This window comes from Neovison vison, chromosome 6, assembly GCF_020171115.1.
Source record: "Neovison vison isolate M4711 chromosome 6, ASM_NN_V1, whole genome shotgun sequence".
Taxonomy (NCBI): Eukaryota; Metazoa; Chordata; class Mammalia; order Carnivora; family Mustelidae; genus Neogale; species Neogale vison.
The window spans coordinates 106,062,498-106,128,281 of NC_058096.1; the positions used below are offsets into that span (position 1 = coordinate 106,062,498).

General features: G+C 39.0%; 1 protein-coding gene across 3 annotated transcripts; it reads right to left on the reverse strand.

Annotated features, from left to right (window-relative positions):
• Positions 1-3,245: 3,245 nt before the first annotated feature.
• MCCC1 (methylcrotonyl-CoA carboxylase subunit 1) lies at positions 3,246-60,083 on the reverse strand. 3 transcript variants are annotated; one of them, XM_044251859.1, is made up of 19 exons: positions 59,769-60,083; positions 56,165-56,211; positions 54,764-54,900; positions 51,648-51,743; positions 44,354-44,475; positions 43,790-43,937; positions 43,582-43,703; positions 38,001-38,112; positions 36,125-36,206; positions 28,547-28,674; positions 25,154-25,337; positions 22,344-22,453; positions 18,896-19,112; positions 17,091-17,177; positions 10,701-10,750; positions 7,660-7,797; positions 6,197-6,304; positions 4,535-4,606; positions 3,246-3,599 (listed from the first exon to the last, which is right to left on the reverse strand). In XM_044251859.1, exons 1-19 carry the CDS (start codon positions 59,855-59,857, stop codon positions 3,471-3,473), a joined length of 2,178 nt encoding a protein of 725 aa, XP_044107794.1. In that variant the 5' UTR covers positions 59,858-60,083; the 3' UTR covers positions 3,246-3,470. The 3 variants fall into 3 exon arrangements, with proteins under 3 accessions (XP_044107794.1, XP_044107795.1, XP_044107796.1); XM_044251860.1 differs by lacking the exon at positions 59,769-60,083 and adding an exon at positions 59,063-59,161; XM_044251861.1 differs by lacking the exons at positions 56,165-56,211; positions 59,769-60,083 and adding an exon at positions 45,399-45,450 and having other exon boundaries at positions 54,764-54,855.
• Positions 60,084-65,784: the final 5,701 nt, after the last annotated feature.

Here is a 65,784-nt window from a genome sequence, read left to right on the forward strand (position 1 = left end):
TTGCTGGCAAGTGTAAGCAGCTGAGCTGAATTTAGAGTGGTTCCTTAATTGCTCTAACTGCAGTTAAAAATTAATAACTATCAGTTGTGAATAAATGATGTTCCAGGCACAGTGCTAAAAGCAACCTACACATTTTCTCATTTAATCTCCCAAACAACCCTGTGATGTAGTGTTGACACCCCCCATTTACAGATGACCCTCACAGTGTAAGTGACTTTACCCAGGACACTCCAGTGAGTGGCAAGGCGAGGGTCTAAATGCTGGAATTTTAGCTCCTAAGGCTGTTTTCACTACAATGTTTTGTGGCCTCGCCAGTTAAAAAGCAACCATCAGTTAAAAAGCAACAGAAGAAAACTTTTGTTTTCTTCATTATTCTAGATATGAACACAATGCATCCAGGATGCTATTGTCAGAGCTAAGGGAGCAAACTGCTTTCTTCTAATCATCGAGCTCAGGTTTTGACCCATGCTTGCAAATGGAGGTTACCCAAAAGAAAAGCTACTTAATGTCATGGACAGGTGTACCGAGCTCTGTCTTCTCCGCCTGAGCCATCCAACTCAGGCCTCCATATTTGGTGCCTCTTTTGGACTTAGACTCACTGTCTCTGGTCTCACTCCACTTTCCAGTCTGTACTCCAGACTGTGGACAGAAACAACTTTGAAAAATGTTGTTTGAAAAACTCCAGGGCTCCCAACTGCCTCCAGAATCAAGTGCTTTCCCTGCTGGGCAGCCACTTCCCCAAGCCCCTCTCTGCTGCACCCGTGACCCAGCCCAAGCTGGATGGCTCTGTGCCCTGAACGTCGTGTGCACTTTCACGCCTTACTGTTATTATTAGCCCTTGCCAGTCCCTCTCCCTGCGGCGGCCTTATCTTACCTTCTTTCTCTGCTGGCAAATGGCTGTACTCCAAAGCCCAGGTCGGATGTCACCGCCTCTCCCGCAGCCTCCCAGCCCCTTTAAAGTAGAAGTGATTACGCCACTCACCTGGCCCCCGCCATAGCACCCACTGCACAGGTATATCATACTATCAGTTAGAGGACATTCTTCTACATAGCTGGATCCTGTTTTCCATTAATTAGGGCTGGAGCAAAAACCATTTCTTGCCATTTTGGTTTCCAGAGGTCCTGGTCTATGGCAAATGCTGTCTTTAGAAGGAACAGATGCAGTCACATGGAATCAGGAACCCTGTTCTCACAGCACCACAGTTGGCAATGCTCTCAAAGGATTCCACCAATATGTGGGTAATTGGGCTGGCGGGCTTGAAATTCCTCCTGTGCACGCTATTACCTATGACCAAGAGAGTCAAGTAACAAGGAAATTGAGAGCTCAATCTTGTTCCATGACAGAGATGAAAGGGAGAAAATAGCAACCCCAAATTTCTACCAGGACACCTTTGCTTTTCCCTCTGTAGACAGTTTTGCTTGGATCCAGGCAAAGCCTCTGTTGCTAAAAATAGATTTAAAAAGCTGCGTTTGAGATGGCCTTGCCCTTTATGACCCCATGCCTAAATATCTGTAAGAACTTCCTAACTGGTTTTCTAGGCTCTAGTCTTTTCCTCCTCTGTCCACATGCATATAGCTGCCCGATAAAATTTTTAAAAATATTATTTGAATTATGAAAAGTTTCTATGTAATATGTTATGAAACATAATTGCATGATGAATATAACCAACCAACCGTTCCGCCCCGGAACATTACCAGTACCTTGCATCTATCTCTATAGGCCTCACCTGTCTCAATCACTGGCCTGATAAATGCCCGAAGCTTATCCCGGTCTTTAAATTTATGATTCCAAAACCCATGCCTTGATGTTCTCAGCCTGTTTATCTTGTTGTTAGATAGCATTTCACTGTGTGCCATACCAGAGTTATTTATCCCTTCTCCTGCCAACCAACCGGGATTGTTTCCAGTGTTATGGGTAATGTGGCTATGAACATTCTTGGTGCACAAGTACGTTTGTGCATTTCTAGAAGTTAGGTCATAGAGTATGCAAATGTTTAACCTTGTGAAATAATGTCAAAGTTTCTTAAAGAGGCTCTACTAGCCAAATTTTCTACGAAATCACTGTTTTCCCGGCTTAGAAACAATTAAATGTAACTGCTACTTGCAAGTTACAAGTTAACTTGCTACTTGCAAGTTAAAAATCCAAAAGGGCTCTTCTTTGCCAGTTAGTTTGGCACCAAACTAAATTCCACACATCTTCTCTTCTAGGCCCCAAGTACCCTCTATTTCAGTTGGGCACATCTGTTTTTGGATGTGAACCCACCTTACTCATTTTTTTTTTTTTTTTTTTTTTTTAATTTACAACAGAGAGAGAGCACAGAAAAGCATGGGAAGTGGCATAGGCAGAAGGAGAAGCAGGCTCCCCGCTGAGGGAGATTAATATAGAGCTCGATTCCAGGACCCTGAGCTCGTAATCTGAGCCAAAGGCAGCCACTGAACCAGCTGAGCCACCAGGCACCCCATTCATTTTCTCTTTTTTTCTTCTTTAGAGCAGGAGAGAGGGGGCAGAGGTAAAAGGAGAGGGAGAGTAAACTTTTTAATTTTTAATTTTTTAAAGATTTTATTTAGCTGACACACATACACACAGAGGAGGAACAACAAAGGGAGAATGAGAAGCAGGGTCCCCATCAAGCAGGGAGCCAGACGTAGAGCTCAATCCCAGGATCCTGGGATCATGAACTGAACTGAAGGTGGACGTTTAACTGACTGAGCCACCCAGGTGCCCTGAGAATTTTTTTTTTTTTTTTAAGATCTTACATGCATGAGTTGGGGGAGGGGCAGAGGAGGCGGGAAGAACAGACTGAGCTGATTGCGAGCCAGATGCAGAGCCTGATCTCATGACGCTGAGATCATGACTTGAGCTGAAATCAAGTCAGACACCAAACCAACTGAGCCACCCAGGCACCCAGGAGAATGTTAAGCGGGCTCCACACCCAGCATGGAGCCAGATGTGAGGCTTGGACTCACAATCCTGAGATAATAACTTCAGCAGAAATCAAGAGTCCAACACATATCTGACTGAGCCACCCAGGTGCCCCAGGAAAATTATGTTCAACTCAATCATGTTTTCAGATTTGCTTCTGTCTCTGAACTATGCCTATTTTCATCATGATTTTAAATGGGAAATAATTTAAACCACCTTTCTTCCTCCAGTCCTTCTCTTTTGATCAAAGTGCTACTTGCCTTCCTAAAGGACATTACAGTGTATCATATTTGAGGCAGAAACAAACTATATTAGCTTCCAATAAAGTACAATTCGGTTTATTTGTATGAAATATTTTGAGATAATTTATTGTAGTGGTGACCCAAGTACATGATTCTCAAAGATAAAAATGTGTTTTAGCTTAATAATAATCATTTAGTAAAACTGCTGCTTATTAGACTCCGAGAAAAGCAGGAAGGCACTTTCTCTTTTTGGCGTAGATACTATACTGAAGATACTGCTTAACGGGGCATTTCTTTGACGGAGTTTATTTTGCTTTTCTTTGGTCAGATGCCTCTTCCTCAAACTCGATTAAAAGAGCGTGTCTGTTGGCCTGAGAACCTTCTTTGTAGAACACGGTCTTGATTGTGCCATCCTTTGGAGCCTTTATGGTGTGCTGCAGGGACACAAGATAGGACATTGACTGCAATACCAACGAAGACTGAGCATGCAGCAAGGCAAGAGAGATGAAAAGTTAAAAAGCCGGTTGTTTTGAAGTTTTTCCAGCTTTTAGATACCACAGCACCAGAGAAAGTAACATTTTAAAAAAATTTTTTTAATAAACATATAATGTATTATTAGCCCCAGGGGTATAGGTCTGTGAATCACCAGGTTTACACACTTCACAGCACTCACCATTACACATACCCTCCCCAATATCCATAACCCCAGAGAAAGTAACATTTTTATGGTGTGCTTTGGGGTTGTGAGGAGTCACTATTCTGACGCACCTGTATCACACTCAAGGTCACTGACCGGGATACTCTGGCCTATCTAGTATTTTGCCACAAGCTTCACCGCAGAGTCTCACTTGAGAAGCTGTTAAATAAAATTATCAATCCCTGGGCCCCAGTGCAGGAGATCCCAATTCAGCCATTCTGGGGAAGTAGTTTGGAAAAGCTCTCCCCATCAGGGGACTGTAATAAATGGCCAGGCTGAGCACTACTGGCCTACAATTTCCAACCATCTACAAACCTCAAAGCTCATCTAGTTTGACTGAGGTTTTCACCCTGATACGTGATGTTTGGCATCCCAAGTTTGGCCTTAGAAAATACCAACAGCCTAACAATCAGCTGGGGGTACTGCCTGAATTTAAGCTACTGATAATTTCTTTAATTTCAGTATCAGAACTGACAAATGCCATTTCACAAAATTACAATGAAAACCTATTTAAAAGAAGAGTGTTTTGGTTTTATGTCCTGCAGTTAATGGTTCATCAACCCATGGCTCTTACTATTTAAAATGGTATTAACTTATAAAATAAGGCAAAAAGCCAATTAGGTCTGAAAGTTCCCGAAGTTTAATTGGCAAGTGAACTTGTGATTTCATTACCTCCATTTTCATGGCAATCATAACCATTAGAGAATCTCCAGCTTTTACTTTCTCTCCAACTTTCACAAATATCTAGAAATTAAGAGTGACACGTTAATACTGAAAAAGACAGAGGTCCCTCATGGTCTACAGAGTTGGCGTAAGGATGCATACAGTGGAAGTACGGATCTATGTGGTTCTCTCATCTGCCAAAGACAGGGGTGCTGGGGCCAATCAAAGACCTACTCGTCAATCTGGCATTGCTGGCCCTCATGTCTTTGGGGAGCACTGTTTAGCTCCTCTTCCATCCTCAAACCCTCTAGTTTTCCTGGAATTGAATGAATATGCTTTATATATCTTGAGATCCTTTTCTGTTTTCACATATGTACAGACAAGCCATATCACCAAGGAAGAACCAATATACTTCAATATTATAGGCATTGGAGGGTCATGCCTGTTTTTCTAGATTTTATAGGTGGTCTAGGATAGTGCTCTAAGCTTTGAGGCCCCTGTGTAGTAAATGCATAGACTATCTTCATGTCAAAGAATTAAACTTATTGGCAACCATGGAAAAAAATTTCTATTTTTCTTTTCACATGTATAAATGAACTCATATATCCCATGTCTCACTGTCTTCTTGGTTAACATGGTGATGAAGCAGTTTCTGGAAACATCACACAGTGGAGTTAGGTTCTAGAGTCAATGTACAGAGCCCAAAGTGTGAAAAATGAGAAACACCTCTGAAAGCCCTCAAATCACCCAATGCTGGATGATGCCCTAATAGTGCTTGGTGGAATCCATGGTCTAGGGGGCAGCTATGGGGAAAATCTTTTCCCCACAGGTGTGCAAAGATGCCACATTATGGAATGTCCATGGGAATGGAGACTGAGTGATCCAAGTCTCTGAGCTTATACTCCCTCTGGGGCAATCATCTGTTGAGGGGAATGGTGGGTGCAATCATTTTCACTACTTAAATGGTTATTTTCTTTTTCTTCTTTTTGGGTACCAAGAATGTAGAGTCGAGTTTTTATGACTTAGATGCATTTACAGGGACTCTACTATATTCAAGTGTGTAACAAAAGGACTACTGATCCACCACTATTTGAAGTTATTTCAGTATGGATCTTAACTCTGAATACATATAGCATACAACACCAAAGCTCCTTGTTCTTCACCAGTACCAGGCTTTCAAATTTTATTTTAACATACATGCAGTTAGGTACATTAGAAAAAATGTTATTTCGTGATAAACTGTTTGCTGTTAACATTAAAAAACAGCCCTTTGGATAATGCTTGATGAATGATCCATTTTAATCATAAAAAGATAAATTTAGATTATTTGTACTTTGATGGAAATTGCCACTTTCAAAGATAACAGTATCATAAACTAGGTAAATGGGTATTTTCACTGAAGACTGAACAGAGAACTTGAATCTCTCATAGTCTCTTGTTTTCTCTTTTTTAAAGATTTTATTTTTAAGTCATCTCTACACAAAACACCATGCTTGAATTTACAACTCCAAGACATATTTTCATCCACTGAGGGAGCCAGGTGCCCCCATCTCTTGTTTTCCAGAGTAGGATGTTTTCCAATCGGAAAGATTTGGAGAGGGAAAAATGATGTATATGCCATTTACTGGGCCTTACTGAACATCTGTCTACCACATATGTTCATGTGATTACCTTTTCAATGGTACCCGTCATAGGAGCTATGGCTCCTTCCTGAGTTCCATCTGAGCTCACTGAAGACAAGTATTTGGGGACTGGAATGCCAATCTGTGTACTTCCTTCCTATAAATAGAAAACAAACTAGAAATGAAATCAAGATCAAACCACTGCAGTTTTATTAATATACCTAAAATAATGACTATTTTCAAGCTATTTGTTAACTATTAGTCATCTTTAATACGAGGGTTTTAATCTAGCTTGGTGACCTTAAGCAAATTATTAACCCCCTCTAAGTCTTAGTTTCCCATCATATAAAGGAGTAATGGCATCATGCCTCACAGGGAATTAAAGGATTTAATGTATTTAACTGCTGACAAAAAGATAGCCGCTGTCCGAAAGACATTTTGGGCAGCATCCCCACTTTAAGTGCTTGGTCAAAGCCAGGAACTGTTCTTAAATGCCATATATATATATATTTTCATTGATCATCACAGGAAGCTTATGAGGTAGGTAGGTACTGTTATTTTTCCTGTTTAGAGATGGGGGAACTGAAGCCAGAGAGTTTAACTAGCCCTAGCTCACACACCTGTTCCAAGGTAAAGCCAGGATTTGAACCAAAGCAGCTTCACGTTCCAGAACTCCTACTCGTCACCACTCCACTATACTGCCTCCACCAACATATTGTTATAGCAGAGTAACTATGGAAAGGAATGCCTGATCATGTGAGATCATCCTTGACTCTGTATAATAATGAAGTTAGTATTAGTAGTTACTCTGTAACTACTGAATACTAAAGGCATCTGATCACAAAGGAGTATGATCTATAAGCGGGTTCTCAAATGTGAGAAGACTCTGAAGAGGCCACAGTGTATTTGATAATACATTTTCTTTTCTGCCCATGTAGAAACTATGGGCTCATCAGGCAGCAGGCTCCTAAATGGGACCAATAAGACAGGAGGCATACTCTGATCCAAACCTATGCCACGTCTGCCTCAGTCACCAACCATCCTTTGATTGCCAAGACATCACCATTAACCCCCACTACTTCCCTAATGCCCACCTTCCCCACAAGGAATATTAGGTCCACAGACTCTTTCCTCAATGGTCACCTCCTCCCAAATGCCCAGAATTCCAAGTGCCAGGAGGATGGTGGTTGCCAAAGTATTCAGGCACCAAATGCCTGACAAAATACTGTGCACTGGGCAGTGAGACACTCTGACAAGTAGGGTGTCAGGACTTGTTTTAGAATTAAAGGAAGAGAATGGATATGTGTCTATCAGTGAGGAGCTGTGTGAATAAAGAACCAGGGAGAGCAGGAATGTGGCAAAGAAACAGGGCGGAGAGGAGGACACAGAGGGAAGGTCATAGCAGTGATGGAAGGAAGCAAGGTTCTTCCTGATGTTTCAGTGGGGTGCCTCTCTGGTCAAGCAATGTTCTCCCAGACCTCAACAGTGTTATTATAAAAAAAGAGACGTTACCATGGAAAATAGGTAAATAGTATTATCCAGGATAATTAGCTTAGTTTTACTAGCAACTCCATTAACAGAACATTTCAGGTAAGTGCAGTCTCCCTCAGTACAAAGATCACCAAGGACTTGGAAAGTTTCATCTTCAATCTGGAAAAAAAAATAAATAAATAAAGAGAAAAATAAGATCCTTAAAATAAATAAACCACCCTATAGAATTAATAAAATCAGTCAATTCTTTACTATTAATAGTTTCAAAAGGTAACAGGTGAAATATATATATTTTTAAAAGCCATGTAGGAAATTAAGACTCATAAACAAAGTACTATGAATAGAAACAACATATGATAATTAAAAGAAAAAAACAGATAACTTATCTATAGCACTATTAATGCTACAGATAAATGTTAAGAATAACAATAAAAACATGAAATAGAAATACAAATCAAATTAAGCAAGATTATTAAAATTCAGTTGACTATATTACACATTAGAATTCATATCTGAATACCTGAAGTCAAATTTGGCTTTACTATGCCAATGTTAGTAAAGAAAAAAGCCAGAACCACCTAATTAGATGGCATGTCTTTTCTCTCTCCAATATGTAGCTAAAATTTATGGGTTTCAGTTTTGAGTTTAAGAAGATAAATTAGCTGGAGACTGGCCACACTTTTCTCACTGTAAGAGAAAATGCCAAAGAACAGATTTCACACTTGATCTTTCAGGGAAGCTGACAAAGGGACAGGAAACCTTTCTGTTTCAAAAATGTTTTCTCACATACACACCCAAGAAAAAAAAATTCCTTTACACACAGGAAATCCATTTAAATCTTCTCTATGTTTCATTTCAATTCCCATGGGGTTACTGTCAAAGTCCCATGGCTATTCTTTTCTAATATATTATAGAGGCTGAGGTGAACCAGGTTACACTGTAGTATTTATACGCCGGTTCTCATCTATCCTAAGTTAAATATGACATTTACTGGGCTTTGTAACCTACTAAAACAGCCATTTGAATGTTTGTGAAATTCTCAGGACATAAAGGTTAGATCGGGAACAGTTTTGGTTAAAGGTTTACACAAGCTCATTCTAAATTTATGAATATAGTTCAAAGAGCGGATTAGAACAAATCTGTAGCTGACTTTACCAAGGGAATAAGAAGGGGCCCCCCAAACCAGAGGGACCAATATGAATTACAACCCTCATAGACTTCCCAGTTTTTCTGAATCTCAGTGAAACAAAAATGGTATCTCATGGCACTGGGCAGATCTGCAGCATATCCTTAATCAATCCTTTTTGTAGGACTTAAAGTCTCTTGGCTCAGATTAAAAGTGATTTATTCTGCTCTATGAATTTGTACCTTACTATATAGAAATTTGGTTGAGTTCACACATTATTGTTGTTATTTTTTTAAATCCCTTGCAGCATTTTATTTTGTCAGTGTAAGGACTTCTTTTAATTGAGGACTACCATGAACACTTTCATAGGGATTCTCAAAGTATGACCTGCAGATCTCCTAGGGTCCCCACACCACTTCATAATAATATTAACGTTACTTGCCTTTTTAAACCCTCATTCTCTCATGAATATACACTGGGATTTTTTAGAGACTGCAGAGCGTGTGATAATGTTACCCTGACAGCTAATGGAACATGTGCTTGTGTAATCTTAGGTTTTAAATTTTCTCAATTTATCCTACAACTCAACAACAACAACAAAAAAACCCAACCTGAGTTAAAAAAGAGGCAAAGGACTTGAATAGACATTTCTCCAAAGAAGATACACAAATGGCCAATTAGCATATGAAAAGATGCTCAACATCATTATTCATTATGGAAATGCAAATCAAAACCACAGTGAGATAACACTTCATACCCATTAGGATGGCTATTATGAAGAAGAAAAAAAGAAACAGAAAATCAATGTTGGCGAGGATGCAGAGAAAAGGGAACCCTTGTGCACTGTTGGTAAGAACATGAAATGGTGCAGTCACTGAGGAAAACAGTTCTTCAAAAAATTAAAAATAGAACATGACCATATGATCTAGCAATTCTATTTATGAGTATATGCCCAAAAGGATTGAGAACAGGGTCTCAAAGAGGTATTTGTCCCCCACGTACGTAGCAACATTATCCACAACAGGCAAAAGGTGGAAGCAACCCAAGTCTCCATCAAGAGATGAATGAATAAACAAAAGTGTGGTATAGAGAGGCAATGCAATATCACTCCACAGATGGAACACTGAACATATGCTACAACACAGAAGAACCTTGAAGACATGCTAAGTGAAACAGCCAGTTGCAGAAGGACAAATATTGAATGATTTCATTTATATGAGGTATTTAAAGTAGTCAAATTCATAGACCCAGAAAAGTAGGATGGTGGTTGACAGGGGCTGGAAGGAGAGGGAGGTAGAAAAGGGCAAGTGGAGTGCTACTGTTTAATGGGTACAAAGTGTCAATTTTGCAAGAGAAAAGAGGAGATGGGTGGTAGTGATGCTTGTAAACCAATGTCTTTTCACTCCATAATGTTTAATATGATAAATTTAACATATAATTTTAAAAATATACATTAAAAAGAATAGTAAGAAATAAAAGTATGCTTGGTTTAACTTTCTGAATGGTAAATATTAATACATGTAATGAACACAAAAGCTCATTGGGGAGTCTTAATAAGTTTGAAGGGCGTACACGGATTTTGAGACCAAAAAGTTTGAGAATGGCTGCTTTAGATGTAAATACATGCACATACTTTAGAGACTTGTCAGGAGTCTGATTCAAAGCTATTATTACTATTTTTTTTTTTAACAAGTTTTCATTCTTAAGGGAACCACAGCCAAATTGAGGAGACAATCAGAACTGGAGAGGGGGTAATTTCACCAAATTGGTTTGAAATAAAAGCACATGGCATTCTCCAACTATAGTCATACTGGTCACTGGCTTAGGAGAAACCAGAGTGTAAAAAAAAAAAATAAAAACAAAAAACAAAACCCTTCTCTGTATGAGAAAGATCAGATTTAGTTCTAAACTGTAGAACAAAACCAGTAAGACTTACCCGCATGCTATAGGACCCATCATGGTTATATGTTACAGCTATGGCTACATCTTTATGGAAAAGGGGGGGAAATTGAAGAAAAATTAGAAGACAATCATTTATTCAGTAACTGACACTCTACATATCTCTTTCAGCCTTAAAGATAAACCACCTGTTAGGGATGTTAACACCTTTTAACTCTCGGACAATAAAGATTAAAGAAAAAAGTCTATAGGCAGGTTCCAATAAAGGTGAATTTCAAAGGTTTCTTTAAAAAAAAAACAAACAAACAACAAAACATGGAGTTTTAGCGGTCTCTTAACTATAGAAAATAAATTGGTGGTTACCAGAGGGGAGGTGGGTGGTGCAGGGGTGGGGCGTGGGGGGGGGGAACAGCTGCAACAGGTGATTGGAATTAAGAGTGCACTTTTCATGATGAGCACTGAGTAATGTACAGAATTGCTGAATCACTTAGTGTATACCTGAAACTAATACAACACTGTATGTTAACTATACTGGAATTCAAATTTTTTAAAAAGTGGAGTTTTAGCTCATCTAATGTTGTAGGATATTTTAGATGATTTTCCTTCAACAAAAAAAGTTGCAGTGTTAAAGTAGGAAATGCAATGGATTGGAAGAGAGTAATTCTGGTTTAAGACCCAAATCTGCCATCTGTGGCATGATCACCTCTGTGATCTTGACTAAATCATTTCAAATCTCAGAGTCCTGATATCCTGGTCCATTATGACCCATTAAATGGTTATGAGAATGTAACAATGATTTACTAAATGTGAAAGTGCTTTGCAAACTGTAACAGAGAATACAAATACAATATATATTTCATAGTATTATGTGAACACGGAATTGGTTAAGGACTTTCCTAGGAGATGGGGGTGGAGAAGACCTTCCTAGGAGATGGAAATCAAAGTTTTGCGGCCGAGAAAATGCAGACCAAAGTCATTTCATCGACTCCTGATACTTTAACCACCATTTTGATGCTGCCAGCTCAAATCTATTTCCAGCCCTGACCTTCCTTCTCCAGAACTCTGATTAGTCATTCCCAGCTGGATGCTCTATTGCACCTTAAAGTAAATATGGAGGGCCCAATAAATCATCTCCCCGTTCTTCCCACATTCCCTCCCACCCTGTGAGCTCCATGACTGACGCTACTACTTTCCTTGTCATCCAGGTTGAAAACCTGTCATTCTTACTTTCTCCTTTGCTTTTCACATTTGATAGTCACTACAAACCTGCCAAATTCTTTCCTATCTGTCCTACTCATGTCTTCCTCTCATTCCCCACTCAAACCAGATTCAGGGGGAAGGCAGGTCTTGGTAACACTGAGGTCTTCTTGGGACTTCCTGCTTCCTGTCTCAGCCCTCCCAGCTGATGCTTCCTAATGTGTCTCCACTATATTCAGAATACTTGGGCTGGTATTGAAGGCCCTGAACTCTCAGTCTTACTTCCCACTCTTCTTCTATAGGGTCCTATATTACAACCAAATGGGAAAATGGGCCAATTAATGTTCTCCATTATGTGCCTCCAGTCTTCCCCCTGCTGTGCCTCTTTGCTAATGCTTCCCTTCAACATACTGTCAGTCCCCAGCCATACCAAACTGAAACCTCACCCCGCGGTCATGTCATGCTCAGTCATGGTCCCTGGGAAAAGTCTGTCTAGTTGGAATGAATTTACTCTCCTCCGAACACTTCAATAAATATTTGCATATAAAACACCATTATGATTCTTTCCTCATCCAGTTTTATGACAGAATGATTTTTCTCTTTATCAGCTGTTTTTTAAAAAAGTACAAAAATAAAACTTCACAAAAGTCAAATACTGAAGTATATAAAGTAAAAAGGGAAAGTCCTCTCTATTGCCTACTGTAACTACTGTTAAACTCTCTAATGTGAGTCCTTTCAGAATGCACAAACATATTTTTCTTTTATAAAAATAGTATATTCTTAAACATATTGTTCTGAAACCAACTTAAAACTTTTAATTTATTTTTCCAACTTTTTTTAATTAACATGTGACATATATATCTACTTTGTCTTTCAATAGTAGCAAGGGGGTAGTTTCGTCATGATGATGAGGAGGAGGATGACAGTTAATGTCTACTGACTGCTTCCTATATGCTGCACGACAAGCTTTCTACTGTCTCATTTAATATCCACAACAACCCAAGGAAGTAATTATTACTTTCATTCCTATTTATGGTTGAGGACCTTGACCTTGACGCTTAGAGAGAGTGTGTGTCTCTCCAAGGGTCACAGACAACAGAGGAATCAGGATCACACTCGTAACAGCCTAACTCCAATGTCTGCATTATGTTTATTTTATTTTATTTTTTTTAAAGATTTACTTATTTATTTTAGAGACAGAGAGAAAGCACAGTGAAACAGAGGGAGAGGGAGTCCTAAGCAGACTCTGTGCTGACTGTGAAGTCCAATGTGGGGCTCGATCCCATGACCCTTAGGGGCCTCAGAGCCTCAGGCCAAACCAAGAGTCGGATGCCTAACCAACACACCCCCTAGGCTTCCCCAGGGTCTGCATTATTAACCACCACACCACCTATCTTCCCAACATACCCATTTCTCCTTTCTTTGCTAGGTGGCAAATTCCTAAAGAGAGAAAAGTAGGGACAAAGACATGTTTTTTCCTCTTCTTCGTATTACTCAAAACATCTGTTTTTTTGAAAACAGATGTAATGAACATATGAGAACATATGTTTGTAATGAACACATGAGTAAATGAAACTTCTCCAACCTGTTGATACCTTGCCAGTATCTTTCAACCCTTCTTAAGAGAAAATGCACCAATTAAACATTAGGGGTTTTTTCAATTTATGAAATATGAAATGTATTCAGATGACAGGAATGCCAACAGAATCACAGTAAACACACTGCCAGGAAAACTAAATTCTTTTAAAAATTTTCTTAAAAATTTGAATTATAGTTGGTATACAATATTAAATTAGTTTCTGGTATACAACATAGTGAATTCAGCAATTATATACATTATGAAATGCTTACCCTGATGTGTATTATATTACTGACTATATTCCCTATGCTGCACTTTTCATTCCTATGACTTACTTGTTGTATAACTAGAAGTTTGTACCTCTTAATCCCCTTCACCATTTCATCTACTGCCTCCCCCTCCTTCTGCAAACACTAGTTTGTTTTGTGTTTGTTTCTTCATTGTTTGTTTGTTCACTTGTTTTGTTTTTTAGAATCCACATATAAGTGAAATTGTATGATATTTGTCTTTCTCTGGCTTATTTCACTCATTTCACTGTCTAAGTCCATCTATGTTGTCACAAATGGCAAGATTTCGTTCTTTCTTAAGGCTGAGTGGTATTCCATTGTGTATATATGCCACATCTTCTTTATCCATTTATCTATTGCTAACCCACAGCTAACAACATACTCAATGATAAAAAGCTGAAAGTTTTCCCACTAAGGTCAGGAAGAAGACAAGGATGTCCACTCTCACCACTTTTATTCAACATAGTACTGGAAGTCCTAGTCAGAGCAATCAGACAAGAAAATAAATAAATAAAAGGCATTCAATTGATAAAGAAGAAGTAATTATCTATTTCCAGATAATATGATACTATATAAAGAAAATCCTAAAGACTCTACCAAAAAAACTATTAGATCTAATAAATGAATTCAATAAAGTTGCAGGATATGTAAACCAACATACAAAAATCTGTTGCATTTCTATTCACTAATAATGAAATAGCAGAAAGGGAAAGAAAGAAAACAATCCCATTTACATTTGCACTGAAGAGAATAAATTCTTTCATGTGTTATGGGTAACTGAATTTGTTCTTCCCTCCCCTAGTTATCTAGAAATCTCCACAAGAGAATGTTAAATATCCTCTTCTCTATTTTTTAAATTAATTTTCTATAATTACTCTATAATCTATATATATCTATAGAGAATATAGATAAAATCTATATAATCTATAAATAATCATATTCTTTGCCCAATGTGGGGCTTGAACTCATGACCCCGGAATCAAGTTGCCTGCTCAACCGACTGAACCAGCCAGGCATCCCATCCTCATACACATTTAATAAGGTATGGAAGTGTAGCATGGTGCAGTGTTAGGTTAGCACATATACCCAGGAGTGTGGGTTTGAATTCTGACTCCACCAATTACTTCTGGAATGACTTTAAGAAAATTATTAATCTCTCTAAGTTGGTTCCCCATTTATAAAGTTGACACTAATAATAACACCAATTTCATTGGCCTGTTCTGAAAATGGTCATTATTCATGGAAAGCACTTAATATCTGGCATATACAAAACACTCAATAAATCTTAGCTATTATTCTTATTATTGAGGGTAGGGCAGGGTTTTGTGAAGCATGGTCACTAGCAACAAAGTAGGGATATTCTTCAAGCCTTAAGTATTTCAAATACTTGATCATTTGCGCTGAGATAATTAAGAGTTGGTTCTACTTTAGATTCATAATTGCTTCTTGGCCCTTATCACTTCCTGTCTGGTATATGCACTCATTCAATCATGGCTACTGTTACTTAGCATTTATCAGACACCCATCAAAACATTTCTGAATGCTGTTACATTCAGGCCTGGGTCATTGCTGAAAAAGACCACCAAAAGACGTAGTGAACAGCAACCATGCTGGTTTTCAATCATGTATTCATTCTCTAATTAAAAATTTTAAAAATTTCCAAGAAATGCACCATAGTTCAAAACACTGCTAAGTGCCTTGGTGAAGATCCATACCAAATAACACAGCTGGCTCATTTGAATTTTAATCACATATGCTATTTTTCTGTTTAATTTAGGTTGAAGAGGCCACTGAAACTTTACTGCTACTGCTACTTATATTCGGTATATAGGAGTCTAGAGTAAGATCATCCCTGGTTTTGGAGGTGTTGTTTTTTAGAATGAATTGAATAAACATACCAGCATAAAATGGATAGGTTAACGATTTATAGACCGCTACTCTATCAGGGATGTTTGCAAACATTTTTTTTTCCATGTATGCAACACACTGAAGGTAATGACCATCTAGGTTCAGGATGAAAAAAGATCTTAAGAGCTGTAACCCAATCAACTTCAGTGAAAAAGGAGTTTGCTAAAAACTAAACAGATGTCTACAGAGAGTTGCGATAAAGAAGATCTTACTCTGTCTGGGGAGGAGGGTACTGCCATGAACGAGCAGCAGGATTCTGTTCCACCTGGGAGGCACGGTTTTTGTAATGGTGCCGTCACAGTTCAATGAAACCTCACATTCAAGGTTATGCAGCCCTCCCAGCTCTGACTCCACACCAATGTCACTTTCCATGCAAACCGTCCTGCTGCAGAAGGGATACTGCTATCAAGGGACTCTGATCCCTCTGATACACTGTTCCAGCCACAAATATATAAAAAATTTTAAATTTTTGATGTCAGACTCTCCTGGCTTCAATTATAATAAATCAGTCCCACCTTCAGCCTACTCAAATTAGCTTGCAGTCAAAAATCAACGGGAAAAGTAAAAACAGCATAGGAGTCAAGATCAGAAAGGCTGGGTGTCAATGTCACAAACCTTCAGTAAGTCACTTCACCTTCTCTACCTCAGTTTCATCAGTTGTACATGGGAATGTCAGGGATTCCCCCTCATTCAATTATAGTGAAGACAGATTTTTTTTTAAGATTTTACTTATTTATTTGAGGGAGAGACAGAGAGAAAGAGAGCAAGAGCGGTGGGAAGGGGCAGAGGGAGAGGGAGAAGCAGAATCCCTGCTGAGGAGACAGCCAAACAGACACTGGGCTCGAGTCCAGGATCCTGAGGTCATGACCTGAGCTGAAGGTGGACATTTAACTGACTGAACCACTCAGGTGCCCCTATTCTGGTGAATATAAAAATTTACATGTGATGGGGCACTTAATAAATCATAGCTCCTTAATAACCCACTTCAACCTAAAACACTGCCTGACTGGTAGGTAATCCTTCTCTCTAGAGTAGTTTTGGATACTGTTCTTCGTATTTAAAAGCAGTACATTCTTGCTGAAGAAAAACTGCAAGGCAAAGAAAGTATAAAGAAGTGGCCTGTGCAGGGTTGGGGTGAGGGGACACCAACCACCTCAAATCCTGCTACCCAATGGTCACCTAACATCTTGGAATATTTCATTTTAGTCATTTTGTTAGTTATGTTTTATGACATATTTTTCAAATAGATACAAAATACAGAAAAAGGGAAAAAGAAGAAAGATACCACTAATTGTACCATCTGAGCTCATCAATCCTGGTATTCCTACCAATGGTTAGACTAGGGAGCGTCAAAACTGTAACTGACTGCTCCGTGACTAGGGTGGGTCCTTTTATTCCAGGTGAATATGAGCTATTTCTCTGAAGCACATTCCTCTTTTAATAAAACATTACTTACTGTTTTTACCATCCCTCAGAGTTATGTTTCTTGTGTAAGAGATATTCAGTCTTCTTCCACTGCTGGATGCAAAAGGTGAGTACTGATCTAGAAGAAAATAAAAATTCAGCAAGAAATTTACAAACAACAGGCCTGACTTTATACTTTACAAAAGAAAATGTAAAACATCAGCCCTACGCTGGTAGCTCAAATGTGTCCTCTTTGTCCTTACTGCTTTAAATTTAAATTAGACACTTTCATTTACATCTCAGGAAATGTCATGTGAAAAATTCCAGCTTCTCTGGAAAATCAGAGTGTGTGCAGCCGAAACGTTCTTCCTCTGGGGGCGTAAGCAGTCCAGAGGTCTCCCCTTCTTGGGTAAATGCATTCCAGGTCACCAAATCTCCACCACTCACTACTTCTCTCTCGCCTCGCCTCTTCCTGCGTCACTCGTCCCGCCCACAGGCTTGTGTGCTCATCCTCTGTTGGACGATATCCAGGAGTTACAGCACAGCTGAACTGAAGCAATTTCTTTTGAGGCTCAAATGTGTGCTGGTTATAAATTATAAAGAGGAAGGACAGTAAGAAGACATTTGATTTTGGGGTGTCTGGGTGGTTAGTTGGTTTAGTGTCTGCCTTTGGCTCAGGTCATGATCCTGGAGACCTGGGATCGAGTCTGGTGTTTGTCTCCCTGCTCAGTGGGGAGCTTATTTGCCTATTTCTCCCCCTGCACCTTCTCCCTCTCAAGCTTGTTCTCTCTCTCTCTCTCTCTCTCTCAAATAAATAAATATAATCTTGAAAAAAGAAAAAAAAAAAAGGATACTTGATTCTAACAATGCTATGTTCAGGCTTAGGAACTCCGGGTGGGCATGTTTAGAGGCATTTCACATAGTGTAAAAGGACAAAATGAGAAGTAGTTATATATTTTAAGATTTCAATATAACTTTCTTGAATGAATCTAGAAATTAAAAATCCTAATAATAAAATCCTATAATAATCCTAAAAATAATGAAGGGATTTAAATGGATTATTATTTTTTTTTCTTATTGGCTCCAAAGGTAGGAGTTAGCCTGAAATAAATATTCTGAAGCAAGTTGGGAGGGTTCAGATTTTGCTCAATTTAGAGGGAAGAACTTTTAAATGAGGAGCTGACTGAAACCATAATAGGCTAATGAGTTCTTGTTACAAATTTTTAGCTTCCTGAGGTGTTAGGAAGAGGTTGAGCAACAATGCAGTGGGGGTGCTGAAGCAGACATGTGTGCATGAAGCAACCGGGAATCTCCGCCACAGTCCTTCCCGTGCTCAGATCCTCTGATTCGAGGCAAGTACCGAGGTCTCCGATTTGCCAGAAACTGGAGCATGTTATAGGAAAGGAAAGGAGGAAATAACACAATGATAAATCTCAGGTAACCCTAGAAAATCTGAGTCTCCAGTACTCTGTCTTTGGTCCCTAGGACCAAGGAAGTTGCCACAGTACAGAAAATATAGGAACATAGGACCTCAAAAGGAGCGGCAAATTAAAAAAGCTTTGAAAGGAGTCAGCACAGGGTGTAGGAAGGACCTAGCATTTGGTTGAAAAAAGATCTATCTCAACACTGTTAGGCAAGTAATTAAGTTATATTTAGTGGGTTAAAAAGTCTTTAGGGGCATATGCATGATATGTGAATGCACTCCACTTCACATAAAAACCACACAGGCAGAAGAAACTGTCAATCACCGAGAAAAGAAAAGGGACACTAGAGTGGCATAAAGGAAGAAAAGCACCTCCAGAAAAGCACTTTATTCACAGACTTAACAAGCAGAGGAAAGGGAAAAGTATTCCATACCTTGTGACTGAATGTTGAAAATATCAGACACAGCTTTCTCCTTGAGAATGAGACCCAGAGCTGCCTGGCATAAAAACTCCTTAGCTGTGGCCTTCCTACTGGGAAACAGTTCTTTGTGGTGCTGAGCGATGAAATCTGTGTGCACGTTCCCAGCCTCAAACTCTGGGTGGCCAGACAGGTTAAGGAGGAAGTCAATGTTGGTGTGCAGTCCGACTATCTAGGAAGAGAATAAAGCCCACATCCCCAGTGAGTAGTGAAAACAACACATTCAGAAAATCGTTTCTATGGCATCTGCTCTTTGTATGAAGTATTTTCTACAATGGACGACTCTCAAGGAAAACTGAAAACCTACTAAGGTGCCACATGGTGGCAGTAGGACAACTTGTAGGAAAAACAAAACAACACAAAAAACCCCACTTCACCATCACCATCTATTTGGACTTAACATTTAAAGCTGTATTGTATGATACATTTTAAAATGTAGTGGACTACATTTCACTCTTTATGATAAAGAGGAAATAGGAAATGATGTTAGGGTAGGTAGTGTGGAGACATTTAATTGACTCATGCTAGGAAAGTGATAAATGTTAAGAAACTTAAATGAGATTTATTTGCACGATAATGAAGACATCCCACTCAGAATACTCCCACACAACAGGAAGATTACAAAATGAGGATAGGATTGCTACACTGAAGAGGGGATAGGATTAAATGACCTCAAAAAAAACTTCCGACACTAAAATCCAAACTTTGCACAGTGGTATAAAAACAAAAAGGCATAAAATGAAACCAGCTATCCGAGCCTTGGGTTCATTCATGCATTCATCTAATCTCTCATTTAACAGCCATTTACTGAGCACTGTTAGGTGCCAGGCCCTGATCCAGGTACTGGGGACACAATGAGGAATGAAACCTCACAGAGCTTATATTCTAGATAACATACAATATCTATAAACAAGTATCTAATATGATATCAGGCTACATGAAGAAAAATAAGGCTGGCTAAGGGGACAGAGAAGAGCAAAGGGCCTTATTTTAAATGGGGTGACCGGGTTTCAAGCTACACTACAGCGCTGTAGTAATAAAAACATTATGGTACTGGCACAAAAAATAGACACAAAGATCAATGGAACAGATCTGACAGCCCAGAAATAAACCCATGCTTATATGGTCAATTAATCTATGACAAAGGAGGCAAGAACATACAATGGGAAAGGACCATCTTTTCAAGAACTGGGGTTGGAAAAACAGGACAGCTACATGCAAAAGAATGAAACTAGACCACGTTCTCACACCATACACAAAAAATAAACTCAAAATGGCTTACAGACCTAAATGTGAGACCTGAAACAATAAAACTCCTAAAAGAAAACATAGGCAGTGATCTCTTGGCTATCAGCTTAAGCAAAAATATTTATGGATATGTCTCCTCAGGCAAGGGAAACAAAAGCAAAAATAAACTACTGGGACTATACCAAACTAAAAAGCTTTTGCACAGGGAAAGAAACCATCAACAAAATGAAAAGGGAATGGGAGAAGAATGGGGGAAGATAGTTGGAAATGATATATCCTGATAAGGGGCTAATATCCAAAATATATAAAGAACTCCTACAACTCAATACCAAAACACCTAATAATCCAATTGAAAAGTGGCCAGAGGATCTGAACAGACATCGTTTTTCCTCCAAAAAAGATATACAAATAACTAACAGACACATGAAAAGATGCTCACCATCACTCATCATCAGGGAAATGCAAATCAAAACCACAATGAGATATCACCTCATACCACTCGGAATGGCTAATATCAAAAAGTCAAAAATAACAAGTGTTGGTAAGGACATGGAGAAAAGGGAACCCTTGTGCCCTGTTGGCAGGAAGGTAAATGGGTACAGCTTCTGTGGAAAATAGTATGAAAGCTCTCCCCAAAATTAAAAACAGAAATACCATGTATCCAGTAATTCCGTTGCTGGCTATTTCCCCAAAATGATATGAAATGATATGAAAACACCAATTAGAAAAGATATATGTACCCCTATGTTTACTGTAACATGATTTTCAATAGTTGAGATATGGAAGCAAATTCAGTCCATCCATAGATGAAGGATAAAGAAGATATGGTGTATACACATAATGGCATAGTACTCAGCCATAAGAAAGAACGAAATCTTGCCATCTGTTATATGGATGGACCTAGAGGGTATTACACTAAGTGAAATAAGTCAGACAAAGATGAGTATCAGACGATTTCACTTACAGGTACAATCTAAAACACAAAGCAAACACACAACAGAAACAGACTCATAAATAGAGAACTGGTGGTTGCCGGAGGGGAAGGTGATGAGGGATAAGTTAAGCAGATGAATGGGATCTAGAGGTACAAATTTCCAGTTATAAAATACGTAAGTCACAGGAATAAAAACAGCATATGGAATGTAGTCACTAATACTGTAATCACTTTGGTGACAGATGGTAGCTACACTTATTGTGGTGAGTCCTGTATAGAATTGAATCACTCTGTTGTACACCTAAACTAATATTATATTATATATCAACTATACTTCAATTAAAGAAAATGAATGGGCCTGGGTGGCTCCGTTAGTTAAATGATTCTTGGTTTCAGCTCAGGTCATGATCTCAGGGTCGTAGGATTAAGCACTGCATTGGGGCTCTGCGCTCAATATGAGTCTGCTAGGGATTCTTTCTCTTCCTTTCCCTCTGCCCTTCCCCAACTTACGCATGCATGTGCACACCCTCTCTCTCGCAATAAATAAATAAAATCTTCAAAAAAAATGGAGAAGCCTGGGAAGGATTCTGAAGTGAGTAGGAGCTGAAGATAGTGAGGAGGGAGGCCTGTGATTATGTGTGGAAAGAACATTCTGGAAGACAAATAGGAACACATGGGTTCCAAGGAATGGCAAGGAGACCTGTGTGGTTGGAGCCACAGAGATGAGAAGTTTGGTCAAATTAATGCCATATAACACTTTGGATGTCACGGGTTAATAAATCCTTTTATGAAGCTACATCAGTGTGGTCTGGAGCTTATTCCACCAAGGAAACTAACGTGCTACCAAAAAGCTACAAACTTTGTCAAATGGATAAAAGTGAAAACAATTATTTTCCTTTGGGGAAAATAAAACCAGACTGCAGGCCACACTTGTGCAGCTGGCCTTATCTAACAGGATGAATATGAATTTAATATCAGATGTCACTGAAGTATAACACTGACATTAACAGTTTTAGTCCTGCAATTTTTCTTTTCTAGCTGAATCAAGAAGTCATTAAAGTCTATTCTGACCCATGAGAATGTGAAATCAGTTTGTTCCTGCCACCTGGGTAACTGGTAGAAATAAGCTGACAAGGACAAAGGCTGCCCACTTGTGAGTCATCCTTGGCTGTGGAGAGACACAGATCATCGGGGTCCCCAACATGGCCCCAGGGCACTCACATTGTACTGACGAAGGCTGTACCTCAGTTTTGTCAAGGCTGCCTGGCGATCTGCACCCCATACAACCAGCTTCGCAATCATGGGGTCGTAATGCACTGAAACCTCATCTCCTGAAATTGAAAAACCATAGTAACCACTCAAAGTCAAAACTCAAAGTGATAAAATATGACATACAAGACATTCTGCTGGGGCTTTATGCTCATTTCACACTTAATCTTCAGGAGTTCTTGTATGATAGATACCGTTACCACTGTTTTATTCATGAGGAACTGAGGCTCGCAGGGGTTTAAGAACTTACCACAAGTCTGAGGAGATGATGGCCACCCAAGGGCACCAATCCCGAAAAGAGTGATCAAATAACACACACGGTGGCTTTCCCCATCCTGTCTTCTTCTGAACCTTCTCTTCCTTTCTCATTTTGGAAGTCAGTTCAAACTGCCTTTACCCTCTCCTGTCACAATCACTTCTGCCCTTAGCATTCCCTTCCCGCCACCCTTCGGCTTCCTCATCAGAAAAATACGGATCATAATCCTACTATCCTAGAGGATTCTTGGAGCATTGACAATAAAAGGCCAAATGCTATACCTGGCAGAACCAATAAACAAATAGCAGCTATCATTGCTACGACAGAGTCTTAGGCTAACAATGCAGCCCCGTAAGTTCAGGGCCATGCACATGAAGACCCAGTCGTAACCCAGCCTGTGCCCCTCAAACTGCTAGCTGGAATAGTTGGAAAAAAGGGGGGGGGCACCTGGGTGGCTCAGTGGGTTAAAGCCTCTGCCTTCCGCTCAGGTCATGATCCCAGCATCCCGGGATCAAGCCCCACATGGGGCTCTCTGCTCAGCGGGGAGTCTGCTTCCTCTCTGCTCTCTGCCTGGCTCTCTGCCTACTTGTGATCTCTGTCAAATAAATAAATAAAATCTTAAAAAAAAAATCTGAACCATGCACATCTCATGGTTCAAGGTTAAAAATGGTTCAAGTCAAAAAGATGTGGTAGGTTATAAAGAATACTGTTCTAGGATCTTTTTGTGACTTTTGGCAGCTCACTTGACCCCTCTAAACCCCAAGGTCTCCATCTATAAAATCAAGGTGTTAAAAAATACTCCCATGTCCATCATCCCCCCACCTACCCACCCCACCACTCACCAACACATACAGAACACTTCTAGGCCCAGGCCTGAGCAAGGTGCTGCAAACATAACATGGAAGAAACTTACAATATAATGGGAAAGCTAGACAGGAAGTAAAAGCTTACTGTAAAAGAACATAAGGAAAGTGCCTGAGGAATACACAAGGGGCTCAGGGAAACACAGAAGACAAAGGTTGGGGAAGCTTCTTGGGAGTAGACAATGCTCCCCATGTGGAGACGTGAATCTGGGAGTCCTTCTTGGAATTACACCTCTGTTAGCCTTTGAGCACCTTTGTTAAATTACACTGCAAATTTAGCTTGCCCTGCAGATTCTTTCTTTTCCATTGCAAGTGTTCTCTTTTCTCTCTAAAGTATTTTGCTGTTAAGTTCAAAAAAATGGACTGACAGTATACTAAGTCTTGCTGTGGTTTAGCCAGAGCTCTCAAAATTCTTCCAATTTGTCCTCAAGATGTCCTGACTCATTTTGGCTTTCAAGACCTGCTCTCCACCTGTACCCCTAGCTGCACCATCCTGCATCCTTTCCTCCAGCCACATGTTTTCTTACAGTTCCTCCACCACGCCTGGAGTTAAGCTCTCCCTTCTTCACTGTTCTGTGCGCTGCTCAATCTGCCTACTCAGATCCACTCATGGTTCCTCTTCAAAATGTGTCCCGGCTGTACTGGCCTAATATAACCTCTGATCCTGAGAACTGCTCTTCATCACTTGCCATCCGAGTAACTTCTGGCAACTAGAGTCAAGGTGGTAGGAGCTCAGGGCGTAGACTCTGGAGCCAGAGAGACCGGGTCTGAATCTTGGCTCCAACAGGGACCTTGGGCAAGTCACCTAACTTTCCTCTCTGCCCTGGTTTCCTCATCTGGAAAATGGGGGTGATACCACCACCTACTCACAGGGTAGTTCTCATGGTTAAAGCAGCCTATGTAAAGAAGTCACCTGGAACAGTGTACACAGTACACTGTAAATGCTAAATAATTGCTATGACCATCATTGTGAATCATATGCTGACTATGAGAGCTCTTGGGCAGTTATTGTTTTATTTTTCTTTATTTCTTTGATTATTGTTTAGCTTGCACTGAGTTTATATATTAATTCTATATATTAATTCTCCAGCTTGACTTTAAGTCCCTTGAAGGCAGAAGGCACTGGGCATAGTGGGGATCAGAGCCTTAAATCACTTTTAGAACTAGGGAGAGTAGAAATATAAATGTGTGTTATTTAGGTTTGAAGAAGTACTGCTACATTTCAACAAAGGGTGTATTATTTAAAAACACTAGCTATTGGGGCGCCTGGGTGGCTCAGTGGGATCGAGCCTCTGCCTTCAGCTCAGATCATGATCCCAGGGTCCTGGGATGGAGCCTCACGGCGGGCTCTCTGCTCAGTAGGGAGTCTGCTTCCCTCTCTTTCTGTCTCTGCCTGCCTCTCTGCCTACTTGTGGCCTCTGTCAAATAAATAAATAAATAAATCTTAAAAAAAAAAAAACAACTAGCTATTTTTTTAAAATAACTATTGCAGAAAGAAAAATAAAGATTAATGAGAAATCAATTAAGTCTTTTATTATAAAACATACTAGACATTTCCATAAGACACAGGGAAAAGATGCTGTCCGGAAATAATTACACACCGAAAATTCAAAAAGACCGACTTTTCATTTCTTTCACTTTACCTTGTCTCACTCCAGTTTCAATCCTAGTGCAAAGGTCTGCCTGAGGGGTGGAGAGATGCACTAATGGCCCAGCCCCCGGCATGAAGTTATTGTCAGGATCTTCTGCATATATTCTAGCTTCAAAGGAATGGCCCTGCAGAGTTATTTCTTCCTGGCTCAAAGGAATCTTCTCTCCTGCTGCAATCTGGTAAAAGAAGATGTGCTTCTATGAAAATCCCCTTAATAGCACCTATGAGACTTGGAAGTTGATGGTCTTGTCTTTTTCCATGGAAAATGTCCACTTGGGCTTTATAATGAAGCCAAATAAAAATTATCATTTTATCCACCTCCCCAAGCTTGGGGCAAAAACAAAAATAGGTTAAAAAACAGATGCAGCTTGGAAATAATGTATTAATTACAACGGATTTCTAGAGTTTTTAAGTAGAAAAAAACAGGTGAACTGATGACTAAATTATAAAGATCAATGCTTTTTCAATGGAATCACAGTTAAAATTTCTTACTGGCAAGATAATCTGTTTTCATTTAAAACATCAGTGCTCAGTTACCAAACCAATCTTTTTTTATAGTTAATTATTAATTGGTGTTTAGGACCACACTCACAGCTATGGCAAAAGTATGGCATTTGTCATCTTTGTTAACCTTTATTTTTTTAAAATTTTATTTATTTAAGTAATCTCTACACTCAATGTGGGGCTCAAACTCCCCACCCTGAAATCAAGAGTCACACACCCTACCCACTGAGCCAGCCAGGTGCCCCCGTCTTTGTCATCTTCATCACCAACTGGGTGATAAAGCAACAGAAAGGGGAACACAATGGTTTTTAAATTTTATTATGTTAAACGCATACTGTGTGATACCAGACTATAAACAGGATTACCATCATTGCTTATCACTACTATAATTATGCTGACTGTTGTGTACTAATACAACTCTCTCTCTTCGACTAGTATAATTTGGAAAAGGCTATTGGAGGATATGCTGTCATTCTTTCTACTCTCTCCTTAAGCTGTCCTTTAAGGTGAGAAAAGGACAAACTGAGAAAGCAAAAGATAGAGGGGAAGAAATGAAGTAATTTAGCACCACTTGGAATTAAGCAGGAAAGCATGAAACAGAGGCAAAGATTTCATCTCTTTAAGTCTGTAGGTAGGAAAAATCAGGAACTACAGGAGTTAAGAATGAAAGGAAAATGGAGTACACTGAATGCCTTTTTGACATGGTCTTTCAAACCACAGACTCTGCAGCCCTATTGTCTGGGTTCTAATTCTGTTTTTATATTTTGTTCTGGGCTTGTTTCTTAATCTGTTGATGTTTCAGAGGAAAGTGCATATGGTAAGCACTATACAAGTGTTAGCTACTGTCATTTCATTCTTATCCTTTATGATGAAATACTTTTTAATGTTTTAATGAAGAATTCTCTTTGTCTTGCTACAAACAAGGAGAATGACCATGTGTCCGTATTTCATGATGTGATCTTATTTCTAACTATATAGCCCCATTTCAATTTGGCTTATCTTTGCTTATTTTCCTCTCAGGTTGGCTTCTATCTGGGTTCAGAAGAAACATGCCGCAACCAAACCTCTGGATCTTTGGAAATCTGTGTCATGTTAGTTCGCTCAGGCTTAGACACTAACTCTTTGGAACTCCTGGACCTTGGCTATTTTCCCCAGCTTCCATGGACAAGGCTACCCACCTGCGTCTGCAGCCCAGAGACTGACATCACTGCAGCCTCATTCTATGGAGTCCTTGCCTCCAGAGGCTGGTTCTGGAGCTTGAACTCTTAACTCACTAAATGGCAAGACCCCTTGTTTTACCTCTGACTGGAAGATGGACTCCAAAGTGCCTTGAATGTTGTAAATGAGGTCTGGTAGTATCCATCAGTTCTAGAATCCCTTCCCTGATAAGAAAAACCTGCGACTCTTTTTAAAGGGCCCTCAAAGCTCTTGCAATTTCTTGAGAGGCAAAAATAAAAAGTCTACTGGTTCCCTTTATTTCCAAAAGCTTTCTCTTCCTTTCCTTAGAAACATTTTATCCATCATGATTTCAAAATTGTAGACTCCTGGGGCACTGGAGTGGCATAGTCAGTTAAACGTCTGACTCTTGGTTTCAGCTCAAGCCGAGATCTCAGGCTCCTGAGATTGAGCTCTGCTTTGGGCTCTGCACTTAGTGCAGTCTGCCTGAGACTCTCCCCCTTTCCCTCCATCCTCCCACCGCCTCTAAAAATCAATCAATCAATCAATCTTAAACAAACAAACAAAAAAATCCAGACTCTCTCAATTACTGCTTCAGAAAAAAAAAAAAAAATCCCCCTTTCCTTGAATTCTGGAAACAGAACCACTCTTTCCCAAACTTTCTATATCTGCTATAATTTTTCCCTCAGTTACTAACACTAGCCTGATGTGCCTGGTTTTCATTAGCTCCCAAGGATATAGAGGTCCCAAAGAATTTTATGGCTCAATTAAAACCACCAACCATCCCCAAGGAACCAGCAAAAGGAACATCATATTATTGTCCATAGATGTTCTGAAAAGACAAAATTATCAAAATAATCAAGACTTTTATCATCACAACCAAGGGGAAAAAAAATTAGATTCAAATATATAAAGAACCAAGAATCCTACAGAGATCAAAAGTACTTATAGTGCTTAAATATTTTTTCATATTAAAAAAGCCTATAAAATCAAATGTTTTCAATAATGACAGCAAAACAGACTAAGTTATTATTCTTATTTGAAGGAATATGCTTTGTGGAACTCTAGTTCAAACTGGCCAGTGTTTCTTGGAAACTTTATAACAAAGGAATAATTATAGACTTATACTTTTGTAACATACAGTAGACATATCATAGCAATGTCAAAAATGCTATAAAAATTTCTAAGCACTCATTCTGAGTGGGCTATACTTATCCTACCAACAACAGTGTGCAAGTCAGCATTTGCATGTGGCTCACTCTATTTGTCTAGATCATTACCTTGATCTTGGTCATTATCTTCATTTCCAGCTCTTCCTTTGCTCATTTCACTGGGACTAGCATCTGTCCTGCCTCTAAAATCAAATGATGGCCCAGGCCAGAATACTATGGCCTCAGGCAGAGCATGAGGTTTTGGTGTTGAGATAACGTGGTCACAAGAAAGCCTCGCAGGCAGCAGCTCACCTGCCCGTTGCCTTAGGCTGCCCCATGCCGAAGAGAACTAAAGGTGACAGGTTAGAAATCTGAGTCCATAAAGTAACAATAATGTCACAGCAACAAATGAAATATCATCTTTAACTTCCCATTTCCCTGTCCTCATGACAACCTCCAAGAATTGAACCCTTGTCCAAAGTGACACCATCTTTTAGGAGGCTAGCAGGGAACATATTCTCAAGACTTATCTTTAACAGAAAAAACATTCCCACCCTAAGCTGCCACTCCACCAAGTCAGTTCCTGTGATCATCTCAGTAACAGGATGTTCCACTTGCAGCCTTGTATTCATTTCCATGAAGTAGAAATTGTGCTTTGAGTCCATAATAAACTCCACAGTTCCTAAAAGATAAAATACAACGGTCACATTTCAATAGCATATAATCCGTAGAAATCAAAACCTTCTATGATGTATCACATCAACTTTTTATTAACATATTTTTTAAATTTTATTTTATTTAAATTTAGTTAATTAACAGAGTGTATTGTCAGTTCCAGAGGCAGAGTTCAGTGATTTATCAGTTGCATATAACACCCAAGGCTCATTTTATCACGTGCCCTCCCCAATGTCCATCACCCAGTTACCCCTTCCCCCCACCCTGATCCACTCCAGCAACCCTCAGTTTCCTATAGTTAAGAGTCTCTTATGGTTTGTCTCCCAAAACAAGAGAGAGAAACAAATCACATCAACTTTTAATGCTGCCTTCATTCAATGGTAAACAAATGGTAAACATTATGCATTTCGAGAAGAAAATAACTTACATTTTGTAGCAGCAAATGAGCCTTAATAAAAAATAATGAAATCTAGCAACAAAAAGTATGTTTGTGGTTTTCAGCAAAGGGTAAGCCCAAGTTCTGAGTAGTGTCAACTGCTGCAGCAGCAAGAACCCGTCTGGACCCTGTGTTACGGCTTTGGTGCACCGGGATCCCTGGAGGCTCACACTGTGATATCCCATCTCACTCTCACCCGGTAGAAAAAATATAATAGTATTTTTGCCTCCTGATTGTGGGCTTTGGAGGTTTCCTTTAAAAGTCCTTTTGCTGGTGATCCAGTGGAAGACTGCTTAACAACAAAAGCTACATCTTTCCCACCCTTATTAAGGTGTAATTTCATATAATAAAATTTACCCATTTTAAGTGTAGGGAAGTGTGTTGAGTTTCAATCGCAATTGAATACAGTCATAGAACCACCACCACCACCACCGCCATGAAAATGCAAAACATTTCCATTATCCAAAATGTTCCCTTGTTCCCCTTTGTAGTCAGTCCCTTCCCTGGGTCACTGGCTCCAGGCAACCATAGTTTTTTTCCTACTGTCATATAAATGAAATCATATACTACGTAGTTTTTTGTGTTTGAGGTTTTTTCCACTTAGCTGAAAGTTAGTTCCATATAATTTAAGACAGTTTCTCAAACTGTGGGTCATAACTCATTAGTGCCTTGTAAAAATTCAGCAAAGACTTCCACTTTCTGGTCCATAAGAAGCTAAGAAGTCACCATTCTAACCTGACAGGAGTAAAAAGCCAAATAAACTGAAAAATCAATTTTTCTCAGACCCATCAGAGATATAAAGTCGTAGGGCAAACTGCTGACCCCAAAATCGGAGAGACAGGCAAATACAGAGATTCAAAACTTACTGGAACAGAAACTCATGAGCAAAACTTCTAAGGGAACAAGTACCAGAGAAGGAAAAACTGGGTGTAACTGACGAGTTGCTAGATGCTCAGTGTGGACAACTCTGTGAGTTACAACCTCCAAGGACAGCCCCCTGTACTTTTGTATTTTACCTGCAGAAGCTCTATCAGGTCCTCACAGTGAATACTGGAGAAAAATCCCCTTGAGCCTCTCACAGCAGAAAGGGAAAAGGACTCATCTGAAGTACACCAGAGTTCTGTTCTGACCAAGATTTGTCCATAAGAGAACTATTTTACTAGAGCCTAAACTATGGGCTTTTCATCAGAGCCTAATTAACAGACGTGGAGGAAGGGAAATACATAACTCCAGCCATCCTGCCCCCATAAGTGAATAAATCAAAACAAGTAAGCAAAAACAAAAACAAACAAACAAAAAACCCCAAACTGAGACACACTGGTGAAATTCAGGGCCCAAGCTCACCAACATACTTAAGCTGTAATCCTAGGAATCTAGAACAGCCCTCCTTCCCCACACCTAACCACCACATACTAAAGACCTGTTCACCACAGTTCTTTTCACCTGGTACCTCAGGTCGGGCTATCAAGAAATAAATTACAAGGCACAGTAAGAGGCAAAAAATACAGTTTAAAGAGACTGAAAAAGCATCAGAACGTGACTCAGAAATGACAGAAATATTGGAATAATCAGACCAAGAACTTCTTTTTAAAAAATATATATATATATTTAATTTATTTGTCAGAAAGAGGGAGAGAGGACAGCAGGGAGAGCAGCAGGCAGAGGGACAAGCAGATTCCCCACTGGGCAAGGAGCCTGATGTGGGATTTGATCCCAGGACCCTGGGATCATGATCTGAGCCGAAGGTAGATGCTTAACCAACTGAGCCACCCAGGCATCCCAGACCAAGAACTTAAAAACATTCTGATTAGTACAGTAATAGGTTTAATGGGAAAAGTAGACACATGCAAGAACCTACATAGATAGATAAGATTCCTTGGAAATTCAAGGAATCAAAAAGAAATGCTAGAAATCAAAACATGGTAATAGAAATGAAGAATGCCTTTGGTGGGCTCATCAGTAGACTGGACACAGCTAAGAAAAGAATCTCTGAGCTTGAGAATATGACAACAGAAACTTCCAAAACTAAAAGTGAAGACAAAAAAGACTGAAAAAAACTAAACAGACTATCCAAGAACTGTGGACTAGACAAGGTGTAACATATACATAAATGGGAATACCAAAAAAATAAAAGAGAAAGGACCAGAAACAGTATCTGCAGCAATAACGACTAAGAATTTTCTGAAATTAATGTTGAGACATTGAACACACACCTCTGGAAGGTCAGAGAACACTAAGCAGGACAAATGCCCAAAACCACCCAAAACCCTATACCTATACATATTATTTCCAAAGTACAGAAAACAAAAATGAATGAATGAATCCTGAAAGAATCTGGGGCGGAGGAAAAACACCTCACTTATAAAGGAGAAAAGGTAAGAATTACATATGACTTCTCTTCAGAAACCATGCAAGCAAGAAGAGTAGAGTGTTAAAATCTTAAGTGAAAAAATAAATCAACTTGGTATTCTGTTACCTTGTGGAGTTATCCTTCCGAGTGAAGGAGAAATAGGGACTGTTTCAGATAAATAAAAATTGAGAAAATTTATTGGCAGCAGATCTGTCTCACAAGAAAATAGGTCGATATTCCAAAAAGACAAAAACCTTAACGTGTATGCACCTAAGAAGAGAGTGTCAAATACATGGAATTACAAACTGAGACCTACAAGGAAAAAACTGAGACCTGCAAATAGATAAATCCACTAATACAACTGGAGATTTTTACACCATTCTATCAGAAATGGACAAATGTAGCAGGCAGAAAAATAAGGACATAGTTGAACTCAACAGCACCACCGATAAACTGGACATATTGATGTCTACAGACTACTTTATCCAATAATAGCACACTGCATATTCTCAAACTCACATGAACATTCAACAAGACAGACCACATTCAGGGTCACAGAAAAAAACCTAAACAAATTTAAAAGAATAGATATACAATGTTTGCTCTCAAGACCATAATTAAATTAAAAATCAATTGAACTAGAAATCAGTAATAGAAAGATAGCTAGGAAAAAAGTCCCCAAATACTTGGAGATTAAATAACACAGCACCAAGTAACACATGGAACAAAGAAGAAATCCCAACTGAATTTTAAAAATATTTTAAACTAAATGAAAATAGAAATACAACTTTTCAAAAATTGTGAAATGTACTGAAAGCAGTGCTTAGGGGGAAATTTATAGCACTGAATCCATATATTTGAAGAGAAGAAAGATCTAAAATTAAGCTTCCATTTTAGGAAATTAGAAAGAGAACAGCAAATTAATTCTAAAGTAAGCAAGAGAAAAGAAATAATAGAGAAGAAATCTATGAAATTGAAAATAGAAAACCTATTGGTCTAGAAGACCAATAAAACCAGAAGTCAGTTCTTCGACAAGATCAATAACATACATAAGCTTCTAGCCACGTTGTTTAAGAAAAGAAAGAGAGAGGAGACAAATTATTAATATCAGAAATGAAAGAAGGGAAATTACTATAGGTCTTACGGTTGTTAATAGGATATTGGAAGTATTTTATGAACAACTCTATGCCCATAAATTTGATAACTTAGATGAAAGAGACCAATTCCTTGAAAGACACAATCTGCCAAAAGTCACATAAGAAAGAAAATCACTCTGAAATAATCTGAACAGGCCTCTATCTACTAAGGAATTTGAAATAATCATTAATAACCTCCCAAGCCTCTAAAATAGACCCAGATTGGTTCACTGGCGAGTTCTACTAAACACTGAAGGTAGAATTTATACCAATTTTCTATAATCTCTTCCAGAACATAGAAGACAGAATACTTCCTAACTCATTTTATGAGACCAGCATTACCTTAATACCAAAAACGAGAGAAAGATTTTACAGTATCTCTTATGAACATGGATGCAATTCCTCAACAAGATATTAGCAAAACAAATCCAATAATGTACCAAAATAAGAATATACCATGACCAAATAGGATTTATCCCAGGTATGCAAGGCTGGTCCAACATTTAAAAATCAATTAATGTAATCCATAACATCAACAAGCTAAAGCAGAATCAAATGACTGTATTAATAGATGTAGAAAAAGTACTGGATGAAATCCAATACCTAATTATAATAAAAACTCTCAATAAACTGCTAATAGAGAGGAACTTCCTAATTTGATAAAGAAGATTTATAAGAACCCACAGCTAACATTATATTTAACGGTGAGAAACTAGAAGATTTCCTACTAAGAAGAGAAATAAGGGAAGAATGTCCATTTTTACCACTCCTTTTCAACATCACCCTGAAAGTTCTAGTAATGCAATTAAAAAAGGAAGTAAAAAGTATGTGGATTGAGAAGAAAGAAATGTCACTGTCTCATCACAGATGACTTGTCTATGTAGAAAAATCCAAAAGAATTGACAAACTCCTGGAACTAAAAAGTGGTCATTAACAAGCAGGATATAAGGTTAATATAAAAAATGAATTGTTTTACTATATACCAATGATGAACAAGTAGAATTTGAAATTAAAAACATAATATCATCTACACAAACACCCCCAAAATGAAGTAAGTATAAATCTAATAAAAGTATGTATAAGATCTATATGAGAAAATTATAAAACTCTGATGAAAGAAGTCAAGGAAGAACAAAATGGGGAGATATTCCACGTTCACGGAAAGGAAGACTTAACCTTGTTTAGATGTCAGTTCTCCCCACTTGTTGTACAGAGACAACATAATCCCAATTAAAATTCCAGCAAGTTATTTTGTGGATATCAAAAAACTGATTTTAGTGTTTTATAGGGAGAGGCAAAAGACCCAGAGTAGTTAATTCAATATTGAAGGAGAATAACAAAGTTGGAGGACCAACACTGAGTTCAAGATTTATTATAAAGCTACAGTATTGAAAATAATGAAGTACCGGGGAAAGAATAAACAGATCAGTGGAACAGAACTGGCAGCTCAGAAATCGATCTATATAAATATAGTCAATTGATCTTTGACAAAGGAGCAAAGACAGTCTTTCAAAAAAAAAAAAATGGTGCTAGAATGGTGTTATTGTATATGTCTTACATACCAAAAAATGAGTCTAGACACAGATCTTATGCTCTCAAAAATTAACTTAAAATGGACCATAGAGCTAAATTGGGAACACAAAACTATAAAATTCCTAGAAGAGAATAGGAAAAAACCTAGATGACCTTGGGTATGGTGACACCTTTTTAGGTACAACAGCAAAGGCATGATTCATTAAAGAAATAACTAATAAGCCAGGCTTCATTAAAATTAAAAACTTCCGCTCTGGAAAAGATAATGTCAAGAGGATGAGAAGACAAACCACAGACTGGGAGAAAATATTTGCTAATGACACCTCTGATGATGGACTACTATCCGAAATTAATTAAGGAGTCATAAAACTCAGTAACAAGAAAACTAACAAACCAATTTAAAAAATGGGCAAAACACCTAAACAGACCTTACTAAAGAAGAAACACAGATGGCAAGCAGGCATCTGAGAAGATGATCCAGTCATGTTATTAGGGAAATGCAAATTTAAATGAGGTATAACTACACACCTATTAGAATAGAACACTGATAATACCAAATGCTAGTGGAGATGTGGAGCAACAGGAACTCTCCTACATTGTTGGTGAGGATGCAAAATGGTACCGCCACTCTGGAAGAAAGTTTGGCAGTTTCATACAACACTAAACATATTCTTACCATAAAACCCATGATGTTTACCTACATAAACTGAAACTATGCTTACATAGAACTCTGCACACAGGTTCTTATAACAGTTTTATTTATAATTGCCAAACTTAGAAAGCAACCAAGATATCCTTCAGTAGGTGACAGGATAAATCATGGTGCATCCAGACAATGGAATATTATTCAACACTAAACAGAACTGATCGACCCATGAAGACACATGGAGGAAACTTAAATGCATATTATTAAGTGATAAAAACCAATCTTAAAAGTCTACAAACTATTATGTTCAGCAAAATAAGTCAATCAGAGAAAGACAATTATCATATGATCTCCCTGATACGAGGAAGTTGAGAGGCAACATGGGGGGTTTGGAGGGGTAGGAAAGGAATAAACAAAACAAGATGGGATCGGGAGGGAGACAAAGCATAAGAGACTCTTAATCTCACAAAACAAACTGAGGGTTGCCGGGGAGGGGGGTAGGAGGAGGGTGGTAGGGTTATGGTATGTACTATGGTGAGTGCTGTGAAGTGTGCAAACCTGGCAATTCACAGACTTGTACCCCTAGGGCTAATAATACATTATATGTTAATTTTAAAAAAAGAGGCTACAACCTGTATGATTCCAACTATATGACATTCTGGAAAAGGCAGAACTATGGAGGCAACAGAAAGGTCAGAGACTGTTAGGAGTTAAAGATAGGAAGGGATAAAGAGCAGAGCACAGAGGCTATTTAGGGCATTGAAAGTACTCCATGCGATACTACAAAGGTTCATACACGTCATTACACATTTTTCCAAATGTATACTGTACAACAATGTCATAGAACACACAATAGCAAGAGTGAACGCTAATGTAAATTATGGATTCTGGGTGATAATGATGTGTCACTGTAGGTTTGTTGACTATAACAAATGAACCCCTCTGGTGTGGATGCTGACACTTGGGGAGGCTGTGCAAGGGTGGAGGTGGGGAATATGGCAACTCTCTGCTCAATTTAGCTGTGAACCAATTCAAGTTTACTAATTTTAAGAGACAAAAGAAAGCATTTTAGTGATTTTCTTTTAAAATGGGATAGAAAATATAAAATAGCATTACTCATAATTAAGATAAGTACTGTTTAGTGAATTTTTTTTCCAACTGTACATGTATACAGACATAAATACATATGTATACATACTTATGTGTACATGCGGGGTCTCAATGTAAAATGTATTTCTTAATGTGGGTATAATTTGTTTGAAAGACAATGATTTAAAAGTTGTAAGTTTCTTTTGCCTTCTGAACATCAATAAATGATTATTTCTTCTTGTCCATTCAAAGTAAATCTTAGCGTACCTGCTCCAACATAATTTACAGCTTTAGCAGCTCTGACTGCAGCTTCTCCAAGCTTTTTTCTTATTTCAGGTTTAATACCAGGCTATGAAAAAATATTTAAAATAAATTTCCATTAGTTCTTTGCCCTACTAGAAATTTCCGCTAAGATCCAATATTGCATTTCTAGGTATCAAATATTACACTAAAGAGTTAATATGGATAAATAGCTAATGCTATATATTTCATCAAGAAATACATCCTATACCACAGTCAACAGCTCCATACTAAAGCTTAATCATTCAGTTAGTAATTTCTATGACTGTAGATATTATTCAGCATAATGATATATCAATCTCCTTTGTACCTACATAAGAACTTTCATGACTATATATCCAACTACATGTATCAACATGAAAACTCTGAATGATCATTATATTATTTAAAGATGGTAGAGCAATCTGGGCCATGTGACCAATAATTATCTTGGAATAATGGTAAACCTTAAGAGTCCAACCTAGTAAGAAAGGTTCATAGAAAGAAATGTAGGTTAAAAAGTAGGCAAAGGTTTTAACATTTTAAAACAGTGCTCTACAGCCACATACTTAAGCAATCACTACTTGAAAATAAGGCTTTACTGAAATTATTGTTAACATTTACTTTGAATGATACAATATAGTCTGCAACAGAAATTAAAATCTGAATACAGTATGAGAGCAACAAACTGATTAACCAGAAACCTCAGATCCCTGACCTTTTACAAGTACTGAAAAAAACAAAAACCAAAAACCATGTAGAAAACCTTGGACAAGAAAGCCTACGGCAGTAGCAGGCTCAAAGAAACGTAAATCCAAAAAGGGGTAGGAGTAGACCTTCTAGGCATAGGCCTTGACCCAGAGGACAACTGAAACCAATCAAGAGACAGACCCAAAGAGATGTAACAATTAATTCCAAGGGGGAAAAGTTGCCAAGTAAGAGCAAATCTCCTTCCTCTACAATAAATCTCTATGGCAGGAAGATGACTAATATATATTAGGGACACCTCAAACAGAAGTTAAAATAAAAGAAACTTCAAAAAAAAAAAATTCAGTGAACCAGGCCAATCCATTCTTCAAACGTTCCCATTAAATTTTAAAATTTATATGGAATTATTACACAATTGCTCCCTATAAGTCAGATTCAGATCTTCCTCAACTTAAAGTGGGGTAGTGCCCAGATAAACCCAACTTAAGTTAAAAATATTGGAAGTTGAAAATTCACTTAAATACATGTAACCTACCAAACATCCTAACTAAGCTTAGACTACTTTGTAAGTGTGCTCAGAACACTTAAGTGGCCTACAGTTGGGAAGAATCATCTAACACAACAGCTATTCCATAATAAAAAGCTGAACATCTCATGTGATTTGCTGAATACCGAGTATAGAGGGTATACAAGCGGGTACAGGTAAGAACGATTTTGTTTACCCTCCTGACTATGAGGCTGACTGGCTCACTGTTGCTGCCCGGGAGAGTATCATACCACATATAGAGCCCGGGAAAAGATCAAATTCAAAATTCAAAGTACTTCTATTAAATGTGTATGACTTTTGTACCACTGTAAAGCCAAAATATTCTAAGTTGAACCATGGTGAAGTCAGGGACAGTCTATCCTTGGATCAGAGTAGGTTTTCCTAGATACCATCCAGAAGGATCATGGCCCTCAGTATGGTAGCCTGGGAATTTCAACCACCTCATCCCCAAGGCTTCAGTGGGGCCTCATCTTTATACTACCCCTGGGAAGCAATTATTCAGCAGGACTCTGGAGGAGACACTACCTTCACCGATTTCTGATGTGAAACTCAGAGGGATTGAGGTTTACCTTATAGAGAAGCTTGCAAAGTTCTTTACAAGGTCCTTACCCCTGGGGCTTCCTCAATGATCTTCTGATGCCTCCTCTGTACACTACAGTCTCTTTCAAACAAGTACACAGCATTGCCATGGTAGTCACCAAACACCTGGACTTCTACATGCCTATTTAAAAACCCAATGAGAAAATTTCCACTTGTAGAATGAACATTATAGGAAAAAAAATTACATACATGAAGTGACTAGGAAATAAGAAAACATAGGAGACTATATTTACAGCCTCAGAGTAGGTGCAAGTCACAAGTACAAACTGTCAAGGAAAACGGATAAATCTCACATCAAAATTACAAATTATAGTCACTTTTCACGCATTCTCAAAAAACCAAAGATAACTTTTTTATCAGGGGATTTTTATTTCATTTTTTATTATTTTAAAAAAGATTTATTCATCTATTTTAGAGAGAGAGAGCAAGCAGAGGGAGAGGCAGAGGGAGAGAGAGAATCCTGAGGCATACTCTCCACTGAGCACAGAGCCTGATACAGGGCTCGATCCCAAGACCCTGAGATCCTGACCTGAGCTGAAATCAAGAGTCAGCTGCTTAAATGACTGAGCCACCCAGGCACCCTATAACCAGGGGATTTTAAAAAATCAGCTCTCATGGTCAGATTTTGTAAACTTAGGCAGACTAAAAGTTATAATGGCTCATCCATAAGAAGGTTAAAGAATAAATCAGTATGGATCATGAATTTTAAAAAAATATTACTAATGTTATTATCATAAAAACAAAAAAAGCACTTTAATGTTGAATCTAAAATAGTAAAATTATGAGAAATCATATTAAGAGTAAATGCACAGAATACTTAAGAAAATGAGGGTACACAGATCATTTGGTGAGCATGAAAGCATTCTTCTCAGTAGGTTTATTCTGATAGGTTCACTATGTAGTGTACCTCACATATTCACCACCATGATGGAGAAATGAATGACTAGCAAATGTTTTTTCTGTTGATTTTTTAAAATAAAAATTGTCAAAAAGAAATAATGATAAAAGAAAAACCAAGAAGGGTCTTGTAAATGTACTGTTATAGCACAATAGTTCTTTTCTGTTCCTTTTTGTTCACCTCATGAAGCCACTTCATTAAACCACTTGAAAAATTTAGTTTCTTGATATACCATTTCTACTAAATGTTCAATTTTAACATTTTCCAACCTGTCTAATACATGCTCTTGACAAAATAATAGGAACTGATTTCTTCCTTTTAGATCTGCCTGCTTGAGTTTTCCTCCTCTTTTCATTTATCTTCAAGCTATTATCACCAAACACTTTCTTGCTATTACTTCTCTGGACAAACTGTTGTCTGTGAGATCAACTGAGAAGAGAAAAATGAGATTTTATTTTAGCCCCATTTAGTCCTTCTCGAATGTTCTTCCTTTCTTTAGGGAGATCCAAATTTCTGACCTGTATCATTTTCCTTCTCTCTGAAAAGTCTGTGGTAACAATGTCCCTCAACTTTTATTTGTCTGAGGAAGTGTTTCTCCCTCCTATTTGAAGGATAATTTCCCTGGACACAGAGTTCTGTTAGTTTTTTTTTCTCCTTTCAATGCTTTATAAATATTTCACTTCCCCCTATTCTTTCTTAAGCCTGATATATTTCTTACCTTATTTCTCTATAGGTAAGACATTCTTATCCCCATGTTTTCCCCAAGATTTTCTATTTGTCTTTGGTTTCCTAGAAGCTTGAATATGATTCAAAAGATGTTTTAATATTTATCCTGCTTGGTATCCTGAGAGCTTCCTAGTTCTGTGGTTTGGTGTTTGTCATTAATTTTGGAACATTTTTGGCCATTACCTCAAATATTTCTCCTGCTCCTTCCTTTCTTTCTTCTAGTAGCATTCAAATAACACATAGGCTATACCTTTTTAAACTGTCGCACAGAGCCTGGATATTAACGTTTGTTTTCATTCTTATTTTCTTTGCATTTCAGTTTGGGAAATTTCCATTGACATATGTTCTAGGTCACGGATTCTTTCCTCAGCTGTGTCCAGTCTACTGAGGAGCCCACCAATTGCATTTTGCACTTCCATTACATTGTTTTTGATTCCTAGCATTTTCTCTTTGAGTGTCCATCTCTCTGCTTACATTTCCCAAAGGGTCTTGCTTGTTGTCCCCTCACTCCATTAGAGCCCTACATATTAATCAGTTAAACAACTCTGTATCTGGTAATTCCAAAATCTGTGGTTCTGATGTTTGCTTTGTCTCTTTACACTGTGCTTTTTCTTGCCTAAATTTTAGCATTTTGGCATGCCTTGTCATTTTTTCTTTTTTTTTTTTTTTTGGTAAAAGCTGGACATAATGTATCACTTTATAGTAACTAAGATAAATACAGACGTTTACTGTAAAGTTTAATGTGAATCTGGCCCGGACACTAGGTTTAATGTCTGCAGTAGCTGTACGTACCAGAGGCTTGTTTCCTCTAGTGTCCTTGTTTTGTTTTGCTCTGTTTCTCCTGTTGTTTTTGACTAGGAGCTCTTCTTAAACAGAGTCTGTGTCTTACAGTTCTTTCACTTAAAACCCTATTATTATACTAGGTCCCTGGTGACGTGGTAGAAGGGTGCAGGCGAGGGAACGCAGACTATGATCTAGTGATTAAATCTCGGTGTTTTAGTGGGCTCATATCCCTGTGTGCTTCCAGTTTCTGTGTTCATGAGCACCATCTGTTTGTATGTATGTGTATATATATATTTTAAAGATTTTATTGACAGAGAGAGCGCACAAGCAGGGGGAGCAGGAGAGGAGGATATTTATTTTTAAAGTACGCTGTACAACCACTGTGAAGCTTAAATTCACGACCCTGAGATCAACAGTCACATGCTCCACTGACTGAGCCAGTGAGGTGCCCCCAGAAGTGTTTCTTAGCATTTTTTCTCTCGTTACATGAAACAGGAAAGCTAGAGGGGGTTAGAGTTGGCTAACTACCTTTCCCACAGAACAGCAAAGTTTCCCTTGGAGAGCTGGCCTTTGTTAGGGAGAACAGACCACTCTGGGCCTATCTCAGATGGTTACTTTTCTCCTCCCTCTGCCCCAGAATGGGAGGGAATTTTTCCTGGATTTTCACTGTGAGAACCTGGTGGTGTTCTTGAAGGGAAAACATGAAAATTGGGGGTTCCCCAACACTGGACCTTGAGGGATTTCTCACTATCACACTAGTCCACACCCAGACTCCAGGAATTTATCACAATCCCTGCAGAAGTGTCCCTATCAAATTTTGGCTTTCCGTGGCTTCTGCTCAGGGCGAGTGGCTCTTGGCTATGATTCATTGTATTCACGTGTGCTATCTGGATTTCAGGGTGGTGGTTTGCCCTGCGGTCCCCACTCTCTGATAGATCTAAAATTCACTGACTTTCATTTTGTTCAGAATTGCTCTTGCTTTTTGGATGTGAGTGACAACTTCCAACTGCTTTACATGTTGGAACTAAATGGGTTGTTTTTCAAATTCCAGTTATAAAATTTTACCACTCCCTTATCTGTTAGCTGTTCCAGGGAAGGAGTCAGGAGAGCAGGGACTCCAGGTTCTGAAAGGAACACATACCAGGGTCACAACACAGCTCTTTTCTGAGTTCTCAGAAGTTGGACACACTTGTTCCTGTGGCGGCTTTACAAGGGAAACTTTTTGAGGATCTGTGTTTTGTTCTGATTTCTGTAGTGATCTTTTGCTTTGTTATTTTCCTTTTTCTGACTGATCCTTTTTCTGTGCTGCTTTATCTAATTTAGAGATTCTGCAGCAGACTGTCTGAGAAGCAGGAGGTGCACCAAACCCCAGCTGTTCCAGTTCAGCCATTGCTGGGATCTGGACACATGGACAGATACAGCTAGAGTCTACGAAGAATGCCTTGATATTTTCCAAGACTTCGACAGATTTATTTTCCTATTTGCATTTTTAACCATCTAGAATACATATTGAATGTGAACTGAGAAAGGAACCTGATTTCCATTTTTATCCTCTGAAACAGTACATTTTGAAGACTGTTTCTATCCCAGCCTTTCAGGTAAGCTCAACAGTTCTGAGCAGATTTATAAAACATCTTGATATGTACTTTTCTGAGTTATAAGCACCACCTTGACAATCTTCTGGCACTCCATTAACTCAACAGGTAATTACTTAGCAACATACAAAAGTGTAATTATCATGATATTAAAATATTATTACTAAAGAACAGAATAAATATATACAGAAATGCTATTACTTGTATTAAGAGAATGAGATTATGAGTGACTTTGTTTTCCATCTTCTGTATTTTCCATTTTTGTAATGTATATTACTTCTGTATTTCAAAAAATACTATTTTTGATGCTTGTCATGAAGAAAGTAGTATGCCAGCAGATATACACGGAAAATTAAAAAGAAATGTACTATCAGGTCCTTGATTCCCAGGAGCTTTCCAGCTATTGGGTGAAAAATTACAATGTGAGGTAATATTCAGCTAACATTTTACATGTAAAGAATTTACATCTTTAGAGAACGTTGTAGGCATTGAGTTACGGTCACTGAAATAGCTAGCCGATATCTCCAGGATAATTCTAACTCCGAAGCATGCCAATCTGGATAGTCAGCCAAAAAAAAGAATTTTTTTGAAACATGTTGTGGAAGGGAGCCCTCAATTTCCCTTAGAACTTCTTCCATTTTTGCCTTACTTCCCACTAACAGGTGGCAGACTTTTTAACTATTAACATTTAAATGAATTTAACTTACCATGCTGTGTTTGGGGACAGTTCAAAGTTTTGTAGCACTTGAAACAAAAACAATTTGGGGGCTGTCCTTAAGAAGAATATAAAATTAGGTATAGGATCTTAGAAGAGGCTCACACAAGGGAAAGGCCTGTAGCTTTAGTATATTATCATCAAGGTAAAACCCTCTCTGCTCATGGTCCCCAAGTGAATTACTCTTTATGAAATCACCTGACTTTCTCTCTCTCTCTCTCTCTATATATATTTTATATATAGATTTATATATATTTTTATATATATAAAAAGGTGTGTGTATTAATACATAATTACCACAAAATCTATGAAACAAGAAGCTTTTATAGTCAGTATCTTATTTTAAGCAATACATAGGAAAATAGTTTCAGAAAATAAAAAAATTGGAAATTCACATGGTATTTGTTACAGCAGTACCTAGAGAAGCAGTTTAGCACAGTGGCTTAGTGTGAATTCTGAATTCAAATCCCAGCTTCATCACTTCCCAGCTGGGAGACCTGAAGCAAGTTGTTAACGACCACTCTGCTCCTCAGGGTCTTCACATGCAAAACGGGAATAAGGCCTACCTATAGGATTGTTGCAGGAATTAAATTAGGATTAGGACCGCAAAATTACTGGGTATATGTAAAATGCTCAGAATGTGGCAAATGGTAATTGTGATATATGGGTGAGATATTAGTATTATTTAACGTATCACTACCAGCCCAATTTAGGTATCTATACTAAGTGGTTACATCAGGGGTGGGATTGGGGGAACTTAATGTACTTATGTACTAGCAGAACATTATATTTTATATAATTTTTTATAGTTTGCATACATTTCGTTTATTATTTAATTTTAAAAAGCTGAGTTGGAAAAAAGACTGAACTCACCTTGGAGTGTCTACAAATTTCTCAATCAGCATCGCATCATCATTGAAAGATTTCTTAGCTTCTCTCCGTGCTGATTCTAACTGTTCTTGAAATTGCTCTTCGGATCTGACGATCCTCATGCCCTAAGACAGCAAGACAGTATGACTACGACCTAAATAAAACCAAGAAGACTAGCCTGAAGTGAAAACACGAGCATGCACAATCTTACTTTCCCTCCTCCACCACGGACGGCTTTAATCATGACAGGATAACCGATTCTCCCCGCGTGCTCCCTCAGGCACTGGTCTGACTGGTCCTCACCATGATAACCTTCCACAACAGGCACTCCGGCAGCAGCCATTATGGATTTGGATGTGCTTTTGAATAAGAAAGGTGAGATGCCCCATTTCTATGCGTTATTTCATACAAGAGAAACACAAAACATTCCCACTGACAAATACAATGGAACTTTTTAAAAATAAAACATTCCCAGGTAAAGACTACTGTCTGAGAAAACAACACAAATATTAAACTATTAGTTTTTCTGTGATAACTACGAATCTAGTGCTTCATGTGATAGCTCATTCCACCTTGTTCTTAATCCCTAAAACTAATTCATATATTGATTAGAAACCCTAATTAGATAAACATTTTCTGTAACTCACTGGAGTGGCAGATGAACAGCTTACGCCCATGACAACCAAAGGTTCTAACTGCCATGTCTGTTAGAGGTTAAACAAAACAATTTCAGTAGATCGTCCTACGGTTATATTTAAAAGGTAGAAATGAATACCTCTTTATACCCATGTCTTTAATTGCAGATGAAGGAGGACCTATAAAAAGAATTCCTTCTTGTTTACACAGTTCGGCAAATTCCGTGTTTTCGGAAAGAAAACCATATCCTGGATGGATAGCCTAGAAGTGAAAATGAAAGGACAAACTTACTAGCACTCCACTGGCACGCCATGTGAGGAAGGAGATGGCATTTTCCTTTGGGGAAGCCTCTCCCGACTCTGGTGGTAAGTACACTACGGGCTCTATCAAAATCTGTTTCCAAGAGGTATCTGAAACATTCTTACTAAAGTTCCAAAGCCTGGCCTGAAATGGAAAAATCTATACTTCTTTTTATTGTGGTAATACATACACAACATAAAGCTTACCGTTTTAACTGCTTTTAGGTGTATGGTTCAGAGGCATTAAAGTTACCTAATGCTGTGCAACTACTAACACCATCCATTTCCAGAATGTTGTCCCCATCCCAAACAGAGACTCTGTACCCATTAAATATCAATTCCACATTCCCTGATAACCTCTATCTTACTTTCTATCTCTATGAAAACCCCATCTAGGAACCTACTATAAGTGGAATTGTACAACATTTGTCCTTCTTTGTTTAGTTTATTTCACTTAGTGTTATGTTTTCAAGGTTCTTCCATGTTGTAGCATGTATCAGAATTTCATTCCTTTTCATGGCTGAATAATGGACCACTGTGTATATTCCCCATTTTGTTTTTTTGCTTATCCATTCATGCATTGAGGGAGGTGTGGATCGTTTCTAACTTCCACTTTTGTGAATAACACTGCTATAAGCATTGGTGTACAAGCACCTGTTTGAGTCCCTGCTTTAAATTCTTTTAGGTATGTATCTATACCTGAAGCTGTTGCATCATACAGAAGAATCTAAAATAATACGGCTATTAGGGTAGAGTGTCAATGAGTATTTGATAGTAAAGCGCTCCAGAGTAGGAGGGCTGTTTACTCTGCTTCCATATAAAGCTGGCCTAGAACTGAAACCATGGTATCCCAAAACTGAAAGGAACACGTTAGCACAGTAATACCTCATTTATCTTCAGTTCACTATCTGCCAATATCACCTTTCCAGAAAAAAAGCTAAGAAGCAAACAAAAAGTCATATGTTAGAGTTGACATATACTTAGTGAAAGATGTTAATCTAATCACTTGAAACTTACTCAGAGTTTTAAGAAATTTATTTGTCTGGCTTTCTAGCCCACAAAAGAGGAAAATTAACACCTGAAGGACAGTAAGATTTCCAAGAGCAAACATACTCACAGCAAAAAGGGAGGATACAGAGGAAAGCAAAAGCACAACAGTATAACATAATTCAGTGAGCAACTTTCTCTCCAACCTCAAAAGCCCCGATGGCATTTGTTCTTCTAAATTAATAAGACTATATAATAATTATAACCAAGAGAATGTAGAAAGAAAAAAGCTCAGCCAATACTATTTCAAAACAAACATATTCAAAGAATAGTTATGTTTCAGGGGCACCGGGTGGCTCAGCTGGTTGAGCGACCAACTCTTAATTTCAGCTCAGGTCATGATCTCAGGATTTTAAGGCCCCATGTTGGGCTCGCGCTCAGTGTGAAGTCCGCTTGAGATGCTCTCTTCTTGTCTCCCTCTGCCCTCCCCTGGCTTGTGCATGTGCTATCTCAATCTCTCGCTCTTTAAAATAAACAAAAAAACAAATAAATAAATTCTTAAAAAAAAAAACAAAACCCCAAAGAATAGTTATGTTTCAAAATTAAAGGAGTATGCTTCAGATGTTTGGGAAACTCATGAACAGAATACCTACATTTTAGTGAGAGCAAATAATAAAATGCAAGATAATCACATTTTGATATCAGTTTGATCACAGTTTGATGTTTTTTAAACCAAAGTTCAATTTTAGTAATTTTATATGAAATGTCAATTATTTATGTGAGGCAAAGTGAAACAGATCTACATCCTAATCTTCCCAATGTCTTAACACCCTTTTTTTTTACTTACAGTACATAACATTCTCTCATTTATAGTTTGATTAACTTAGCAAATTTATACAACTGTGCAATTACTATGATCCAGTTGTAGAATACTTCTGTCACTTGAATAAGTTCTTCTGTACCCCTATGCATAATTGATAAATCCTTGGTCCCAAAACCAGGCAATCCTGACCTGCTTTTGGTCTCTTATAATTTTGCCTTTTTTAGAAATCTCATATAAATGGGATGACATAGTACAGAATCTGATGTGTCCAGTTTCTTTAACTTAGCATGATGTTTTATGGCTCATCCTTATTGTGTGCATGGGTAGTTCATTTTTTATAGATTTTTTTTTTATTTGTTGATGCACTGAATGGATAGCCCACATTTTATTTACTCATTATTTGGATTTTTTTCCAGTTTTGGACTATTATGAATAATGCTGTTATGAACATTCATGTACAAATAACATCTGTGAACATATTTTTCATTTCTCTTGGGTAAATACCCAGGCGGTCAAATATGGTAAGTATATATTTAACTTTTTAAAACCAGCCAGTTTTCTAAAGTGGTTGATGATAATGATCTAAAGATCATTACCAAAATCTAAGATACTGAGTAAGATCTAATAACGTAACTTTTTGTTACCCCCCAAAAAAACTCCATGCCTATTAGTGGTTATTGTCCATTCCCTACATATCCCTAGCCCTAGATAACCACTAATTTACTCTGTTTCTATAGATTTGCCTATTTTGGACATTCCATATAAATAGAATTATATAATACATACAGTCTTCAGTGACTGGCTTCCTTCTTCCACTGAACACAGTATTTTCAAAGTTCATCCACTTTTTAGCATGTATCAGCACCTCTTCCCTTTTTATTGCTTATTTTAGGTTTATCTTTTTGTATATAAATATCTAATTGTCCCAGCATAATTTGTTGAAAAGACTATCTTTCCCTCTGAATTACTTTAGCTCTTTTGTTCAAAAATTAACTGACCATATATGTGCATGTTTATTTTGGGACTTTCTATTCTGTTGCACTGACATATGTATTTTTCCTTCTGATACCATACTGTCTTGTTTACTGTAGGTTCATTGTGAGTTTTGAAATCCAAAAATCTAAACCCTACAAATTTTTTGTCTTTTCAAAAAAATTTTTTAAAGATTTTCTTTTTAAGTAATCTCTGCACCCAACATGGACCTTGAACTTACAATCCCAAGATCAACAGTTGCATGCTCTACTGATTGAGCCAGCCAGGTACCCCTCAAAATAGTTTTAACTATATACTAGACCTTTGGGGTATTTTAGGACAGCTTGTCAATATTTACAAAAAAAAAAAGCCTATTGGGATTTTGATCAAGATTCCCTTAAATCTACAGATCAATTTGGAAAGAACTGCCATCTTAATACTATTGATTATTCCAATGATATATGTATCCATTTATATATATATGATACATGTATCCATTACTTAGAACTTCTTTAATTCCCCTCAGCAATGTGTTATAGTTTTCATGTATAGATCTTAGAACTTAACTTCTAAGATCTTGCATAGATCTTAGAACTTACTTCTTTTCATGCATAGATCTTAGAACTCACTTAGAACTTCTTTAATTCCTCTCAGCAATGTTATAGTTTTCATGCACAGATCTTAAAACTGATTTTTCTAAAGTTAGTGCTAAGTATTTGATTTTTACTGATGTTATTTTGAATATTACGGTTTCCTTAACTGCATTTTCAAAGTGTCGCTAGCATCCTTTCTTTTGAACAGATAGTTAATTCAATGGAACTCTGATGAACCAGATAAATACTCTCCCTTCAAACCTAAAAAGAAAAGCACTATCTTCTTGCAAAAATTAAAAAAAAAGAAAGAAAGAAAGAAAGAAAAAGCCAAGTCCAACCACACATTACAGGAATGACCTCAAGAAGTTTTAATTAATTTATCTTAGGAAGAACAATTTAATATATCCAGATCACAGTATTTCTTGATCATTTGAATATATTAAAAAGGAAAAATCAGTAATACTACTGTTAGCTGGGGGCTAATTCTCTAGTCACTGGGCATGTATTTAGCAGCCAATTTATCCTGGGATCCCAGGATTGTAAGCCCCTGTTTAGATGCTTCAATCCATAAAACTAATGTGCCTTTAACAGTAAAGATAAAAACTGTCATCTCCTACCCTTAAATCTCTGCCAAAATAATTTATTACATGCTTTTAGTTTGTAACCTTTCTGCTGTACTTTCCAAGCATATGTACAGATCCAAAGTTGTTGGCTCTGCCTTCAAGCAGAAACGAGAGGTGTCCTTCCTTTGGTGGAGAGAACAAGTTATACTCTTCAAATTCTTACTCCCAAGAATTTCCTATCTACAGCTGATACTTAAAACATGGATTTCCGAGACAAACCATAAGTGACTCTTAATCTCACGAAACAAACTGTGGGTTGCTGGGGGGAGGGGGGTTGGGAGAAGGGGGGTAGGGTTATGGACATTGGGGAGGGTATGTGCTTTTGGGTAAATTGGAAGGGGAGGTGAACCATGAGAGACTATGGACTCTGAAAAACAATCTGAGGGGTTTGAAGTGGCGGGGGGGGGGGGGTGGGAGGTTGGGGTACCAGGTGGTGGGTATTATAGAGGGCACGGCTTGCATGGAGCACTGGGTGTGGTGAAAAAATAATGAATACTGTTTTTCTGAAAATAAATAAATTGGAAAAAAAAAACATGGATTTCCATTTGGTCAACTACACAAATGATCAGCATTTAAATGACTTGCAATATTCATTAAAGTTACTTACCAGTGATCTTGAAATGCCTGTAATAAAGTTATTCATTCCTGGTGGTACAGTAAAAGAAACTGGAGCACTTCATAAAACATTAATGCTCAGAAACTAATCCTGTCAACTGAGGGGATACTTTTTTTTTTTTTAACCCTCCACTAAAGAGGAATACACATAGAGAAAAGTGCAAGTCATAAGTAGACAGCTTTTATAAACACAGTCTTTACTAACTGAATACACCTGTGTAACCAGCTCAAGAAACAAAATATCACTAGTATTCCACAAGACCCTATGAGCTCTCTTCCAGTAAAACTATAGGGCTCTCCCCCAAAGCACTATGACAACATTCTCTTTAAAAAAGGCTGCTCGGGTGATCCTGATCTTCAGCCAGTACTCACTACTTGATCTTTCCCATGCAGAGAAGGTCTGAGACAAATGACAATCAGGAGAACTAGAGAACCATTACATTTTCTAGATTCTTTCAAGTTAGCCATGTCACCAGGCAAATCACAAGAAAATGTAACTCATGTGCAAATGTTACTCTAGCATCTGTAAAAATGCCTATGCCAAAATGGCTACATTAACAATTCTACATTCTGGGCAACCTTTCAAAATCACTAGACAAATGTTATTCAAAGTCCTATATCAAAAAGATCAGTATCTTCTTCAAAGTTAAAGCAAGGTTTACTCCCCTAATTGACAAGTAACCTTTTATTAGAGAGCCTCATGATTGTAACCCACCAAATTTCCTTCTGAATCAGGATTCCAGGAAGAAATGAAGCAGGTTTCTTTGGCCTAAGTTTTCTGACTTAATTCCAACCCCTGTATCAAATAATAGTCCTATATTACTGATTTTTCTGATGTTATTCTTTGTTTTACAAACATTACAGGTATGTTTATAAGCCATCTCGAATCTTGAATATCCAAAGTGTGTGAAAGTTATTTCTTCTTCCTTCATTGTGTATTAGTATAGCATCTAAACAATACTAGCCCAGAAAGATACAGAGTTAATAAATTCCCCAGAATTAGCAATATCATTCACTTGCTACAGGGTTGTTATTTAAACTGAAAAACGGTCTCAGCAAACTATCATTAAAAAAAGGAGATTTCAGGAGCGCCTGGGTGGCACAGTCGATTAAGCATCTGACTCTTGGTTTCAGCTCAAGTCGTGATCTCAGGGTCATGAGGTTGAGTCCTGGTCAGGCTTGCACTCGGTGTGGAGTCCGCTTAAGATTCTCTCTCTCCCTCTGGACCCCTCCACTGCTTCTCTCTCTCTCTCTCTCTAAAAAAATTTTTTTAAAAGGGAGATTTTCACCTCTAAGGAAATTGCTGGTTAGAGCACAAAACAATGATAAATTAAGGAAGCTGGCTGGCCTATGAGAAACTTTTTTTTTTTTTTTAAGATTTTAGTTATTTACTTGAGAGAGTGAAAAAAAGAAAACCATGAGTGGGGAGAGGGGAAGAGAGAGAAGAAGGCTCCCCGCTGAGTAGGGAGCCATATCCAAGAACCCTGGGATCATGACCTAAACCGAAGGTAGGCAGCTGAGTCACCCAGGTGCCACTATCCTGCAAGAAACTATTTTTAACTAATTGAGATTTCTGATTAAATAATGCCTTCCTTTTTACCAAAATACAGGGCAACAAAGTTCTACCGCTCAGCATGGTCTAACACAAGGCTGTAAGTCAGGAGACTCTTGTTTAATCCTCTCTTTCAATGTTAAATTCTAAGTTCAAGGTACCTGGGGATCTTAATAAAAATGCAAATTATGCATAAAAATGTAAATCACAGTGGTTTGGGGTGAGGCTTAAGAATCTGCATTTCTGGGGCACATGGGTAGCTCAGTAGGTTAAGCATCTGTCTTTGGCTCAGGTCAGGATCCCAGGATCCTGGGATCAAGTGCCGCCTTGGGCTCCTTGCTCAGTGGGGCACCCGTTTCTCCTTCTGCCTGCCACTCCCCCTGATTAAATGCACCCTCTCTTCCTCTCCCTGACAAATTAATTAATTAATTAATTAATTCTTCGAAAAAAAAAAAAAATCTACTTCTGAAGAAATTTCAAACAAAGACTCTACACAGTTGGTTCCTGTTTTATGTTGATGTAATAATACTGGAGTTTTGAACCTGGGAGACTGCAAAACTTGGGAGTGGAGCCTAGAATGGGACTGGGAAGCAAAGAGAGAAACAGATTTCTTTCTTGATTACATTTCTTCTTGAAAGTTAGAGCACCATCTACTTCCCACAAAGGACCTGATGTTCCTCAGCTCTGGTTTTAATGGTGGAAGTACAGAATTCCCTCTCAACTTTAATTTGTAATTTAAACCCTTCCTCTACCTATTTTTCAAAAGATCTTAAGTGCACAGGTTTCAGTGAGAAAGTGGAGTAACTGAGGAATAAGGACATGTCTAGTATACAACAGCCCAATAATCAAATGTAAAAATCTTGGAAATAGCTAAAAATAGAGAATGCGTTCTGAAAATGGTTAAGTAATTTTGTGCGAATTGTATAAAACTTATTCCTTTTCCATTGTAAATCTCATCAGGACTCTTACCTGGGCAGCAGAGGTCTTGGCCACGTGAATGATTTTCTCCATAGAAAGGTAGCTCTGCTGAGAGGGAGCGGGGCCGATGGAATATGCTTCATCTGCCTGTGTAAGGAATATTACATGCTTTCAAAGATCTCACAGCTAGCACACACTCGTACACAACAGAACTGCTTCAGGGTCGTTATAAATAAAAAGACTGGCTCCCCAAGAACAATGCAAGAATTAAGAAACAGAAGGACCAGCTCATGCCTGCTATTAAAATAAGACTGTTTTAGAATCTTTTGCATAAAGAGGCTGCCCAAGCTTGATTTTTGTGTATAAAGCAAGCACTAGCATGAAGCAAAATGTCTTTAGGATAGAAAGCAACAGGTATGAATCATAGTCTCATCATTGATCATAGTCTCATCATTAACAATAATAACCTTAAATGCATCTAATGCCGAAAGTGTACATTTTTTTTTAAAGATTTTATTTTACAGACAGAGATCACAAGTAGGCAGAGAGGCAGGCAGAGAGAGAGAGAGGAGGAAACAGGCTCCCCGCCGAGCAGAGAGCCCAATGTGGGACTTGATCCCAGGACCCTGGGATCATGACCTGAGCCAAAGAGAGAGGATTTAACCCACTGAGCCACCCAGATGCCCCGCCGAAAGTGTACATTTTGATGAGATAAAATATAAAGGTGTATTCAGCAAGAAATAAAATTATGAAGTTTACTAAAGTTTGTATAATTATTCAGGTATGATGATAATGCTCTATCTATAAATTTGTGAACTACTTTATACTGTCCTTTAAAACTTCCACATAATCATGGCAGCCCTTGAAGCAGACTGGATAGAAAAAACATCCCTCATTCATTCAAAGATTTATTGAACACCTACTACATGCTGTGCTTTGAGATGGGAGCTACCTACACAACAGTAAATAAATGTCCCTGCCTAGAGGGAGAGACAGACATCAAACATACATCCAAGGGTTAGTGACAACTGTGACAAAGGCCATGAAAGCAAAACAAAGGACATGATGCAGATGAAGGGGAAGATGGATCAGGCCTGAGGGCAATCAGGGAAAGCCTGGAAGGGAAGATCAGGGTCTCCTCCAGGAGCACTAGGACTTGGCCAGGCAAATGGGTGGAGGATGTGGAGCTGGGAACAGGAATGGAGAAGGGGGCCAGCCTCCCTCACCCAGAAAGCAACATATATGGACATCCTGAGTAGGGAAGAAACCTGGCCCATTTGAGGGACTGACAGAGGCTTGTGTGGCCGGAGACCAGTGAGCCGGGTGTCCATGTCCAGAGATGAGGCTGCAGAGACCAGGGAGCATGTCTCTAGACTGAGATCTAGAGGAACGTTTGCAGGGCTGGGTGTAAGGGTATGATGTTTTCATAGCTCCTGGCTAATCATCCCTTGAAATGGTATCACCAACATACATTTCCATCAACATACTAATTCTTCACCACATTATAACCAATAATACTATCTGTCTTTTAAATTTGTGCTAATCCAGTAGATGAGGCAAATGTTTAAGCCATTTAAAGCAGAGGAGAACCATGAGAAAATCTGCTTTTAGGCTACTGGCCTGGCTGCAGTGTAGAACATACCACAGAAGTGGTCAAGATGCAAGTAGGGAGACCACTTAAGAGGCTGTGGCAAGAACCATGAGAGACTATGGACTCTGAAAAACAATCTGAGGGTTTTGAAGAGGTGGGGGGTGGGAGGTTGGGGGAACCAGGTGATGGGTATTGGAGAGGGCACGGATTGCATGGAGCACTGGGTGTGGTGCAAAAACAATGAATACTGTTACGCTGAAAATAAATTTTAAAATTAAAAAAAAAAAAAAGGCTGTGGCAAAGGTGCTGGTGGCTCTGACTTAAGGCGCCAGGAGTAGATGGCAGAAAGAAGTGGAAAGAAGTGTTTGGGAAACAGAACAAACAGCACCAGGTGACTGCCTCAATGGGGAAGGGGGAGGATGCAGAGTGGTGGGAAGACAGAAGATGTCCAAAGACTCCTGGATCTCGGGCACTATGGCTGCTGCGGGCAACAGTGTTACCATCTGCTGGGTTAGGGAAGTCTGCAGGAAAAGCAGCTTCACTACAGAACAAAGTCACGAGTTGAATCTCAGGCACATCAGTTTGGGAGCTGTGACACATCCACGTGGAGATGTCAAGTGGGCAGCTGGATAGACCTGTACCACATTCAAAAGAGAATCTGGGCTAGAAACAGAAACAGAAATTTGGAAAGGCTTAGTAAAGCCTGAGGAGCAGACAAAATGATCTAGAGTGAGATCACTGAGAAAAGAAGCTGGAAGATGCTTGAAAGGGTAAATCCTTTGGAGGACTCCAAAGCATAGGAAGACAACTAGCCTTAGACGGGACAACGACAGATGCAGATGCAGTGAACAGAGTAAGTGCATTTCTTCTTCCTCTGTGAATCAAAATCATCAATTGAGAATAGGTGGGTAGAGGGAGAGTCAGAGGCTGGAATGGAAAACAGCAGGCTTGAGTTGGTCACTCCACGGAATAAGAGAGAAAAGTGGCCAGAGAGCCCACGGGCATGCCATGCAATGCTGAAAGCCCAGGGGCGGCCAGTTGCCACGAATTTCTGTTGCTGCTTGGTCTTGCCACAGGCACAAGGAAGACCAAGAGTTGAATTCATTCAGGGCTGGTTCTGGCTGGTGAATAACTGCGAGGAACAAATGGTAACACTTGTACCAAGGAGTAGGATCCTTTCAGTTATAATCTTATGGTTAAACCTGCGCTCAGAAACATTAAGTCGAAGATCCATTGGCCAGTAAGTGGTAGCTACTAAGACTGGAACCTGGATCCTTCTTGCACATCGGGGATCCGGATATGTGCCCCTCAAAGTAAGATCTGTGGCCAGATTATGTGAACTGTCTTTACCAACCCTTGATGAGATGACTTTGCCTGTAAGTCAACTACACAACCAAACACAGTTTAGTTCAACTAGTGTTATGTTTGAAAAATGTTCCCAATAGGGATGACTGAACTTTCCCCCTTATGCCCTGTTAACACAGTAAACATAAACTATTAACATAAAGAAGTAAAGTACCAACCCAATAAAAAAGCCAATCACTTACAAAATTTGACTTTGTTTTTAACCACATACCATGTCAACATGCATGGAATTCCTGTCGGCGTCACTATACACAGCCACAGACTGTATACCCATTTTTTTGGCTGTTCGTATCACCCTGCAGGCAATTTCTCCTCTGTTTGCAATGAGGAGCTTGGCAATGTTTCGTCCTGTTTAAAAACCATGAAAATCACACACAAATCTTACTGGAGAGCAAAAAATGAGAAAGCAAAATAAACATTCTGTGATATTAACCAGCTGATGAACATCTGTTTTGGTAACATCAACACAGTGAAGCCTCAAATAACCATTTTAAGACAAAATGATATCGATTGTGTCTTTTTTATCCTCTTCACTGAAATTCAAGGTGCCCTCATTAACATCAACTCTTATTTAACTCAGCTTTTTCAGCTTTAAAATGAAAAGATGCTTTGGTATGATAAGGTCAAATCATAATAGCCCCAACCCCCATCATAGTTAATAGTAATTAACCTTTCCTAAGTACCTTTTGTGCCTCAGGACCTTTGCTAAAGACTCAACCTGGACTTAAATGCTCACAATAAGCCTATGGAGTAGATACTATTATTGCAACAATTTTAAAGATAAAGAAATTACAACTCAAAGAGATATTACTTTCCCAGAATAATACAGCTAAAAAAAATAGTAGATCCGGGATTTGAATCCAGGTTAGTGTCACTCCAGATTCTGAACTCTCAGTCACTCTGCTCTAGCCCCTAAACGCACACAGGGATGCGTGGTTCTCCTGTGATATAAATACAAGTGAGGACCATGCCAGGACATTGGTACCAGTGCCATGATTATGAACATAATGTTACTGTATTAATATGCAGAATGCATTTCCATCATCACACATGAAATAAATGTTCCCTGGCAGTTTATGAAAGTTATCTTTCTCCAAAAATACAGTCATAGAACTTAAAACAAGGTCATTCTGTGGGTATCTACAGAGCCTGAGCTGTCACAGGAGCTGCTGGGATGATGTATGCCTGTGTGTGTTGTGGGGAGGAAGCTGCATCCAATCAACCAGGAGTTACACTTACATATGTTTCAGAGGTGGGAATTCCATGTAACGTTTTATTTGGAAAAACATTCTGCTACTTAACAGAGCTGTTGTAAAGCACTGATTTAGACGATCATAGCTATGCCTTGCAATTCACTGCACTGAAGATGATGAGAGAGGCAGAAATACCAACATACATTTAAATGTTCTCAATTATTTCTATATGTATTTCAGACTCAACAACAGAGATTTGACATAAAAAGAGGTGGAAACCATGACTCAAAACTTACTAAGAAAATGATTATGAAAATCCCAAACTTCAAAAGTATAGGGAGAACTAATTCTACATATACAAATTAAGGAATTTAACATTTCACAATCTGACGCCAAGCCAAGTAGAGCAGAGACTGTACCTGTGGTCGTTGCATACTTCATGGTTCTTTGCTTCCAAGTCCATCTCCTAGCAAATGAATCCAAATGGAATTATAATTCAACAGGATACACAGATCAGTTGTTTCAAAAGAATCAAAATTGTTTAAAACTTGAAACCAAGTCCAGATATGATCTGATCTTAGTTAAGCCTGAAGCCCACAAAGTGACTTAGTAAGACTTTATTGTGGGAAGACAATCCCTCTAGAAACCGGAAGTTACAGTTCTGGCTGTTTTCCCTGGCACTGTGTCCTTGAATGGATCACCTAACCTGCTTGTTCCAGAGGCTGGCGTATGGCCACAGAGTCACCAACAATTAGAAAGTCGAGGTACTTCAAGAACATCCAGTTCAGCTTTTTCAAACTCTTCTGACTAGAACCCAAAGTAAAAACTATATTTTCACGTGACTTCACAAGCTGGTATGCACACCAAAGAGAAGTTTCATGACAGAAGATTTCCCTGTGTTTTCATACTTTCTGTTCTATTCCAGTTTATTAAATAAAATACGCTGGTCAAACTACAGCTTGAAAAATACCGATCTAAGTTAACGCCTGGTAAGACAGGTTTGAACAATTAAGCCCAGAGAAGTAAAGAGAAGGAGCTGATCAAAGGCAGCAGAAAGAATGCTGGTTATGGGGCTGTGAGACCCTCACCAACTAGCTGCTGGTGATCCCTGGCAAGTCTCTTTACATCAGTGTTTCTCCAGCCTTTTTTCATTATGGCCCCCCAATGCAAAACTATGAATACTAAGATTTTGTAGGAGGGGTTGAGCCTTGGAGGGTATGGTAACTATGGTTATATCTGAGGGTTTTTTCCCTCTCTCAAGACCCAATTTTTACTTTACAACTCACATTTCAGTGTCCTCATAGAAGAAGAGTTCTCAGTTTTCAAAGAATACAATTTAAGCTGAGTCTTTATGTTAATAAGAAATGGAAAACCAGGGAGGCTAAATGACTTGTTTGAGGTTTCTTTTTTTCTTTTTTTTTTTCATTTTATTTATTTATTTGACAGAGAGAGAGAGATCACAAGTAGGCAAAGAGGCAGGCAGTGGGTGGGGGAAGCAGGCTCCCTGCTGAGCAGAGAGCCAGATGCGGGTCTTGATCCCAGGACCCTGAGATCATGACCTGAGCCGAAGGCAGAGGCTTAACCCATTGAGCCACCCAGGCACCCCTGTTTGAGGTTTCTTAATTAGGCAGAATTTCATTAAGGTCTAAAGCAATTTTTAAGTTCCATGATACCTACTGATATAGTAAGTTACAAAACTTTAACCAAGAGCTGACAGAAAGCAGGCTATAGTATCTTTGGGAACAAAAGAGTATAATGCCTATCAGTTGCCAGCTAAAAGAAATACACTGGGAAAACAACAAATTGCAGAAGGAATTCCACCTCCGTCTTTTCCATCCAGATCTGGATGATGCAACAAAACTATAGTTATAAACAACTAACCATTTTAGATCATTTACAAAGCAGGTGATAAAAAGCATAATGTATGTTAGATACTATTCAACTATGTATGTGTAGCATGTATATGCTGTGACTATAACTAGGTAACTGAACAGAACTAGCATTTCACTGGGGCAGAGGTGTAGGAGGTGGGATTATTACAGCAGGTCTGGCAGTCATTGGCCTCTGATGGACAATCAATCAGCTACTGACATCCATCCAGGGCTGATGGGAAGACCCACAGCTATGGCACTTGAATTCCACAAGAAGGCTTCCTCAGGAGGCTCTTGCTTTCCCACATCTTCCCAATTCCACTAACCTCACTCTCTTGATCTTGAAGGAGAAATATCATTTTTCCTTATCTTTAAAAGGCACCTTCTAGTTCACAGCATCTTCCCATCACATTCTTCAGATAGGGTTTTTTTTTTTTTCTTCAACTAAGATTCAAGGCCTGTCCTGCACAGTTTTATCTATAAAATGCTTCTTAATAAATCCAGCTTAAGACTCTGATCAAGGCAACTGCTGAATTAAAGTTTTCTTCTGCTATTCTAGTCAAGAGAATCACATACACACACACCATTTAACATAATCCTCTATCCCACTGATGTTTTGATTAGATAATTTCTCACCATTATCTAAGCTCAACTTAAAACAATGGCTTACAAAACAAAATTAAGAAGTTCCTTCCATGAGATAATTCCACCCTACTTGAAGATAACTTCTAAATCAGTTTATTCTCATTTCTAAAACTCCACCACCAGATTTCTTTTCTCTGAGTTACTAGAGAATCATGACCTACAAGACATGTAACCACCCTCTATAATGATAAGATTTGTAATTCCTTATGTCACTAAGAACACTAACATTTTCCAGGAAAACAGTTCTATACACAGTAGGGAAGAGAGAGAAAATGGGTCTGTGTAATATCCTGAAGAGCCCTGGAAACCTAAGAAAAGAAAAATGAGGAGAAAGAGAAAAGCACCACTTTCACCACCTGTCTGACTTTACTCTGGGACAAGTCCCACAATTAAGCAACTGAAATCTAAATACCTCTACCTTAACTTGTGGAAAATAAAAGTGAGCAAAAAACTTGACCCAAATGGGGGTCTGCAAAGGCTGCATTTATGGATTCATCTGTACCATACTGTTTGAATCCTTTCCACGCATTAATTCATTTAATTCACACAATCCTAGCTGCCAATATTATCTCCTTTAGGAACAGTATCATCACCTCCTCCTACGTAAGTAAACTGACGCACGGAGACATTAAGTAACTTGCCCAAAGTTGCTCACAGGCTAGTGAGCAGCAAAGTTGAGATTCCCTGGCTTCTGACTGCAGTCTGAGGGCCCTTCAGCACCAAGCAACGCCGTCTTTCCAGAATGGAGAAGGAGGTGAGGAGGAGGATGAAGAAGCAAAGCAAGATAGAGAAGCCTGCTACCTGGGAACCTGAGGGTGTCTTCACTACCAAAGTTATTGTCATTGAAGCTTACAGCTCACGCCTGGACACTGGAGTCACGTTAGTTAACTTGCCTCCAAGACCTTTTGACAAAACAGCCTCTCGGCCCTCTGGAAGACAAATTTGCTTTTGTTAACCTGATCCATTCCAACGATGAGAAAGAACTCCAGGTCTCTGAACCGGACACCTGACCCGGGATAGCGGAACCCAAAAGCGCTCGAGGGCGTCCAGGCTCCATTTTTTCCCACTTGTGTAAACTCGGGCAAGTCGCTGAGCCCTCTGGGGCTCCCCCGCACTGGGATCACTAACACACCCATACGGCGAACCACTGACCGCAGCAGCTGCGCCGCGTCGCTGTCGCCGCGGTAGTGAGCGGAGCGTGGATGTGGCCGACCCAGCTCCACCCCTCCCCCACGCCTCAAAAATGGAAAAACAGAGGCAGACGGCTGCGGGGTGTACAGGGAGGAACAGGAAGGGCCGGGGGTGAAGACGTCTCCCTCCCGATGCCAAGACTGAAAGCACAACACCCCGAAAGGGGCTGAGGTTGTCCCTCCGTCCTCCCTTAGTCCCGTCCCTCCGTCTCCACCCTCGGGCCCCGCGCGCCTATCGCAGCGTGCAGGAGTCCATTAAACACCACGCCTGCCCCGGGCCCCAGACACAGACCCATCGCCCCTCCACCTCACGTTACCTGGACGGCAGCAGCAGGCCCGGGACTCGCAGCCACCGGCTCCTCTCCGCCGCTACTAGCAGCACCGACACCGCAGAGGCTGCGGCCATGTCCCCACAGGCCAGTCCTCCTCCGACTCTTTGGTACACTGGCTTCTTCGCACTCGCCGCAAAATCTTTCCCCGCCGCGCTCCGCAAGCCTATTGTCCTCTACGGGCCACCGTCCAGGTCTGAGCCAGGCTCTGGGCCTCTTCAGCGTGGAGGGGGCGTCTCCATTAAAACCAATCAAAGAGCAGAGCAGGGCCTCGGGGACGACGATTGGCTAATCGGCCACGAACCCTCGGGGGTGTGGTCCCTGCCTCCTCCGGCCCCTTAGGGTGTAGGGGCTACGGAACGCGAGGTCCGCCCCTCACCTTCCTTGGCACCCCTGGGTCCTGGGTTGCTATTTCTTCTACTGGGCCGCTGGGTTCCTTCGTCCTCTTCGCGCTTTACGGAGAGCCCGCCTCTTGACCTTTTTCAACGCCCGGAGGAAGTGGTGGAGGCGGAGTCCTGGGGGAAAAGTCAAATGGGAGGAAGAGCGAAACACGTAATTTTTCCAGTGTTCTCGAGAAAGGGGGAAAAAAAATCCTGAAGTAAATAACTAAAATAAAAAATTTTTTTTAAAAAAAGTAAAAATTACCCGAGTTTTTTAAAAAGTGTTTTAGTTCAGGGGCGCCTAGGTGGCTCAATGGGTTAAGCCTCTGACTCTTGATTTTGGCTCAGGTGTACAGATGGAGCCCAGGGTGGGGCTCTTTCTTCAGCCGGAAGTTTGCTTGAAGTTCTCTCTTCCTTTCCCCCACCCCTCCTGTCGTTCAGGAGCGCTGTCGCTCTTAAATAATAATAGTAAATAAAAATAAGGAAGGGAAATAGAGGAAGTCAAAACCGAAATTGCAGAATATCTAGAAAATAAAAACACTACATACAAATGCTTATTTGAACATAGTTAAAGCGGGGCTTGTAAGCAAATTCATAGTGGAAATAAAATAATCATCCAACTCAAGGGTTAAAAAAAACACAAAAATAAACACAAGGAAAGCGAATAAAGAAATTAGTAACAAAAAAGAAGAAATTAATGAATTAAGAAAACATATTAAAGAATAAATCCAGAGGTTTAGAAAAGAAATTAATAATGTAGTTAACTAAATTGATAAAAGTAAATGGAGAAAAATGCACAGTTGCCATGATTTAAAAAAAATAAGTGAGAAAAAGTCACAGGTACAGAAAACAAATCATAGATTTGCAGGAGACTAATTTTGCTCAACTTTAAGCAAATAAATTTGAAAACTTGGATGATGTTACAAGAAATGATTCAGTATTCATATAATTGATTAATTAATCTTATTAATAGTTTAAAAGAAAAGATCTTATGTTCATAGATGCTTAACAGGTCATTAGTAAAATTCAACATACATTCTAGATTTAAGACTCAATAATTCAAGAAGTGGTATTGGTACAAGTGGCTAGCTCTTTGGGGAATAAAGTTGAATCCTTACTTCTCATACCTAAAATCAAAATAAGTTCTAAAAGAATAAGAGATTAATATAAAAGTTGGAAGCATAAAAGAGGCTAGAAAACACTATGGGAAGAGGGAAGGTTTTTCTAAGTGGAACACAATACTCAACTATAAATGAAAATTAATCAAATTCAGTTTTTTAAGATCTGCACAGCAAAACATACATAGGAAAAAACAAAGAGTAAACTGGGAATAATTTATAACTCTTATCACAAAAAAGCACTACTTTCCTTAATAAATAAATATCTCCCACAAATCAGTAAGAAAAAAACTGTAATGCAAGAGAAAATTGGGTACTGGTTTCAGATTGCACCTGGGAAGCTTCCAGGAGGGTTCTAAACCAACAGGTTGGTATGTAAAATATATAAAGAATTCATACAACTCAATAGCAAAAAATAGGGATTCCTGCGTGGCTCAGTCAGTTAAGTGTTTGCTGTTGGCTCAGGTCAGAGTCCTGAGATCAAGTCCCACATGCAGCTTCATGCTCAGCTGGGAACCTGCTTCTCCTTCTACCTGCTGTTCTCCTTGCTTGTGTTCTCTATCTCTCCTTCTCTCTGACAAATAAATAAATGAAATCTTTAAAAAAAAATAAAATAAAATGAAGTGATGCATGCTCTTCACTAATTGTAAAAAATTAGCAGAAAACAAATAACCCACCTTAAAATGATCAAAGGACCAGAATAGATATTTTTCCAGAGAAGACATACAAATAGCAAACAGCTATGTGAAAAGGTGCTCAGTATCATTAATCATCAGGGAAATATAAACCAAAACCACGATGAGATGTCACTTCACACCACTTGGGGTGGCTATCGTCAAAAAGACAAAAGATAACAAATGTTGGTGGGGATGTAGACAGAAGGGAGCACTTGCCACTGTTGGTGGGGATGTAAAATGGAAAGCCATTATGGAAAACAGTATGGAGGTGCCTTAGAAAATTCAAAATAGGACTACCATATGAGCTGGCAATCCCACTTCTGAGAATATATCCAAAAGAAAGGAAATCAGTACCTTGTAAAGATATCTCCACTTTCACCTTCACAATAGCCAGGTTGTGGAAACCACATAGGTGTCCATTGACTGGATGAACCAAGAAGATGCAGTATAAATGTACATAATGGAACAATATTCAGCTATGAGAAAGAAATCCTGCCATGTGGGACAACATGGATGAACCTGGAAAGACATTATGTCGAGTAAACTTAGCCCGATAGAGAAAGACAAACACCATTTTGGAAAAAACCTTTCAGTAGTTTCTCATAAATTTAAACATTTAACTAGCTGAAGCCCTGGCAAGTTTTCTGTAAAAGGGAAGATAGTAAATGTTGTAAGTTTTGTGGACCGGTTTCTGTTACAACTATTCAACTCTGCTGTTGTAAAGCAGCCATAGACAATACATAAATACATGGACATGGCTGTACTCCACAAAACTTTATTTACCAAAGTGGGTGGCCAAACCATGAGCTTTAATTTACTGACCTCTGTCCTATTACTATTTTAAAATTGACTTCATTACTTAGTGGATTTGACAGAAGTCAGCTCAACCTGGGCAATTCTGGATATGTGGTAACAGTGTCTTAAAGTCAAGTGTTCCAGGACCCAGTAACATGCCACGAGCTGTATGTTAAAGAACATTTATTCTTCTGCAGCAAATGGCATGGCCTCCAGAGTACTCAGGACCTGTGTTATGATTCTCCCACTGGAGTTTGCCAAAAATTCCATACTGTATGTTTCCCCACCGCTGATACCTCCAACATGAGGTCTGCCTGATTGTACAGCTCAAGCAGCAGAGCTGATTGCATTAAAGCCTAGAGTTGTTGTCCTGCCCTCTCCTGCTCTGGCCCCACTAAAAACTGATAGCTTTCTATGTCACCTGGTAAATGGGCCAGAGGAATTTTCCTAGCTGTGTAAAGTTGTCTCTAGACCCTAGAAAGACCTACCTGGTTCTATGGTTTCTTCCTCTCCTCCTCCTCCTTCTCCTCCTCCCCCTCCCCCTCCCCTCCCCCTCCCCTCCCCCTCCTCCTTCCCCTTTTCCTTCTCCTTCTCCTTCCCCTTCTTCTTCTTCTTCTTCTTTAAAGATTTTTATTTATCTATTTGACCGAGAGAGATCACAAGTAGGCAGAGAGGCAGGCAGAGAGAGAGGGGGAAGCAGGCTTCCTGCTGAGCAGAAAGCCCGATGCAGGACTCGATTCCAGGACCCTGAGATCATGACCTGAGCCAAAGGCAGAGACTTAACCCACTGAGCCACCCAGGTGCCCTATGGTTTCTTCTTCATGGAAAGGATACAAGATGCAAAATATTTGTGTTTCATTTTGCAGGGGGGATATCTGGCATACCTTTGACCCCCTGAGTCCCTAAAAACTTCAATGAATTAGTTAGTCCCTACCTAAATCTTCATCGGGTTTGTCTCCTACTTCCTGTAATACACATGTCTTCCCCGGGCCTCCAACATAAGAATGGCTCTGCACTTGTCCTGTCAAATTAGCATAATGTCATCAAAGTAATTGTTCGGTGTGATGTCTTGTGGGATATCTGTGTGGTCCAGATCTCTTTGGATTATATTAGACAAAGAGTTAACAAATTCTTGAGGCAAAGTCATCAATTAACATTGTAGACCAATGAGCCAACAACCAGGCCTGGTGAACAGGCAAGTCTGCCTGAACAGCAGCTGGTCAATAGACTGTTAGCACCAGAGGTTGAGGGGCTGCTTTCCTGGGGAGGTGCTCTACTTGGGGCAGAGCTGGCAGCAGGCTGGATAGGGTCCTGCCATCATTACCCTTTGTATAGTTTCCTATTAAGCCACTTTTCTTTGTGTGCATACTGGAATTTATTTACCTGAATTGCCCCCAAAAAGTAAACCAGTAATTCAACCTTGACAATGGACCTGGAGTAGCCAGCATCCAAGATGGCCCCCACTGATTTCCACTTCTCCTGGTCTTCACCCCATAACATACCAGAGATGGTTGGTGTGAATTCAACAGAAGTGAATGGTATGTAACTTTTGTGAATAGGTTGTCAGTCTCTCTCTCTTGAACCATTGTTCGGTGAAAGTCAGGGGAAAGTCAGCTGTCGTGTTGTGAGCATTCCTGTAGATATGCCACATGATGGGAACTCGGAAGCAGAGCCTTCAGCCCCAGTTGAACTTTCAGATGACAGCTTAACCGTAAGAGAACTGTAAGAGAACCTGAACCAGAACCACCCAGCTAAGCTGCTCCAGGATTTCTGACCCTCAGAACCTGTGTGAGATAATAAATGTGTGTTCTTTTAGTCTGCTACGTTTTGGGTTACCTTGTTCCATAGCTATACAGGACTAATACAGCTAATACAGGTCTTCTTATTTATCTCAGCTCCTACCAGAGTGTCTGGCATTTAGTAAGGCCTTAATTGATGTTGGTTGAATGAATAAATGAGTGGATGAACAGTGGCAGCAATCAAGTATACCAGTAATCTAGTCAGTTAGTCTGGTCTAAAAGTTGAGAGATTTAATTTATAAGTTTAACGTGGTTTTCTTCTCAAAAATTCAGGTTATCTCATTAGGTCTTCCTAGTTAGTAGTAAAGTGGCGGTAGAAAATAGAACAAAATAAGTCATAAAAAGATGATGTACTGTATTGATTCAAGCAAGAACCTCCACTATGATAGTAAACAAAAATCAAATTATAAGACAGGAATGACATATCTTCACCTCCAAATAAAGTTTTTATTGCAAAAACTTCTAATACAATTCAATACTCTTTTAACACTAAACCGAGAATCTTGCCAACCCTATTGACTCATAAGAGAACAAGTCAAGAAAGTCAACATGTCTTCTAGGGTGACCCGAATTATTCCTTTCCTAAAGAATGCTAGGGTTATGTGGTCTTTTCTGTTAGTAGACTTAGCTCCTTTCTTTAATTGTAAAAACAAGCAGGAATTCAATTCTTGGCAGGTTGCTCTACTGAATAAAGTGAATTAGAATAGAAAATGTGGCTGTAACAGTGCAGAAGAAGCAAGTTACCACAAGAGGGGGATCTATGGTCAAGAAAGAAAAGGTGGTTGATGGTTAGATTTCTCTATTTTCAAAGAAATAAAAAATGACTTAAGAAGTTTCCTCCATTCCTTTATCTCTAGAGCCACAGTGGCACAATCCTATACAAATAAGAAACCCGTGTTTTTCATTCAGAGTCCCCCAGTCCCCTTTCAAGGAGGTAGAGAACTTTGTTGAAGATCAGTTATTTCATTACCTATCAAGTTCTCATTTTGTGTCTCCTAATCTCTCATAACTCTGGAGAAATTAATTTTCCCTGTGAAAAAGGAACGTGTGCTGGTGTGAGGCTTCAGGTAGCAGTCAGTGTCAATGGTGTAATGAAAAGTCCAGAGATCTTACCACAGACTAGCTGGCACTCAAATTCTGCATCTGCCACTTGTGAGCTGGTGACATGGAGGGGATTAATTCCCTGAAGTTTGAGTTTACTCATCTATAAGTTGTGAGAATTAAATGGGCTGTAT

Excerpts from the sequence above, each read along its gene's own strand:
- MCCC1 (XM_044251859.1), bottom strand. The coding sequence starts at position 59,857 with ATGGCCGCAGCCTCTGCGGTGTCGGTGCTGCTAGTAGCGGCGGAGAGG. Across the intron at positions 25,338-28,546 it reads TGGTGGAGTGGCAGCTTAGG|ATTGCAGCAGGAGAGAAGAT; the intron begins GTGGGAATGTTT and ends TTCTTTTACCAG. Across the intron at positions 17,178-18,895 it reads TTTCAACATTCAGTCACAAG|ATCAGTACTCACCTTTTGCA; the intron begins GTATGGAATACT and ends ATTTTCTTCTAG.